Source organism: Nicotiana tabacum, chromosome 7, assembly GCF_000715075.1.
Source record: "Nicotiana tabacum cultivar K326 chromosome 7, ASM71507v2, whole genome shotgun sequence".
NCBI lineage: Eukaryota > Viridiplantae > Streptophyta > Magnoliopsida > Solanales > Solanaceae > Nicotiana > Nicotiana tabacum.
Window position 1 is genome coordinate 19308163 of NC_134086.1, and position 72089 is coordinate 19380251.

General features: G+C 39.1%; 3 protein-coding genes and 1 long non-coding RNA gene across 5 annotated transcripts; all 4 read left to right on the forward strand.

The window, feature by feature from the left end:
- Positions 1-13035: 13035 nt before the first annotated feature.
- Positions 13036-13449, forward strand: LOC107818377 (uncharacterized). The gene has a single exon (XM_016644384.1). The coding sequence runs from the start codon at positions 13036-13038 to the stop codon at positions 13447-13449; it is 414 nt and encodes a 137-aa protein (XP_016499870.1).
- An 11927-nt stretch (positions 13450-25376) lies between these two features.
- Positions 25377-26515, forward strand: LOC107830363 (uncharacterized). The gene is made up of 2 exons (XM_075218302.1): positions 25377-26009; positions 26171-26515. Exons 1-2 carry the CDS (start codon positions 25377-25379, stop codon positions 26513-26515), a joined length of 978 nt encoding a protein of 325 aa, XP_075074403.1.
- Positions 26516-33118: 6603 nt separating this feature from the next.
- LOC107830364 (uncharacterized) lies at positions 33119-36192 on the forward strand. Of its 2 annotated transcripts, XR_001658135.2 has the most exons (4): positions 33121-33401; positions 34456-34744; positions 35116-35409; positions 35726-36192. It is a non-coding gene; the product is annotated as an uncharacterized LOC107830364 (long non-coding RNA). The 2 variants fall into 2 exon arrangements; XR_012711319.1 differs by having other exon boundaries at positions 33119-33401; positions 34456-35409.
- A 23872-nt stretch (positions 36193-60064) lies between these two features.
- On the forward strand, positions 60065-61108 carry LOC142162005 (uncharacterized). The gene is made up of 2 exons (XM_075218303.1): positions 60065-60305; positions 60606-61108. Exons 1-2 carry the CDS (start codon positions 60065-60067, stop codon positions 61106-61108), a joined length of 744 nt encoding a protein of 247 aa, XP_075074404.1.
- Positions 61109-72089: the final 10981 nt, after the last annotated feature.

The following is a 72089-nucleotide window of genomic DNA, read 5'->3' on the forward strand; positions in this document are numbered from 1 at the left end:
GCCGAAATTCAACTCCCCCGTCCCGTATATAAACCCTCATCTCTCACCCCACGCCCCCGTAACCAAACATCCCCTGCACCCCTTCGTCTCTATCAACTCAGAGACGAAACCAATCAGCAAACCCTAGCCTCCGTTGAACCCCTAAGCCTGAAACCCGGTGGCAACGATGCCGGTGACCACCAAATTAACACCCCTAGTGCACCTTGACCCCCTGGACATGAATCTACAAACCGTTTGGCTCGAATCAACCTACATCGTCTCGAATCTTCATCTGAAGATTCGAGCCAAACCTCAACCTATACTAACCGACCCCAAATTCACGCCAGTTACTCCCCTGACCTCCCTCGTGACCAAACCAAGCCTGGTTTGGTTCGAATCAAACCAGAAAAGCTCGAACCCCTAATCTGAGCCCCAAGAACCCTAGAAATCCAAGAACCAGGAATTTGTCCAAATTAGCAGAGGGTGTGGGGTCTAATAGACCTTAGTTGAAGTGTTCTCCATTGAGAACACTTGATTAAGGTCCATTCGACCTCAAAAAGTTCGAGTCTGAGTTCGGACCTGGGTCATCTAGTTTACTTGAGGTATTCTTTTTCCCTTTCTGTTTGTTCTATTTTTTGTTTGTTTTATTATTCGTTTGTGTGGTTAGAATGATTTTATTTCCAATTTCTGTGCTTTGTTCTTCTTCTTCTCCAAATCAGACCTTTTATTTGGTCGAAATTTTCGTCTGTTCGTTGTTAAGTGTATGTGTTAAACTATATAATCGATTGGAATGAGTTTGGTCGATTAATTAGTTTCCAGGGTAATTCCCTGTTTTGTCAGTACAACTTGAATCACCTGTGTGTACTGTTCGATTCTGATCATTAGCTATTGACTATATATGTTGTAATTCATATAGTCGATTGGATAAATGTCGTCAATTAGTTTTAACAGGTTAGGATGTTAGAAACCTGTAAATTGTTCAGTTTTAATGGTCTGTCAGTTTAATACTAATACACCACTAAGCTAATGAATAAAATAGGGATCAATAGTGTGAGTGATAAAATGTTAAGTGCCTTTAGTGGCTGGAAATCAGAAATAGCATGGGGTTTAATTTTAAAAATAGAAATGGCCAGTTAAAAGACTGACAGGTTTTTGAATTAACTAGTGAAAAAGATACTACTTGAGTTGGCTTAGTGACTTTACTAGTGGAAAATCAGTAACAACATGGGTTTAATGATAAAAAGGTAGAAATGCACATGAGGAGGGAATAAAACAGGCTGAAAGTGAAATGTTTGAATAAAAAGAATGGCCAATTCTAGTCTTTAAATAGACTGGATTTTGGACAAGAAAGGGAGAGAGAGTGGACTGAATTTTGAAAAATCAGAATTTGAGAGCAAAAAAAAAAGAAAAAGAGGCTGAACTTTTACTTTAATAATATCAGGCTGCTTTTCTTTGAGTGTTGTTCAAAAATCAGTAAACTACTGTTGTCTTGTACCTGTCTCTCTTCTGCTTTGACTGTGATTGCATTTTGGTGTTGCTGGGTTTCAATCGGTTACTGGGTTATTCTACTGATCATACTAGTCGTTACTGGTTTTGCTGTGTTGCTGAACCTGTTTGTTGCTGTGTATTTACACTACTGCTGCTTCCACTGATCTTCATCTTCTTTCCTTGCTTTCCAAATACCAGGTACACAAACTGATACACTGGTACATCTTGTAAGCTACTCGAAGCATGAATGCAAAAAATGGGAAAGATTTGAAGCTGTAGTTTAATGTAGTCTTTTCTTTCTTTTACTGTCTGTACTTAGAACATTCTATGCACTGCCCATGTAAACTCTAGTTATATACTGAATCTCGGTTGTATATATGTTAGCTAGTTGCCTTCACTAGAATCAGGTAGTTGTTGGTTATGTATAACATGGGCACTATCCTATAGCAGTTTAAGTTGTAAACTTCTTCCCCGTAGGCTTTTAGTTTAAAAGGACTAATAGTGTAGTTGTAACATTCTGCTAGTTCAATTTGTTCGATTAAACAGCATGTTCCAAATACACATCAGGCCTTAGGTTGATTACTCAATAGTTCAAACTATTTTAGTTAACAACTTGCTCATCTAAATTCGTAAAAAACGGGTTTCATTAGGTATCACTTTCATTTCGGATTCTTAAAGTTTGAACATGTGTAGAATCATTTAGCTAAGCCTAACATCTGAATAAGGATGACACAGGTCCAGTTTTACCCCTTATACATTGGACCTGGGCCCATAATTGTTAACCGACTGCCCTTATTGTATCGTTTTCAAATTTAACGACTCACTTTCGAAACTCAACTATAATAACTCGTGAGCATGTAAATAAGTTAGAACTCTTTTTCTTTCATTATAGAGACGAACGAAATAGAAAACATAGTCACTATAGGTCAATCCTTTTAAAATAAAAATGAGGCGTGCCTTGCCAAATAAAAATGCACAAGCTGCGGGGCCCTCTATACGTGTTTATAAAGTTGCTTAGACTCCGGGACGGGCCGTTTAGCAAAGTTTCACGGCCTTGCCCAAAATAACGATACGCCAATCGCTTAGGGTGCGTCTTTAATAAAATTACTTCCCTAAGTATGGGTGTGCATTTATGCAACCCAAATCCAAATCTCAACAGAGTCGAAACGTATCTATGACCACGGGTACATTGATTGTGACGAGGTACGAGATACGTTTTCACTACGTTGCAATTCTATTAATAATAATAAAAGCGGTTTAAACTTAATAAAAGCACACAAGTTATAACATGTATTAAAATCAAATATTTAGCTATTATAACAATTTAAGCGACCGTGCTAGAACCACGGGATCCGTGGGTGCCTAACACCTTCCCTCGGGTTAACAGAATTCCTTACTTAGAATTTCTGGTTCGCAGACTTCATTTGGAAAGTCGAAAATTTCCTCGATTTGGGATTCAAGATAAACTGGTGACTTGGGACACCAAAAGCCAAACCTTTCCCAAGTGGCGACTCTGAAATAAATAAATAATCCCATTTTTGAATAATGTCACTTAAAATGGAAAAACTCCCTCACGCAATTATCCTTCGGGGTAGGTGCGCAAAAAGAATGGAAGAAAGAACACAAGAGAATTGTTAAAGGAAGCTTTGTATTAGAGAGAACTTGAATTGTTTGCTTGATGAATTACAAATGAATGGCCCCTTTATATACTAGTCTCCTAGAGGGCTAGTGTGTAAATATTAATTATTACACAAGTCCTTGATATTTACAAGATAAGGGCTTTTCTAGAATTCTCTACAAGCCTAGAAGATTCCAAGGACTTTCCTAGCAAATCCATAAGGATCTAGGTTCTTACTAAAGAAATATCCATACCTCTCTAGAATCTTCTCACAAATGCTAGCCTTCTTCTTATGTAAGCTTCCACATGACATTAATATATGCCAAATGGTGCCTATGTGGCATGATGACATGGCGGGTCATCACACTCTCCCCCACCCAATATTGCGACGAACGCGGCGCAATGCTACTGCATAAACTCTCGGATCTTATATTTGAATTGCCACAATTCTTCATATTGTTACCACGTGACCTCCTCTAGTGATTGCCATTTCCAATGGACGAGGAACATAGCGGTGGCTTTTTGTCCTTGTTTTCGCCTGGCCTGGTAATCTATGATTTCCTCAATCTCCCGATCATGCGAGGCGGTGATAGTCATTGGCGCCCGACTTGATTGGCCCCTACTCAGATTATCCTTATCTTCATGATATGGCTTAAGCATGCTGGCATGGAAGATATGGTAGATCTTAAGATACGATGACATGTCAAGCTTGTATGAGATCTTGCCTACCTTGGCGACGATCTTAAATGGCCCCTCATACTTGCGAATCAGATTCTGATGCATGCCCCGTAGTGCCTTGAACTGTCTTAGGTTAAACTTCACCATGACCATGTTCCCAACTCTATAGTATGTGGGACGCCGCTTACGGTCCGCAAACTTCTTCATCTTCTTAGCTGCCTTATCCAAGTAGGACTTAGCGGTGTCGAGCTGCTCCTCCTATCTTTTGGCCATATGATAAGACCCCAAACTCTTTCCCTCGAACGCGGATGGTAAAGAATGTGGAGTGACTCACTCTGTTGCAAGTTATAAGAGAATTGGGCGATGTTTGTGAGCCTTTCCCAATCTTTCTAATGCGCGCTTACATAATACCTCAAGTAGCATTCTAGTAAGGCATTGACTCGTTCTGTTTGTCCATCCGTCTATGGGTGGAAACTAGTAGAAAAGTGCAGCTCCGTACCAAGTATGTCAAACAACTCTCTCCAAAAGTTTCCAGTAAAGCGGGGGTCTCGATCACTGATTATATGCCTTGGTAAGCCCCAATACGTCACCACATTCTTAAAGAACAACTTGGCGGCTTCCTTGGCTATGCAACCTGGTGAGGCGGGCATGAAGGTGGCATATTTGGAAAATCTATCCACAACCACCATAGTAGTACCATAATCGTCAAACTTTGGTAGGCAAGTAATAAAGTCCATAGTTACGCTCTCCCATGGACGCTCTGCAACTGGTAGTGGCTCCAAAAGTCCTCCAGGTTGTTGTTGTTCAACCTTATCCTATTGACAGACAAGACAAGTCTGCACATAGCACTCTATGTCATCACGCATGCGTGGCCAATAGTAGACTGACTCAACCAGGGCCCTAGTGCGACGTTGACCTGGATGACCAGCCCATATTGTGTCATGACTCTCTCTTATCCGTCGTCTAATGTCTCCAAATTTAGGCACGTAGACCCGCCGACCTGTGGTAAGTAGTAGGCCATCTTCTATCCAAAACCGTCTCGTCTTGCCTTTGTTGGCTAACTTGATAAGCTGTTTGGCTGCTAGATCATGCTGCATGCCTTCTTTTATAGCCTCCCTAATGTCCCATCTCGCTGAAGTAATTGCAGCAAGCTCGACTTTCCGGCTCAAGGCATCGTCTACAACGTTACCTTTTCCCGGCTTATACTCTTGCGCATAATCAAACTTGGCCAAGAAATCCTGCAACCTAGCCTGCTTTGGTGTAAGCTTCTTCTGTGTCTGAAAGTATCTAGTAGCCACATTATCAGTCTTGACCACGAACCTCGACCCGAGCAGATAATGTCTCCATGTACGAAGGCAATGCACAATGGCAGTCATTTCCTTCTCTTGTACCATGTAACGCTGCTCCGTCTCATTTACCTTGCGGCTCTCAAATGCTATGAGATACTTATCCTGCATCAGGACACCCCCAATGGCAAAGTCTGAGGCATCTGTGTGCACCTCAAAAGTCTTGGCAAAGTCAGGTAATGCCATGACTGACTCCTCTATTACATCTACCTTAAGGCCTTCAAATGCCTTTTGACAATTCTCCATCTAAACCCATGGCTTGTTATTCTTTAGAAACTCAGTCAATGGTGCGACCTTTGTTGAGTATCCACTGATGAACCGACGATAGTAGTTAACAAGGCCAAGGAAGGATCTCAACTCGGTTACCTTTATGGGTGCCTCCCACTCCTGGATAGCACGTACCTTAGCCTCGTCCATGCGTAGCTCGCCATTGCTAATGCCATGGCCCAAGAAGTGCACCTTTGATTGTGCAAACTCGCACTTCTCTCTCTTGATGTATAGCTCATTCTCCAGCAAGACTTGGAAAACCTTCCTTAAGTGCTCCATGTGTTCCTCCAAGGTATTGCAGTAGATGACTATGTCATCTAGGTATACTACCACGAACTGATCAAGGTAGGGATGGAAAATCTTGTTCATAAGGGTGCAAAATGCAGCTGGTTCATTAGTTAAGCCGAAGGGCATCACCAATCACTCAAAGGCTCCATATCTCGTCACACATGCTGTCTTTGGCTTATCCTCTTCTGCAATGCGAACCTGGTAGTGGCCCTTTCGAAGATCCACCTTGATAAAGTACTTGGCTTGCCCAAGTCTATCAAACAAGTCAGCAATGAGCGAGATCGGGTACTTATTCTTTACGGTGACCTTATTAAGTGCTCGGTAGTCTATGCACAAATGCAATGATCTATCCTTTTTCTTCTAGAACAATACTGGTGCACGAAAAGGAGCCTTTGATGGGCGAATGTGACCAGCATCTAACAGCTCCTTCAATTGTTTCCTGATCTCCTCTAGCTCGGGAGGTTCCATACGATATGTGGCTAATGCGGGTGGCTTAGCCCCTGGCTCCAACTCAATATTGTGATCCACATCTCGCCTGGGCGGCAAGTGCTTAGGCAACTCCTCGGGCATGACATCTTTGTTTTCCTTAAGCAACTTCTCTATGCAAGGAGACATTGTCTCCTAAAATTTTTGTCTTCCTCTAGACTTGCAATGGTTGCCACGAACGTCGGCTCCCTCCTTTTGATCCTGTTGACAACCTGCATAGCTGAGAGTTGTGCTTAGATCTGTCCATGTGACATAGTCATTGTAGGTACCATCCAATCTCCTTCTCGCTCCATAACCAAGAGACGTTGGAGGTAGGGGTCGATTAAAGTATGACAATTTCTAAAGAACTCTTGCCCCAGTATAATGTCAAAGATATCCATAGCGGTTACGGTAAAGTTTGTCATACCTTTCCAAGTTCCCAATTTGACACCAACTCCATTAGCTACCCCACGAGCATTCTGTATCTCGGCATTCACGGTCTTGATGCGAGAGTTGGTTGGAGCAAGCTTCAATTCTAGTCTCTTTGCAGCAGCCTCAGTCATGAAATTATGAGTTGCTCCAGTATCCACCATTGCACGAGCAGGATTGTTGTTAATGGTGAGATCCACGTATAGGTTGGATAACTTGCTTTGTGACAGCACCACATAATCCGATCATACCCAACTGTGCGGTTCCTGGACTCTCTCCTTGTGATGTTATTGAGGTCAGGACAATTCCTGAAGCCATGTGGCCCTCCGCATATATAGCATCCCTTCTTCTTAACCTGTGCCTTCTTCTCGGTGTAGCCTTGACGACCACTCGACTTTTTGAAATCTTGAGTCTTGGAGTATTGTTGTTGTATCTCCTTGACTTTGCCACGGTCTCCCCCACCTTTGACATTGTTAACCTTTGACTCCTTGCCATTGCCTTTGTCGTGCTTGTCATGCCTGAGATCCATCAATGATTCGGCCTCCACTATGGCTTGGTCTATATCAGTGACTTGTCGGCGTTGGAACTCCTCCTTAGTCCAATTTTGCAACCCATCCATGAAGTGGAACAATAAGTCATCATTGGTCAGGTTGGGGATTTGAAGCATAAGGGTAGTGAACTCCTTGACATAGTTACGTATGCTCCCTGTTTGCTTCAATTCCCTAAACTTGCGCCTTGCCTCGTACAAGACATTGTTTGGAAAGAACTGTCGCTTGAACTCCGCTTTGAACTGATCCCATGTGCTAATAGTACATAGACCTTTATCCACGTCGGCCATCTTCCTTCTCCACCATAGCATGGCAGTCTCTGAGAGGTATAATACCGCAGTGTTGATCTTGGCCTTGTCGTCCCTCACTTTGCCATGCCTGAAGTAGTTCTCCAAGTGCCAAAGGAAGTTTTCCACTTCTTGTGCATCACGAACACCTTTGAACACTGGGGGTTTGGGAGCCTCGATCTTGGCCTCCCTCATCACCACAACATTACTGGCTACCTCGGTCATGCCAGAATTAACATGCTCCTCGAGTGACTCTATCTTTGCCTTCATAGCATCGATAGTACTCAAAGCCTCCATGAGTCTGCACTCTAAGGCAGTAATGGTTTGCCTTAGTTCCATCTTAGTCTGTGTACGTCTCTCCAAGTCATTTCGGATACTCTCAATCTCTTCAAAAGTGTGCCCCTCAAGAACGTTAAGGGTGCCCTCCACCTTCCCCAAGCGTTGGCCAAAGATCTCCACGGCGTCCATCCCCGCGTTCATCTTCATCACCCACTCTTTACCGAGCGAGATGTCCTCAGGCAGGACCTCCACTTCATCCTCGCTCGCCTCAGTGGCAGATGGTTCTTGGGATGTAAGCCCTTCGTTTGACACAACCTCGGGTGGCACCTCATGGCTCTTGTTGGTGGCATTCCTCTTTTGCTACGGCCGCTCTTGCCAGCAGCATCCTGGATGACGTTGGCTTGGGTGTTGGCAGCGTTAATTTCTCCGTCGTTCGCTAGTCCCTTAGTTGAAACCTTCGCTCTGATACCACGTTGTCACGTCCTTAGTTGTTAACTAAGTACACGTGCGGCACTTGACAATTCGCTCACGATCTTGCACAACTTGCTCACGTTCTTGCTATGTCAAGTCAGCCTTACTACACTCAACATCGCTAAGAGAATGGAAGAAAGAACATAAGAGAATTGTTAAAGGAAGCTTTGTATTAGAGAGAACTTGAATTGTTTGCTTGATGAATTACAAATGAATAACCCCCTTTATATACTAGTCTCATAGGGGCTTGTGTGTAAATATTAATTATTACACAAGTCCTTGATATTTACAAGATAAAAGCTTTTTTTAGAATTCTCTACAAGCCTAGAAGATTCCAAGGACTTTCCTAGCAAATCCATAAAGATCTAGGTTCTTTCTAAGGAAATGTCCATACTTCTTTAAAATCTTCTCACAAATGCTAGCCTTCTTCTTATGTAAGCTTCCACATGACATTAATATATGCCAAATGGCGCCTATGTGGCATGATGACATGGCGGGTCATCACAACGCGTTATAATATTAATGAATAATGATAAAATACTGCGATAACATGACATTGAAATATCCAAATATTACAACATGATATTAAAATATCCAATTATTTTATGTTTTGAGGTGAAGTGCAGAACCCCTTAATCTTATCCTGAATTAGTTTGTACTGGTACTATAATTTGAGTGCTAATCTTTTGGTTGCAGACAGTCACTTGGAGAAAATATGTATTTCCTCTTGCCACAAATACTTGCTTGAACTAAAACTACATATTCATTATTTGGGCCGTTATTGGGCCTAGTGTATGCTACCTTTAGGGCAAAATATAAAATTTATCGGATGATCGAAATTAATGGTATCCGCCAAATTTATATATATATATATATATATTTATTTATGAGAGCGGCTAAAAAGAATACATTACTCCTACCGTTATTGCTGGAAGTATGCTGCCACTTCTGGCTTTTTTCGTTTTTCTTTTGTTCAACTTCCAATTTTTTCACTAGAAGCAATATCTTCCCTAAAAATTTCTCTTAACTTTTTTTAACAAGCAATTCCCGATCTGAAAAGCTTAGAATTCGTCAATGGCGAAAAACTTCAGATTTATGGAAATTCTTCACCAAATGGACTTACCCAAATACTAAAATCAGTGTTTAAAACACGAGTTTAGGCTACAAAAAAAAATCAATGATCTATTGAAATACCCCAAAGAACAATTTAGGTACAAGCAAAAAATTCAGCAAAAGGTATATAGAAGAAATTTATTAAATTAGGAAGAGAATTTGGTAGAATATTTTTTCACAACTCATAAATTCTTGAATCTCTCTACATCATAATTATCTCTCTACAATAGAAAATATATAATAGCACCCCTATTTATAATACTACAAAATCAAATTTGACTAGAATCTAGAAAATATATTCCTACATGATTTTGGTTGTGAATCCTAATTAGACATAAATTAAATAAACTAGTAAATACTAAATCCTTGACGACATAAGAATACTAATTAATCTTGGGTTAATTCCAACAGCATCCCTTGAACCAAGATCTTCAAACTTGAGCATGCCATGAGTAACATCAGACCTCGTAGAAGTTAAGTACCTTAGACTCTCCACAAATTTCCTAAAATATGTAGCATCAACAAAATCACAGGTATTATCTTTAGTTAACTTCAATTTTTCTTCAATATTGGCCATATATGATTTGACTTTACTCATGATAAATTCCTTCAAAATATCATCACCATATTTTTTCTTTACTTTGAAATCATCTACTTCTCCAGTTGCCTTGTAGTTGGGCTTATACACCCATTCAACTCCAAATTTTTCATTATATAAGTTGTAGAGTGATGCCGTCAATAAATATTTCGTCGTGCTCCTTAAAACATGCAATCTCAAACAATGGCACAAATTTTATTACATTTTCGATATCTATAGTAGTGTGTTGTTGTGGTTCTAGATCCCAAGCTATTTCTGCCTCAAACTTGGGTGGATCATTAGAAACTTTCTCTTGATGAATCATCTTGCTTCTTTCATTACTAGGTTTATCTTCAATACTATCAAATAATTTTTCTGGTGAAACACCAACCTCTTTTAGACGGGCATCCCTTGCAACTAAATTGTTCTTTTTAACAATGGCAGAAATTCTTGGCAGATCAATTTGAACATTATTTGACTTCTCTTCGCATTCAATGGAATCTCTATCACAATAAAAATTATATGTACCTTCTCTTCTTTTCTTCTCTATTTTTGAATTTTTACCTTCTTGATTTATTTCCGTCATTATTGGCGTGCCTTCTTTTCCTTTTGGATGTTCATCCCTTTCTTGCGATGCCTCCTCTACTGTCTCATCTTTATGTTGATTCAATAATCTCTTATATGTCACCAATTCCTCTTCTATATCATCAAGTCTGAGAGCGCTAAGAACTTTAGTAGCCTCAAGAATTACTTTTTTGTTGTTAAACTTTAAACTGAGAGACTGCAATATTTTTTTCAACAATTTTAACTTCTTTCAATACTTCTCCATTAGTCGTTAGACCATTTGACTATTTCTTCAATTCTTGTAAAATATTCCTTCACAGACTCTGTTGGTCTACCTCTTATCTTTATTTCTTCTCTCTGTATGAGAGCGGTCCTTTTGTTTTCATAACAAGTTTTCTTTAGTAACTAGAGTTCTTGCTTTCTACATCCGCTATTGGCGACTATGGCTTCTACACGCCCCACTGACGGTAGCCCTCCGTGGGAGGACATGTCCGGCTTAAATCTCGGCGACTCAGAAATTGATTTAGACTATGAAGACGATGCAGACCTAGCCAGCCAGTGCTTGCATGGCGATACCACACAATGGTGTATTTGTTTAACCAAAAATCTGAGCCATTGGTCAAAGCTAAAAAGAAATTCGGGTTACTGATAATCAAGAGACAAAAATAAAATACTTTTAAGAATGATGGTAAAATAGCAGATAATTTTGTATTTCAATGAATTCTCAATAGTATTCCATGTCCTTACAAATGATGATACTTCTTCCTTTTATAGATAATTCTAGGTAAAGGAATAAAGCCTCAGCTTTAATGATATAATTATGAGTAATAAATGACATTAAATAAGCCGTTATACAATCATTCCTATTAAATATCAATTTTCTAACATATCAAGTATTTAATAATGAATTTGGACTCCTTTCTGTCATCAGATCTTTGTCTTTAATGCCTTCTAATCCGTTGGCTGTAAATAATTTAAATTGGTACGATACTCGTATCTATACTTTGTCTCGTGCCTATTTAAATTCTTCTTCCCGTGGCTGTCTCCATCCATGCCTCTTAGTCAATTGTTGCGCTTTGACCATTTAACTAAACCACGTGTCATGCCACACCATCTTTAATATAAACTCAGTTTTTTTTCCAATACAGTATTGAAGCCCGAGTGCTTACCGATAAGGTCATAAATCCTAAGTTCTTTAAGGACGCATTGGCAAAGGCTATCCGGCCAATGGAATGTATGGTGGTGAAAGAACTAGGTAACAATGTTTTTGCTTTTCAATTCTTCGATGGAATGGACTATACTAGGACTCTAAAAGACGGACCATGGAACTTTGAACAATGCCCGATCATTATGAAGCCCCTTCCGCCAGGACAAAACCCAAGATATGTTGAATTGACAAAACTAGAAATCTGGATCTAAATACATGATCTGGTGGGCGCTCTCCGATCGGAGAGAGTGGTTAAGGATATTGGCAATACACTCGGGGAATTCTAGTATGCTGACCCAAAAAATCACGATTCCATTTGGAGAGATTACATGCGCGTTAGGGTTCAAATCGATGTTCGAAACCCTATAAAAAAGACAATGAATATCCGTCGACCTGGGGGTTCCTATATACAAGTCTCATTCAGATATGAACGACTAGGAATCTTCTGCTTTTACTGTGGTATTCTCGGACATAGTGATAAGTTTTGCCTTAAACTATGGCAAAATCGTGGACAGACTACTGAACTATTTGCATATGGTCCTTGGCTACGAGCAGAGAGGAGGTCGGTGGTCATGGCTGGAGCACGGTGGTTGAAACCAGAGAATTTGGCGGAGGAAAGAAACAGGATGGATAAGGAAATCCGAGAAAATCAGGGTGCGAGAAATGGGGAAGGGAGTGATCCCGTCCTAAAAAATAGGGAGGGAATTTCGCAAATTTTAGGAAAGAGGGTGTAGGGAATGGTAATGAGGGGGAATAAATGACGGAAAATTTGGGGATGGGGTCTAAAAAAGAGAGGGTGCAATTTATGGAAATGGAAAGTGAAAATCTTGGGTTGGTTAGGGTAACGGGGATTAGGAATGGAACGACAATATGTGTGGAGGATGGTATAGTCTGTGCAATGGATAAAAAGAGAAAATTAGAACGAAAGGGTGCGATGGTAATATACGAGAATCCAAAAAACGGATTCGAACCAGGACCCGCCAGGACCAATGAGTTCAATAATTTGGAATTGTCGTGGGCTTGGGAACCCACGTACAATTTCAGAACTGAAGGACTTTGTCCATGATAAGCAGCCCAATTTGGTGTTTTTGCAAGAAACTAAAGTTCCGGCTTCGGAGGTTGAATCAGTTCGAGTGGCATTGGGGGTTTGAGGGACTCCTAGCAGTTGACTTAGTAGGACTCAGTGGTAGTGTTGCACTACTTTGGAAAGGGAAAGACATGTGCACTGTTCTTGGATACGGAACTAACTTTATTGATGTCAAAGTTGAAATTGTTGGCCTTCCATGCTATCGATTCACAGGCTTCTATGGTCTTCCTGGTTCACACCAACAAAGACAATCATGGAATATCATGTGAACACTTAAGAATACTTCTTCTTTACCATGGTGTATTGGAGGAGACTTTAATGATATCCTCTCTTTTGGAGATAAAATGGAACGGATTCAACAACTAGTTTGGCGTGTGGATGGATTTCGACAAGTCGTCGAGGAATGTGAACTAAGAGACTTGGGGTTTACGGGTAGTCGTTTCACCTGGGAGCGTCACAGGAATACAAGGAATTGGGTCTGTGAACGACTAGATCGTGTTTTGACCACATCTCAATGGGTCCTCCTATTTCCGAAGGCGCAGGTCCATCATCTTGAGGTAGCAAATAGTGATCACTCCGCTCTATTCTTATCACTAGGGGTGAGTGTTATTCGATATGCCCCCGTACCTTTTAGATTCGAGAATGCTTGGCTCAAAGAGATTGACATAGAAGAGGCAGTTTTGGAGGCGTGGTCATGCGGCAGAGAAAAACCAATTGGAAATCGCATTGCAATTTGTGGAAACTTTCTGAAGGAATGAGGAAAAAATAAGAAAGACCAATTCCCCACTAAACTAAAACAATGTAAGAATCAGATGTATAAGTTCAGAGATAGCAATAACCCGGAGCATGCGCAACTGTATAGCGCAGCTAAAGATGCTTGCTTACAGATTTCTAAGCAGCAAGATATGTACTGGCGCGAACATGCAAAGCAACACTGGTTATGTTTAACAAAAAATCTGAGCCTTTGGTCAAAGCTAAAAAGAAATTCGGGTTACTGATAATCAAGAGACAAAAATAAAATACTTTTAAGAATGATGGTAAAACAGCAGATAGTTTTGTATTTCAATAAATTCTCAATAGTATTCCATGTCCTTACAAATGATGATACTTCTTCCTTTTATAGATAATTCTAGGTAAAGGAATGAAGCCTCAGCTTTAATGATATAATTATGAGTAATAAATGACATTAAATAAGCCGTTATACAATCATTCCTATTAAATACCAATTTTCTAACGTATCAAGTATTTAATAATGAATTTGGACTCCTTTCTGTCATCAGATCTTTGTCTTTAATGCCTTCTAATCCGTTGGCTGTAAATAATTTAAATTGGTACGAGACTCGTATCTATACTTTGTTTCGTGCCTATTTAAATTCTTCTTCCCGTGGCTGTCTCCATCCGTGCCTCTTAGTCAATTGTTGCGCTTTGACCATTTAACTAAACCACGTGTCATGCCACATCATCTTTAATATAAACTCAGTTTTTTTTCCAATACAGATAGTCCCCCCACTTTCCATTTATTTATCAATTAAATAATTGGGAAGTGGATCTTCATAAAAAAGGAATTTTTGCCACAGTTAATGCTTATTACAGTATTAACGGCTCAGTAGTCTTTTCCATTTAATGTTCTGCCCATGTGTCATTTTCTGATTGATTCCGCTATTTACACCCTTTTTCGAGACTTCTTCATTCTCACTATTCACGAAGTGATAGCTGCCTTTATTATAGGCTTTCCATCATTACACTTCTAAGGTTGACAGTTCCCATTATATACATAACTTTTTCTTCCTTTGTCTTCTTCACAAATCTTCAGCAAACACTTTCTTCTTTCTTTGGACTTATCCTTCCTAACAATGTCTTCTTCAAACCCTAACCGTAAAAAAGTTCCAATTCTAGACCAATTCCCCAACGCCCCTGTTAGACACAGAAGAGGCGGAGGAGGTAGGCTTCAAACAGGGTTAGAATCTACTCGAGGCGGCTCCTCTGGTTCTTCTTCAAGGAGTTCTATCCCAAAGGCCCCCTCTTCTAAAAGTAGAGAAATTCTTGATTCTTCTCAAGAACCCTCAGTTGATGAGATAGTTTCCAGCGATTTGTCTTTTGAAAGTGACAAAACGTCTCTTCAAAAAGAAATTGCAAATTTAGAAAAAGCCGATACTTACCCTACAATAGTAACCGAGCTTACAATCCCCACCATAAGAAAAGATTGTAACTGGAAGGATAGTCTTCGAATGTCAATTCCTTCCCCAAATCAAAGAATTTCCTCCTTTAGAAGTGAGTATTCTTTTGTTTATACTTACCCCTTCACTTTAGGTTTTAATCCTCCGATTGACCTAGTTATTCTTGATTTTTGCCGTTTCTTTACAATTTGTTTGGCCCAAATGGGTCCACTAGTGTGGAGAACAGTGGCTTGTTTGAGATATATATCCTCCAAAGCCAATGTCAATTTCACCTTCTCTCACCTCATTCATCTGTACCACCCTAACTTAATACGCCATGGGTTTTTTACCTTAACTGCAAGGAGCAAAAAAGTTCTGGTAAATCCTGAAGATGACAAAGATCGTGGATGGTATATCCGTTACGTTGCTGTTCGTACGGTGGACTTGATTGGCGAAACAAATATTCCCTTCCCTGAGAAGTGGAATTTTGAACGTAGGTTTTCTTTTATTTACCGTACCTACTTTTGAGAATTTCAAAAGAAATTTTGTTTTTAACCTCGTCTCTTCTTGGTTTTTTGTAGCAACCATGGGAGACGTGGAACCTATTCCCAACTTCCGTAGTTGGGTAGACTCACTTTTGAAGATTGCTTCTAGGGAGCAAAGAACTTGGAAATCAATTCTTCCTTACATGGCTGGAAGGTCAAAACACATGGTATGCCCCTTTTTACATGTTAAGCATTCTTTCCTCAATTTTGATCATGTATATCCATCCTTTAATCAGGATTTGGCATTAGAGGAATGACGGCTGAAGTAGCTATGGCCATTCGCATGTCTTCGAATGCTACTCTTGATTTGGATAAGGCTCGAGCCTTGCTGCCAAAAAGGAAAGCTATAAAGGAAAGTTCTGAAGAAGAAGAGGAGGGTACCTCCCTAATTACCAGGTCAAGGGTCAGGAGGCGAATAATCATTGATGATAAAATTGAAGACACTCCTGCTCGAACCTCCACCACCGAGCCTGTTTTGATCCATTCTGATGAGGACACCGAACCAAGAGATAATAATGAGTCAATTCAGCATCTTTTTGATAGTGGTTTCGGGAGTGGCGAGCTCGGCCCTGTTTTTGATGAAGCTCCTCTTTCCTCATTCGTTCCTATTTCCTCCATTCCTCTGCCAACCGTAAGTATTTCTTTACCAGTTTTGACGACTTCCATTCTTTTGCCGGTTTCTACCGCTCCTATGTCCGTTCCCTTGGCAGTTTTTACTGCACCTGCTTCCGCTCCTGCATGGTTTCTACATCTTCTCCTTCCATTCCTTCCATTGCTCCTCTTCCCTCTGTTCATCGTACAAAGACGGGTTCTACCAGTGGAAGTATGACTATGAGAAGTGTTACTCTGGAAGTTCCTACCAATCATAGCCTCTTGAGAAAGACTGGTAGAGCCGATGTTTGGCTCGAGCCCCTAATTGGAGATATTGAGAAGAAGAAGATGGAGAGCCATAGCTGCTTGACTATGATGAATGACATAATTCATTCTACTTTGAAGGTATTTTTCCTCTTCTTACCAACAAGTTTTTTTTAATTATCTTCAATCCCTCATTTCTATGAGTTGTCTCTGTAGGCTAATCTCATTGGTACGGAATTAATGGGAAGAATTTCCCTTCTGGAAAGAAAAGCTCGTGAGTCTGAAAAAACTGTCCACGAGGCCAAAGAAATAGCCAGGGGAGCCCAGCTTGAAGCAGCCAATTGGAAAGAACAGTTTGAGAATGCTCAAGGGATCATAGAGGAGTTGCAAGAAAATAAAAACCTCCTGGAGCAGCAAAACCGTGGTTTGACTTCTGAACTGGCAACTGCCAAGGCTTCTTCAAGCCAATTTAAAAGAGACAAAGAGCTTTTGGAATGCTCTTTGTCAGAACAATTATCCAAGGCTAGTGAAGAAGTTAGGGAGCTTAAGGCACTTTTGGCTAAGAAAGAAGAGTATGCAGGAGAGTTAGTGTAAAGCTTGACTCAAGCTCAGGCTGACTTACAGACCTCCTCTGACGAGATTCATGCCTTGAAGAGTTCTCATGCCTCTCTTGAAGCTTCCCTTGATTCCCATTTAGCTGAGCACCAAATCTTAAAAAACGATCTTGCTATGTGGGAAAAGGAATATGGACTTCTGGAGGAGAACTTCAACATAGAGGTAAGTTGGGCTTTCCTGAAATCTCGCCGTAATGCTTTGACGGAAGCTGCTCAGGAAGGTTTTGACTTGCAGTCTGAATTGGCCAAAGTCGTAGATACCATCGAGAAAAGTCAACAATTTACTGATACTCCTTCCCCTGTACTTGAAGCTCCTGGAACGGAAGAACTTTTAAATGAAGAAGTGGCTACTGCAGCAACTTTGGAAATAGGAAAGAAATAGGAAAACACATGTTTTGTATGAAACAACTTTGGCAAGTTTTTTATTCATAAACTTTAACAAGTGTTTGATTGTTACATGTATTACAATACACCTACAACTTTCTCGTAACTGTTTTTCTTGTAACAGATTTGTACATAACATAGAATAAACAAGGTTTTTCTTCATAACCTGTTTCAGTACATAGTCATGACCCTATATTTATATATTAAGAAGGGTTTGAGAGATGACTCTGTTATTCTCATAACCGCTGAAGACTTCGTAACTTTTACTCAACACTTGAATCTGTTGTTCGATATTCGTATCTGCATTTCTACACGTATCTGTGTACAGTATTGTAATCCCCCAAGTGTTTGAGCGGTGAAGTATGAAGCCTCGAGCACTTGTTTATTTCTTTTACTTTGGCCCTTTTTCCTGAAACAGAAAGATATACGGGACTCGAAGGTGCGATTATAGATGAAGACTGCCTAACTCGTGTGTATTTCCATCAAATTAATTGTAACCCTGGGCTAGGAATTTAAGAATACTCCATTTTGCCTTGCAGGTTGTGACTCATCATTTGGCACGAGTTAGGGTATTTTGCCTAGCATCTAAAATCGCTAGTAAAATATTAATAACCCAAGAGAGAAATTTTAACATGATGATACCTGACCGTAGGTACTTTCTCAAAAGTAATATCTTTTTAAGTGGACGGCATTCCAATGTGAGGGTAAAACTTTACCGTCCATTGTCTCCAACTGGTATGCTCCTTTTCTCGCAATGCCACGGACTTTGTACGGTCCTTCCCATGTTGGACTTAGCTTTCCTGAGTTAGCAGCCTTTGCAGATTGGAACATCTTTTTAAGCACGAAGTCCCCAATTTTGAAAAATCTGAGGCATGCTTTCCTATTGTAATATCGTTCTATTACTTGCTTTTGTGCTGCCATCCTTATCAATGCAGCTTCTCTTCTCCCTTCAAGTAAATCTAGGCTAACCCGCATCTCTTCATCATTAGATTCCTCCGTTGCCTGATCGTACCGTGTGCTTGGCTCACCTATTTCAACTGGAATTAAGGCTTCCGCACCATAAACCATTGAAAATGGTGTTTCTCCAGTGCCTGATTTGGTCGTTGTACGATAAGCCCATAATACTCCAGGTAACACCTCAGGCCAATTACCTTTTGAATCCTGTAACCTCTTTTTCAAGTTGTTGATAATGACTTTGTTAGTAGATTCTGCTTGTCCATTACCTACTGGATGGTATGGCGTAGACGTTATTCTTTTGATCTGCCAACTTCGAAGAAATTCTGTGATTTGAGCTCCAATGAATTGTGGTCCATTGTCACACACGATCTCCTTTGGTGCTCCAAAGCGGCATATTATATTTCGCCATATGAAGTCTTTAACTTCTTTCTCTCGTACCTGTTTAAATGCCCCTGCTTCTACCCATTTAGTGAAATAATCTGTAAGTACAAGTAGAAACTTTACCTGACCTTTTGCTTGTGGAAGTGGACCTACGATATTCATTCCCCATTTCATAAAGGGCCACGGGGCTATAACAGGATGTAGTAACTCAGCTGGTCTGTGCATATTATTGCCGTACCTTTGACATTTATCACATTTGGACACGAAACTGGTTGCCTCTTCTTCCATCTTAGGACAATAATATCCTATGCGAATTAATGTTCTTACCAGTGACCGTCCCCCTACGTGATTCCAACAATGTCCTTCGTGTACTTCTCTAATCACATATTCTGTTTGATAGGGTCCGAGACACCTTGCTAGTAGTCCACCGAACATCTTTCGATAAAGTTTTCCTTGATATAAACAATATCGTGCAGCTTTTTTGCGAAGCGCGTGAGCCTTTCCTTTGTCATTAGGCACGGTACCGTGCTGTAAAAAGGCAACAATTTCGTTTCTCCAATCCCATGTTAGATGATTAAAATTTATCTCGTTTTTATCAGATTCGAGAACGGAATGAAATAGATGTATGACTGAAGCATTTGTATTGTTTGCTACGTCTGCTGCATATGCGAGATTTGCTAAAGCATCTGTCTCTACATTCTCATCTCTTGGGATCTGCACTACTTTCCAAGTTTGGAATTGCTTTATTAACTCCCGTACCTTTGCGAGGTATTCTTGCATTCGTGTCTCTCTGGCCGTATAAGTCCCCATCATTTGATTAACCACGAGTTGAGAATCACTCTTGATTATAATCTGTGTTATGCCGAGTTCTCGTGCGAATTCTAAACCTGCAATTACAGCCTCATACTCTGCTTCATTGTTAGTTATAGAATGACATTTTATAGCCTGTCTAATAGTCTCACCCGCAGGTGGTACGAGGACTATTCCTAGGCCTGCCCCTTTTACATTAGATGAACCGTCAGTGAATAAAACCCAAGTCCCCGGGTTCGTACCATTAAAAACTAGTAATTCTTTTTCTGCTTCTAAATGCATCCCTTGACTAAAATCGGCCACGAAATCAGCTAGTACTTGAGATTTTATAGCGGTCTTAGGTTGATAAACAACTTCATATTCACTTAGTTCTATAGCCCATTTTGCTAATCTTCCTGAAAGTTCGTGTTTATGCAAAATATTTCGAAGCGAAAAAGCAGTAACTACATTAATGGGATGACATTGAAAATAAGGTCTTAATATTCTAGATGCCATGATCAAAGCTAATGCTAATTTTTCTAGCTGTGGGTATCGTGTCTCAGCTTCCAATAAGGACTTACTTACATAATAAATAGGAGATTGCTTACCTTGGTCCTCACGGACTAAAACAACACTCACTGCGACTTCACATACGGCCAGATAAATGAGAAGTTTTTCCCCCACCTTTGGTTTTGCCAACAACGGTGGTTTTGACAAATAAGCTTTCAAATTTCTAAGGGCTTGTTGACAATATTCATTCCATTCAAAATGATCTTGCTTTTTAAGTGCAGAGAAAAACTTAAAACACCTTTCTGAGGATTTGGAAATAAATCTCCCCAAAGCTGCAATTCTTCCCGTTAATCTCTGTACTTCCTTTTTATTAGTAAGGATATCAGGGATTTCTTCTATTGCTTTGATCTGAGAAGGATTCACTTCAATACCACGATTAGAAACAAGAAAACCCAAAAACTTACCTGATGCAACTCCAAATGCACATTTTTCTGGGTTGAGTTTCATATTAAATTTTCGCAAAATTTCAAACGTAACAGATAGATGAGAAATGTGATCATGAGATTGCTGGGTTTTGACGAGCATATCGTCTATATATACCTCTATTGTTTTCCCTAAATGTTCTTGGAACATTTTGGTGACCAACCTTTGATAGGTTGCCCCAGCATTTTTGAGACCAAAGGGCATTACTTTATAACAGTAAGTCCCCCTGTCTGTGATGAAAGAAGTTTTTTCTTCATCACCAGGATCCATTTTAATTTGATTATATCCCGAGTATGCATCTAAAAAACTTAAAAGTTCATGACCTGCGGTTGCATCAATTAGTTGGTCTATATGCGGTAAGGGAAAGGAATCTTTTGGACAGGCTTTATTTAAATCGGTATAATCCACACAAACATGCCACTTACCATTTTTCTTGGGTACGACCACCGTGTTAGCTAGCCAAGTAAGATACTTTACCTCACGGATTGATCCGATTTTTAATAAATTTTGGACTTCATCCTGAATCACCTGGTTCTTGAAAGCACCTTGCTTTCGTGATTGAGTTTGTGAGTCATCACATTCGGTGGTATCCCTGTCATATCAGCGTGGGACCAAGCAAAGCAGTCTAAGTTAGCTTTTAAAAATTCGATTATCATACCTCGCATGTTTAAGCTTAAATTGGCCCCGACATAAACCTTCCGTTCAGACCATTGATCAAATAACATCACTGCCTCAAGCTATTCAATTGTCGTTTTGATGCTTTCATTTTCTTCAGGTTCTTGTTACAGCGTTGACACTTCTAGCCATCTGCTGATCCCCACGAATTTGGCAAATTCCCCATGGTGATAGGAATTTAATAACTTGATGTAGAGTTGATGGGACAACATCCATATCGTGTATCCATGGTCTCCCCATGATCATATTATAGGCCATTTCCATATCAACTACCTGAAATTTAGTTTCCTTCACAACACCCATAGCAAAAGTTGTTAGAATTACCTCACCTTTTGTTACTACACTTGAATTATCGAATCCTGACAAGGTGTGCGCCTTGGGTATCATTTTGTCTTCAGCTTGCATTTCTCGTAGTACCCTTAGTAATATAATATTTACAGAACTCCCTGGATCAATCAAAACTCGTTTTACATTAGTATCATGTACAAGTAAAGATATTACCAGTCGTCATTATGTGGAGTTGTCACTCCTTCGGTATCTGCGTCATCGAACGAAATGCTTTCATTTTTAAGGACCTGCCGCACCCGTTTCCCGTGTGTAATTGTTACCTTAGAAACCTTGTTGGAGGCTGTGTAGGTTATGCCGTGAATATCTTCTCCCCCGCTTATGACATTCACTGTCCTCTTGGGTGAAGGAGGTTGTGGTGGCTCTTGCCTGTTTTTCATATAAGCTTGTTTTCCTTTCTCACTAAATAACTCAGTGAGGTATCCTTGCTTCAATAGATGATCCACTTCACTCTGCAGGAATCTACATTCTGAAGTTTTGTGCCCGTGATCGTTGTGGAATTCGCACCAATGATCTGGATTGCGTCTATTTGGATTTGACCGCATCTCTTTTGGCCACCGTACCTTATATCCCATGCTTCTTAAAATAGCTACGAGCTCGGAGGTAGAGATATTAAAATTATATCCGCCAAATCGTGCCTTTAAGCTTCTGTTATCATCTCGCGATTCTTGTCTGTTCCGATCATTCCTGAACTTTGAAGAAGGGCCAGAATCCCGGTTCCTCGATTTTTGATCATATTGCTGGCTATCTTGTTTCGACCGTGGGTCCTTTCCTGCAGGTCCCATATATGGATCGTACCTGTTTTTACCTGATCTTTTTTCGCTTTCTGATCTTCGGGGACCGCCCCTTTCTTCATGATGAAACTTAGGTACGGTATCTTCTTCAATTCGCAGCTTCATACTATACCTGTTGTAAACATCATTCCACGTGGTTGCAGGAAATTCTCGAAGGCTTTCTTTGAGTCGTCTCGTGGCTTCAGAACTTTTGTCATTTAAATTACTTGCAAAGGCTATTGCAGCCCAATTATCAGGCACACGAGGTAGAGTCATTCTTTCACGCTGGAATTTGTCAACAATGTTTCTAAGCAGCTCCGAATCCCGTTGTTTGATTTTGAAAATATCTTCCATTCTTTTCTCAACCTTTTGTGCTCCTGAATGTGCTTTAATAAAAGAATCTGCAAGCTCAGCAAAAGAATTAATAGAATTTTCAGATAAAAGAGAATACCAGGTTAATGCACCCTTGGTGAGTGTTTCTCCAAATTTCTTGACCAATACTGATTCAATTTCTTGTTTGGTCAAGTCGTTGCCTTTTACGCCTGTTGTAAATGCAGTCACGTGGTCACGTGGGTCTGTAGTACCATCATATTTCGGGATGTCAGGCATTTTGAACTTTTTCGGAATTGGAAGGGTAGCAGCACTTGGCTTCCATGGTTGTTGTGAGTATTTGTCCATGTCTACTCCTTTTATTACAGGCGGAACTCCAGGGATTTGCTTAATACGCTCATTTTGTTCCTTAATCTGTTTCTGCAAGGTTAGTACTAAATTTTGCAAATATGAATTATTTGAATTACCTGGTCCCCCTTCCTGTGGTTCACTGGGGGTTGCTCCGTTTCCAGAATTATCAAGACCAGAACGGGGATTCTCCAATGTATTATTATTAGGAGTAGGTGTGGGTGGTGCAGCAGGCAATCGACTAACCAGTGCCTGAAGAGTTTTGCCGACCTGTGCATCAATTAGCTTTTGTAAAGCCTCAGTTGTAACTCCTTCAAAATGTTCAGATTGCTCTTGTTGATCAGCACGGGATTCAGTAACAAGAGTGCCTTCACGAGATTGACGTGGTGAATTTAGAGGAGAGGGAACCACGTCATCTTGATTTTGATGTATTTGATTCTCATGGTTTCCCAATGTGTTATTACTGTTGTTGTCGGTGTTGTTGTTTGACATGGTGACGACAATAGATAAGATATAGCTTAAAAGAAAAGATTATCAGATTCCCGATAACGGAACCAATTTGTTTAACCAAAAATGTGAGCCTTTGGTCAAAGCTAAAAAGAAATCCGGGTTACTGATAATCAAGAGACAAAAATAAAATACTTTTAAGAATGATGGTAAAACAGCAGATAGTTTTGTATTTCAATGAATTCTCAATAGTATTCCATGTCCTTACAAATGATGATACTTCTTCCTTTTATAGATAATTCTAGGTAAAGGAATGAAGCCTCAGCTTTAATGATATAATTATGAGTAATAAATGACATTAAATAAGCCGTTATACAATCATTCCTATTAAATACCAATTTTCTAACGTATCAAGTATTTAATAATGAATTTGGACTCCTTTCTGTCATCAGATCTTTGTCTTTAATGCCTTCTAATCCGTTGGCTGTAAATAATTTAAATTGGTATGAGACTCGTATCTATATTTTGTCTCGTGCCTATTTAAATTCTTCTTCCCGTGACTGTCTCCATCCGTGCCTCTTAGTCAATTGTTGCGCTTTGACCATTTAACTAAACCACGTGTCATGCCACATCATCTTTAATATAAACTCAGTTTTTTTTCCAATACAGTATTGAAGATGGTGATCTTAATACACGCTACTTTCATAACATGGCTTCAGTAAGGAGAAGGAAAAATTCACTGGTGCAACTGAAGCATAATGATAGACAATGAGTTAGATGGGATAACGGACTCAAAGATCTGATTGTCACCTTCTATACGAATCTATTTTCGTCCAATCAAGGGAGTATCACGAGATCCTGGAGATGGTTGAATGTAAAGTTAAGGAAGAACGTAATATCGAGCTTAAAAGGCCATTTACTAGAGAGGACGTTAAGACAGCAACCTTCGATATGCACCCTGATAAGGCACCGGGACCGGACGGATTGAATCCGGGGTTCTATCGCTCGTTCTGGTTTATCGTGGGCAAAAATGTTAGGGACGCAGTTCTAGCGACTCTTAACCACAATATGCCAAATCCGGGAGGAAACCTCACTAATATTATCTTAATTCTAAAGAAAAAGATTCCTGAGAACATCACAGATTTGCGCCCTATATCCTTATGTAATGTGATTGACAGGATCGCATGCAAATCCATGGCCAATCGAATGAGAAAGTTTATGAATGTAGCGATTACGGAGGTCCAAAGTGCCTTCATCCCTGGAAGATTTATTTCGGACAATGCAATGATTTCTTTTGAAACGATGCACTGCTTGAAACGCAAAACATAGGGGGAAAAAAGGATATGTGGCTTTAAAAACTGATATGAGCAAGGCGTATGATAGAGTTGAATGGGAAATTTTAAGGCAGATGCTATTAAAATTGGGTTTTTGCGAAGAATGGGTCGTGAAGTTAATGAATATGGTTACTACTGTTAGATATCAATTCTCTCGTGGGGTATAATATTTGGACAGTTTATACCAAGTAGAGGTTTACGGCAAGGTGACCCATTGTCTCCGTATCTGTTCCTTGTAGTAGCGGAAGGGCTCTCTGTGATGCTTAGAACTTATGATCGACGAGGTTTACTTCATCACATCAAGGTGACTCTTCGAGGACCATCTGTTTCACACCTATTTTTTACGGACGACGCCTTGTACTTTTTTCAGGCAGAGATTGGCAAGGCAAATATCATTAAACACTGCCTTGATAGCTATCGGAAGGCTTATGGACAACAGGTCAATTTGCAAAAATCCGATTTATTACTTTAGTCGGAATACATCGGAAGATATGAAGACTGCGATAAAACATGCGCTTGGAGTGAAAGAGATTGCTACCCCGGGCAAATATCTCGGAGTACCATCATTGTCGGTAGAAAAAAGGACATCTTCCAATATGTATTAGATAAAGTTTGGGAAAATTGCAAAGTTGGAAGCAAAAATACATCTCTAGAGCTGGTAAGGAAATCCTACTGAAAACAGTGGTGCAAGCTATCCCAAATTATGTTATGATGCTATTTCTTCTCCCAATAAGCACCTGTGACTCAATCGAGAAAGCAATGAATGGGTTCTGGTGGCGTGGAAAAGGTGGTGACACTGGGGGAATAAGATGGATGTCATGGAAAGGGCTATGTAAACGAAAAGAAGATGGGGGATTGGGATTTCGAGAGGTGCAAAATTTTAATTTGGCTATGCTAGCAAAAACAACATGGAGTTTGTTGACACGACCGGAGGCACTAGTGAGCCGAATATATAAAGCTCGATACTTCCCTATAGGAGATTTGCTTTCAGCAACAGTGGGAAATAACCCCAGTTATGTTTGTGGCTCATTATGCGCGGGGTTACAGGTTTTAGAAGGGGGATGTGTTAGGTGTATTGGAGATGGACGTACAACAAAAATATTCCATACTCCATGGCTACCATCCGAGCAATTGCAAGTTATTCAGAGTGTGTGCAATAATGGGATGGAGGAGATGGTCGTGTCAGAATTAATATATGAGGAGACTCGAACATGGAGCGAAGTGAAGCTGGAGACAGTGTTTAATGCACAGGAGATTGAACTAATACAAAAAATACCACTAAGCTCGACCTTAGAGCAGGATAAATGGATGTGGTTGTTCGATCCAAAGGGCATGTATACAGTCCGTGGAGGTTACATGAGACTTTATGATCAAGTCAGACATGAAATTGAGGCAAGTCGTCGACGACTTTGGCAATCATTATGGCAGCTGCGAACCCCACCAAAGATAAAAAAAACTTTATGTGGAGAACGATGAACAACGTGCTCCCAACATGTGATAACTTGACCAGACGACATGTGATGAATAATGCAACTTGTCCATTGTGCTGGCAGCACCCCAAAACCGTCGAGCACTGCCTCCTTAATTGCACCATGGCTAAGACATGCTGGTTGCAATCTCACGTGGGATGGAGAGAAATAATTTTGAATATGGAGCAGTGGTTTAACAAGCTTAATCATACATTGAACAAGAAGGAGATTGAAGAAGCAATCATGATATGCTGGGAGATTTGGAACTATAGAAATGGTGTAATCTGGAACCAAAGAACGAGTACAGTGGATCGCATACTAGATAAAGCTATTAGCTTCATCAATGAATGGCACCAATTACGTACGCCATATGGTTCACATGGGCAGATAACGAGGAGAATCGAAAGTGGAAACCCCCAAATGGTTTAGCCCTCAAGTGCAATATTGACGCATCCTTCAACCTTGCAACTGGTGAAGTTGGAGCAGGGATAGTTGTTCGGGATAGGCACGGTGAGTTTTGAGAGGTAGATCGACATATATAGGGGCAACATTCAGTTCGATGATGGCAGAGGCATTGATGGTAAAGGAAACTCTTAGTTGGCTGAAGATTCACTAAGAAGACACCAAGATAGAGCTCGAGATGGATAGTAGAATGCGTTGGAGAAGGCCGAAGATATTTACTCATATTTATCTGACGTGATTTCTGATTGTAAAAACCTCTTAAAAGGTTTTCAATTTCTGTCTTTGTCTGTTGTTCGAAGGTCTACGAATTAGGTTGCTCATGCCTTAGCACGAGTGGCTGATTCTATGTCAGGCTCAGTGGAGTGGAATGCTAGCCCTCCATCCTTTATTGTAGATGCTTTAAATTTTGATTTGAATAATTAAGATGATGGTAGTTTAAAAAAAAAAAGACTCTGTTGGTCTCATGTAAGCCAACTCAAATTGACTCCTAAATTCTTGTAGTTTCTCCTTCTTTATGTTAGTAGCTCTTCGATATGGCTTCACCAAGATTGTCCAAGTCTCCTTTGATGACTTTGCATGCAAATATGTTTTAGATACATGCAATGCGACCTTGATGGTGAGATAGCAGTGTGCCTTATAATCTAAATATCTCTTCTTCTCCAATTGCGTAACTGCATCACCCGTCAACATTGTACCTTCTGGGGATTCCTCAAATCCTTCACCAATGGTGGACCATAATCCAATAGCCTTAAAAAAAATCTTCTATCACTTGATACCAAAATTCAAAATTACTTTTACCATCAAACACACAAACATGACAATTAGGTAATAAAGTATCCATAGTTTTTAGGAGCTCCCACTAACTCTGACAGGATCTCACTCAGACTCTGATACCAATTTGAAGAATTGAAATACCCCGAAGAATAATTTAGGCACAAGCAAAAAATTCAGCAAAAGGTATATAGAAGAAATTTATTAAACTAGGGAGAGAACTTGGTAGGAGGCTTTTTCACAACTCATAAACTCTTGGATCTTTCTACATCGTAACTACCTCTCTACAATAGAAAATATGTAATGGCACCCCTATTTATAATACAACAAAATCAAATTTGACTAGAATCTAGAAAACCTATTCCTACATGATTTTGGTTATGAATCCTAATTAGAAATAAATTAAATAAATTAGTTAATACCAAATCCTAGACGGCGTAGTAATACTAATTAATCTTGGTTTAATTTCCAACAATCAACAATCAATCAATACAAATCACAACACCCACGAATTTCGATCCTCTAGATTCTAACTTCTCAAATATGTTAATGGTGAGTTTCAAAATAAATCATTATTAAACTCATTTGAAGCTGATTTGCATTCCTTGAAGGTGTAGAAGTGATTTGAACATGAATGAGAAGCTTCAAATTTAAGAGTTGTAGACTTTCAGATTTGAAATAATTCTTCTTCTTTTTTTGGTGATTTCGGTGTTAAAGCGGAGGTGTGGTGGTAGATAGAAGATGCCTTTTAGTCTAAATATCGTATAGCTGGTGTTTATACAATCTTATACAATATTGTATAATTGTATATAATTATATATAAATGTGTATAAGATGTATATTTGTGTGTAATATTATTTAATTATATATTTCATTCAGTGTATATGGGTGTATATACATTGGTGGTGTATAATAGACGTCCACGTTTGAAACTTTCTTTTCTTCTCCTTCTTTTCTTATTTTTCTGAAATGCATTATTATACATTCCATATACAAGTTTATGCTCTACCTCCTTATGTAGTGGTAAAATCTACGTACACACTACCTTTCCTAGATCCCACTTGTGGGATTATACTGGGTATGTTGTTGTTGTTGTTGTTGTTGTTGTTGTTGTTGTTGTTGTTGTTGTTGTTGTATATACAAGTTTATGCAAAATTATACATTATTATACACGTACTACCGTTAAAATTAAAATTGAAATTTTTGTATTTTCTTGCTTTTCTAGAACAATCTACGTATAAATCGATTTTTCTTGTTAATTTCTCTGTCAAATCACAAACTTGTAGCAATTTTTTTTTATTTGTTCTTAATATATGTTTTATGGAACTTGGGGTGGAAGAAAATGTATGGTTTTCGAGTTGCATTGTACCCAATTTTCATTTTTATAGCTTTAGTAGGAATGTATATGATCGATATAGGCTGGTTACGGGCAAAGAATCAAAAAACACTGTCATGATCCGGAATTCCAATATTCGGGACCGTTATGGCGTTTGCTAGGCAAGTCAGCGTTAGAACAATTTATCCATTTTTCAACAGTTTAAATTAAATAATGAGAAAGAACCGAAATAACTGTAATAATCTAAAGTAAAGTGCTAAAACTATAACAACTAAAATATCTGATACAACACTGGACCTAGTGTCACAAGTGCACGAGCTACTAGAATAGTACAAACAAGGGTCTGAATAAAACATAAAGTTGTCTGAAGGAAAGTACACAACTAAATAAAAGGATAGGGGACTCTAGGAGTTGTGGATGCTGAGAAGCTATACCTCAAGTCTCCACAAAGCTGTCCAATTCGAGCACGCTAATAACCTCCGCTGGAACCGACTCCAAAATATGCACAAGAAGTGCATAGTGTAGTATGAGTACAACCGACCCCATGTACTCTGTAAGTCCCGATCCTAACCTCGACGAAGTAGTGATGAGGCTAAGGCAGGTCACTTACACTACAACCTGTACGCAGTATATAATAAAGACAAGAGAAGGAAATATGGAATAAAATAAGACAATTAATTGAAGATAATAGCTAAAGCCTCAAGAAATAAACCAGTGACAATCAGAATTACCAATCCTTAGAGTTTGAAATGAAAATACTGAAAACCAACACAACTGAAGAAAATAGAAACACATAGATTGTTGCAGCGCGCAACCCGATCCCACTGTACAATACAATCCTTCTTTATCCCGCCGTAACAATATCAACAATCATAAATAAATATATGTTGCGGCACACAACCCGATCCCACCATATAACAAAATTAGTATCGTAATTTACTCTTATTTCACCGTATCAATCCACCCTTATTTCATATGTTGCAGCGTACAACCCGATCCCACCATATCAATACAATTTACCCTTATTCCACCATATCAATCCATCCTTATTCCACTTGTTGTGGCGTACAACTCGATCCCACCATATTAGTACAAGTATTCAATGAAAGCAGTCAAATTAATAACTCAAATCACAAGAACCTCTACGATTGGCGAATATGAAGTTGAATCAGAAAGCAAGCCTTGTACCAAATTAAGAATTCACATATGAAATGTTAAACGATAAGACAAGTCCAGTAAATGACAATTAAAAGTGCAAGTAAGTCAATTAAGGCAATAGCATATAGACATGAAAGCATGAAAAGCTCCAACATTTTTGACAGGAGAAACAATGATTAACAAGTAGCAAATAAAGCATGGAAGGCCTTTAGAGAACATAACAGTTAAGGCAGGGAAGGAAATAATTAAAGAAAAGCTTAAAATCAGGAAAACAAGTAGTTCGGTGGAGTATAAGCACTCAACATCTCGCATATAAGCTGCAACACATGGAATTTACATAGAACATAGTCTGAGGGTTCCTAATTCTCTCAAATCAAGGTTAAACTCAATACTTACCTCATTCTGCAGTCAACTCAGGGCTCTACTGGGGCCTTTCCCCCAGAATCCGCCTCCAAACCACTCATATCTATCAACAATTGACTCGATAATATCAAATATTGCTAAATGAATCAATTACAATGCATAAATTTAGAATTTTCACACTTTTCTCCAAACAGTAAAAAATCGACCCCGAGCCCGCTTGATCAAAACTCGAGGTTCGGATCAAAATCCATTTACCCATTCACCCTCTAGCCCGATTATGTACTTTATTTCGAAATCCGACTCCAATTTGAGGTCTAAATTCTAATTTTATAAAAATCCCTAATTCTATCCAAACCCCCAATTTCTACTATGGAAATCCTTGATTTTAGGTGAAAATCTTATGAGATGCAATGGGTAATTGAAAGAAAGCAGGTTAGAATCACTTACCAACAAATTGGAGAAGAAGAGCTCTTAGGAAAATCGCCTCTATAATTATCTAGGTTTGAAAATTTGAAAGAATGAATAAAATCCCGTTTTTAAAACTGTTTTTATCACTAACGTCAGGTGTTCATCGTGTTCGCGTGAAACCTGATGCGTTTGTGAAGGGCACTACCCAGATGGCTTACGCAATCGCGAGTTACTCAACGCGTTCATGTAGGCTTAGCACCCTAGCCTTCGCGATCCTGGTCACACGTTCGCGTAGAGTAAGTATATTTCCCAGCCCCTCACCTCTGTAATAATACGCGATTGAGTCGCCGCGTTCGCAAAAAGCAGACTCCCCAATGTTACGCGTTCGTGTAGAACAAAATCCTCCCCAGCCCAGTTTACTCTTCGCGATCGCGAGAGTACCTTCGTGATTACGAAGAAGAAAACACCAGAAACCAGCAGAAGTCCAAAAACTAGCTTTTTCTAAGTTTAAACCATCCGTAGCTTATCTGAAACTCACCCGAGCCCTCGGGACTCCAAATCAAATATGCACACAAGTCCAAAAATCTCATACGAGCTCGCTCGCGTGATCAAAATACCAAAGTAGCACCTAGAACTATGAATTAGACACTAAATCAATTAAAATTTTTAAGAAAACTTTGGAACTTCTATTTTAACAACCGGACGTCCGAATCACGTCAAACTAACTCTGTTCTCCACCAAATTTGGAAGAAAAGTCATAAATATAGTAATGCACCTATACCGAGTTCCGAAACCAAAATACTGATCCGGTATCAACAAAATCAAATATTTGTCAAATCTTTAATGTCACTAAACCTTTAAACTTTCAATTTTCGACAAAAAGCGATAATTCGAGCTAGGAGACCTTCAAATTCGATTTCGGGCATACGTCCAGGTCCCAAATCACGATACGGACCCATCAGGACAGTCAAAATACGGATCCGTATCCGTTTGCTCAAAACATTGACCGAAGTCAACTCAAATGGATTTGTAAGGCAACATTTTATATTTTATTAATTTTTAACATAAAAGCCTTCTGGAAAGAAATACGGACTACACACACAAATCAAAAAAGGTTAAATTGAGCCTAATATTTTTGGGCTATAGATTTGTAAAGTTGAATCTATGCCATTATGTTGTAATGTAGGTTATGGGCTGTACTTATGTATGTGTAGTTCTCCCTAAATTAAACTCAAAAAATGCACATAATGTTGGCTTATCCGGTAGTACTAAAATGGTCATCACTTGTATAGTAATAATAATCTACACTATATTAAAAGTACGAAGGCTTTAGCGAAATGCCATTTATTTTTTTGTTTTTTTAAATAATTAAATTTCACATTGGACAAAATAGTCATTTAATTATTTTTTTAATATTTAGGATTTCAAAATCGACTAAAATTTTAATTGTTAAAATATTTCCTCATGTGAATTATATGGAAAGTCTTATATTTAGGATTTTCCAATCAATTAAACTTTTATCTCTTATAAATCATTTCCTTACCCAAACCATGTAAAAACTACAAAATTACTTTGTGAAATAAGGACCAATTTTATCGGTCAAATCATTGAACTCTCTTTACCGATTTTAAGACCTAATCCATGAGGAAATTGAGCTCTAGAAGTTAAGGAGTTTCCACCTTAACCTAATACGTATGTCATATATTTTTTCGTGGAAAAACTACTCATGGTAATATTAAGGCCGCACATATACTTCTTTGACTTTTGAGTTTGACTTACTGACTCTAAGGTAAGGGTCCTTTACATGCATAATGGTAGATGGTACAAGTTTATTGTGCGTGTCCAAGTTATTGACAATCATTGTTCAAACAGAAAGTGTTGAGGTTTTTATTCTGAATCGTGTCTACCTTTTTTAATCTGTTCGAGGGGTTATTATTCACCAGTTAATTATACTCGAGATTTCTCTAAGTAATGAGTGCCACCTAAAAACTAGATTAAGTTTTTAGTTTTTACGACTCCCATCTCTATTTATAAGATATTAAGAGCTAGTGAGGTTAATATACTTGATTATGGGCCCATCATTAGTATTAACTTAATTTCTCCTATTAAAAGTAGAATTCGAACTATAGGAAAATTAGCCAAAAAAGTCAATTCTTTTAATTTAATTAAGTAAGAAAAAATAATTAAGAAGTCTCGGTCAAATAAGAATGTAGGTTAAGCAAAAAGGGACGAACAGAGTATTAAATGAAAAAGAAAAAAAAAACGTCGTACCCAAAAAGCAAAAAACTATTTAAAAATAAACCCAAAAAAGAGCTCATAATAAAATAGGAAAGAAAAGATTCTTTGAATGTTTATAGGGATTACATAATCTTTTGCCTAGAATGGTGGGAGTGCAAATTTTTTTACAGCAAATAATGAAAGTATTTGTTATTCTAACCACGATCAGGAGTTTGCTTTGTAATTAAATCTCAACCTTTAATTCTCATTCTAAGTAGAACTTGAAAACCTGGAAAGAATGAGAAATGAAAGGGAGTTTCATCCAAAAATGTCACCCATCTAAAAAAAGCTTTCACGAATACCGAAAACAAAGAAAAGCCATCAATTTTCATAGTCACAAATCCTTATAATCTCTCTTGCCAATTAACCTAACAATTGCCATGACAAAGAAAACAAAATATTATCATGGCGAAAAACAATACCATTACAAACTCTTGTCCTCTTTTCATCCTTGTAATTCTGATCATTTTCTTTGCTTTACCTCTTTCAGATGCTACACCAAACACCAATTTAATGGAGACAATGTTTCCCAATATTGAGGTAACTTTAGCCAATGATAATAGCAAACCAATCTATTACATGTGTAGAGATTTTGACACATATAACAGATTGTCAAGGCTTGAACCAGGAACAAATTATAAATTTAACATCACTCAAATTGCTTTCCCTATGAGATGGTGTTATTTATACATAAATCCACGTACCCATGGTTTTTTTTGGGCTTATAATGTAAGATCAAGATGCACAAAATGCTTTTGGAGTGTCACAAATTTCCCATATTTGTATAAAGCAGACCGTGTAAGGTGGGAACGTGAAAAGCTTTTCACCCCTGTTGGATTCAATATTAATGACTATTTGTTAAAGAACATTTAAAAATGTTGGATATCTGGATTCTAAGGTTCATGAAGAATTTCTTGATGTGAATTAAAATACGCACGTACACAATGTTATGATCATTACATAAGTCTTCTATGTGAAAAGAAGATAGAGATACATTGGAATGATGGATATGTGAATTTCAAGGTATCATATTTATTTTATTTGTAAATAGGCGCTAATAATGTGCACATACCGTAAAATATTGTTAGAATGAAACGATATTCATGAACTATTGAAAGACAATCTTCATGCTTACACATGTTTTTTGTTCATTTGTTCTTCTTCTCTAATTCCTCTCAGTTTTGTAATATATAACTAAATTATATAAGCGAATTTACAGTTAATGGATTGTATTGAGAGTTAAAAGATAGAATGTAAGAAGGACATTTTAGACAATGCACACTCACACATGTGATTTACACGTGAGTGATTAGTTAAGCTGTTAGAAGATGGTTAAATACTGTATTTTGGAATGTACAGTGATAACAAAATCAGAAATCGATTTCTTCTTTTCTTCCTCCTTTCTTCATTCTCTGAATTCTCTAGAAACTAGGGTTTAATTGTTCATGCAAGTCTAGATTCTATCATGGTATCAGAGCGGGTTGATGTAAATCCGTAAGATCTGAACATCGAACTCCGTTAGAAGCTTCAATTTGATCGACCATGGGAGAAACAACGAGTCTTCAAATTGATCACAATCATCCTCTGTTTTTAGCATCTGCAGACACACCTGGAGTTGCATTGCATGATATCAAGCTCAGCGGACCTGAAAATTAAGGTTTGTGGAGTAGATCGATGCGGATGGCACTTTTGGTGAAGAACAAGCTAGGGTTCATTGAAGGAACCTGCTTGAAAAGCTCTTACAAAGGAGAATTGGCGAATCAATGGGAAAGATGCAACGTAGTGGTTCTTTCATGGATAGGATGCACAGTGTCTGCAGAATTACAACCGAGTATCATCTATGCATCAAATGCAAAGACAGTGCGGAACGAGTTCAAAGAGAGGTTTGATAAATCTAACCTTACTCGTTTTTACCTTCTGTGGATACAAATTGGATCGCTAAAGCAAGGTACTGATTCTGTAACATCGTACTATACAAAAATGAAAGACCTTTGGGATGAAATAGATCTGTTAGTTCCAGGACCAGGTTGTGATTGTGAAGAGACTAGACCTTTCATTAAACAATTTAAGAATTTACGTTTACTGCAATTCTTAGTTGGACTTAATGAAAACTATAGCCAAGTAAGAAGCGAGATATTGCTGAAAACACCAGTGCTGACTGTAAACCAGGCTTATGCTTTGATTATTCAAGTGGAAAGCCAACGTGAGTTAGGTGTGCTTGAAGTGAATAGTGAACCCTTGACTATGATGGCAGGACAAAATCAAGGCTATAAGGCTAAGAAGATTGGGATTGTTTGTGAGCACTGTGGATACAAAATACATCTCAAAGAAAATTGTTACAAAATCATAGGGTATCCTCCTGATTTTAAAAGCAAGAAGAAACAACAGGGCCAAGGAAACAGAGTTTATGCTAACATGGTTTCAGAAGAGACTGCAGGTTCCTCTCAAGGACAACAACTTGGACAATTTTTTACTTAAATCCAGTACAAGCAGATATTAGATCTTTTGAACAAAACACCTGCAGGTGATGGTCAGGCACTTATGGCAGGTATAACCACATTACTGTCCAATACATCTCTATGTGAGCGAATAATATATACATGAGCATCTCATCATATTAGATGTAATAAGGAGATCTTATCTAATTTAGAGAATATTAATCAACAAAGCAACCATAAAGTGCAGGTTCCAACAGGTAGCAAATGTTCAGTAACACACAAAGGAAATGCATCTATCCTAGGAGGATGTGAATTGAAGGATGTCTTATATGTTCCTGATTTTAAGTTTAACCTATTTTAGTCTCCAAATTGACCAAGGAATTTAGTTGTTGTGCCCTATTCTTCCCTGACTTTTGTGTGTTGCAGGGTCTTTACAATGGGAAGGTGATGGGGATTGGTAGAGAGGATTATGAACTTTATATACTAAAGTGGAGAGAGAAGCATATAGCAGCAATGGTTACCAAAGGGAATGATGAAAACAGTCTTTGGCATATGCGATTAGGACATCTATCAATAATGGCAATGAAGCATATTTCTGCCTTGAAGAATAAAGCAGTAGATAGTCTACAACACAATTGTGAAGTGTGTCCTTTAGCTAAGCAAAGCAGATTGAAATTTCCTCTTAGCAGCAGTAAAACTGATTGTATTTTCCAGCTTATTCATCTTGATGTTTGAGGTCCTCACAAATTTCCTACATATGATAGAAAACATTATTTTCTTACGATTATGGATGATTTTAGTAGGTATACCTAGGTGTGCTTATTCCAATCAAGGTCTGAAGTTGTAACAGTGCTGGAAGACTTTCTTATTATAGCAAAGACCCAATTTGACATGAATGTGAAAGTGTTAAGATCTGATAATGTGAAAGAGTTTTTTAATTCTAGCTGTAATGAGTTGTTAGCATCTTTAGATATTGTGCATCAAAGCAGTTGTCCCTATACACCCCTGTCACACCTCCTTTTTACCTGCGCCCGCAAGGGGCGTAAAGAAGTTTTTTCCAATTAAAGGACAATCGAAACGGGATTTGTTTATTTATTTCAGAGTCGCCACTTGGGAGATTTAGGGTTTCCCAAGTCACCAATTTTAATCCCGAATCGAGGAAAAGAATGACTCTGTATTACAGTCCGCGAACAAGAAATCCGGATAAGGAATTCTGTTAACCCGGGAGAAGGTGTTAGGCATTCCCGAGTTCCGTGGTTCTAGCACGGTCGCTCAACTGTCATATTCGGCTTAATTATCTGATTTTAGTACATGTTCAAACCTATGTGCATTCTTAACCTTAACCGCTTTTATTCATTTTTAGGAAGATTGCAACGTTATTAAAACACGTCTTGAACCGCGTCACATAAATGCACCTGTGGTCTTTGACATATTTTAACATTGTTGAGATTTGGATTTGGGTCACATAAATGCGCACCCGATTTTAAGAAGGTAATATTATTAAATGTCGGGCCTAAAGCAACTAGCGTATTATTAACTTTGGGGGAGGCCATAAAATTCGCTAAATGGCACGTCCCGAGGTCTAAAATATTTTTACTATAATTAAGAGGGCCGCGCAATGTATGATATTTGTTTGGCGCGACACACCTCATTTATTTTAAAGCCAACCTAAAAGAACTATGATTTTTCTATTAAGTATTGTCTCTAAAAGGGCCCTAATTAATTAGCATTGTTAATAAACCATCATTGAAAGTATTACATCACAATATTAAATCAAAAAAGCTTTAATAAACAACCTAGTATCTTTAGCAGATTGGGCTTCAAAATCAGCCCAAAAGAAGGAGAATTGTTTAACCTTACAAGAGGGGAAGGGCTGTCTGACGCTGGGCCTTAAGCAAATTCAGGCCCAGATCTTGTTCAAACAGAGGCTGTCACGTTTAGGCTCCTAAATGAGCCTAGATCCCATACTGATTTTATTTGAATCTCAGCCTACTGATTTTAACTCACAACGGGCTCAATTATTGGTGAACACATAATCATTTCTGAATTCATGCTAATTTCAACATGCTAACTTTGAATCATCACATGCATATTCATTGATTCATACATGGTTAACCAAACAAGCTGAATCTGTCACACAATTAAAATGAGTAAAACAAATTCATTTTTGGAAGGCACTTCAATTCAAATTTGTTGTGGCTAAGCAACACACATTGATTGTTTGACGAAACAAAAGCAAATTTGTTGAAACTGAACTCAAGGTTATTTGAATCTTCATAACTGGTGACTTTTCTCTTCATTTTAAATGACCTACACGTTAGGTAACTCGATTTGGAATTCACCAGTGATACTAGAATACGTAAAACCACGGCTTAAAATCTTCGTCGAACTGTGAATTAATTAATTGAATCGCAGCTCTTCAACAACACTCATATCTCATAGATACCCTGATGTAGAGTATGAGATGAGTAATTCCAGTCAATATAAGTTCTAAAATACTGATTATTTATAGGAATTTAAAATACACTAGGACTAAACTAATGAAGCAACATACAAACAATTCCAGTTTGAACAGTCCAATTATACAAAGGATACAAGTTTCAAGTAAACGTGACTGTTTTACACCTTTAAACCAAAACAGAACAGAAGAAATCAGAGATCAACCCAAACAGCACTTTATCATTTAATCCCCCAAATCAGATCTACATTGATCCTTTACAGTTCATACGAGATCAAGGGGAGTACCTGGAAATTGCAAAAGGAAAGAAGGTGAAAGCAATGAACAACAACAGAACAACCTAGATTTATAGATTGAAACACTACAACCAGCTTGAAAATCCAATGGAATTGTGGTTCTTAGCAACTTGAAACAGAGAAACTCTTCCAAAACTCAATATCACTCTATATAAACTCTCAGAATAAGTCAGAAACTATGTCAAGACTTGAAAACTTCAGCGATTGACCAAGAAAGGAAAACGAAGATTCAATGGAACAGGAAAACCTTATTCGTTTCTTTTTCTGGATCCTCCCTCTCTCCTATTTCAGAATTGTTTTCTTTTATTTCTGAAGACCAAACCGTTCTCTCTTCGTCCCGTCTTCCCCGACTCTTAAACTCTCTTCCTCTCTCCTTTTTTCGAACTGATCAAAGACCCCCTTTTAAAGACCAATGTTAAACTCTTTTTTATTCAAATTTTTCCACTGTTCAGCCTGTTTATTCCCTCCCATGTGCACTCCTTTTAACTTTTATCATTAGCCCATGTTGTTTTCTGATTTCTAGCTCTTAAAAGGTCCTTAAACAAATGTAATTCCCACTACTGATATTTCTTTTCAATTTTTAATTCCCTCCACTAACTTAGTGCTTTTAATTAATTCAATAGTGTACCACTACAATTTGTTGTCAGACTCAATTAGTAACCCCTCGCGCTAAACTTATACTAGTCAGTTGGTTATTAAAACAAGAAGTTATACCAAACCATTGAACTAATCCTATTGTTATGACTAAGTGAAAAACGAGATGTAATTTCAATGCCTTAAAACAAACTGATATCCTAATTGTATGAAACAAATCCGCAAAACCAATCCTAAAGAAACCACAGTGAATGAAAATAATCTATACAAGGAACTGATGGAATTTCAAATGAAATTGATCATAAACAGAAAAAGAGACGAAGAAGACGAATATCAGAATAAGAGTTAATAGAATACAAACATAGAATCAGGACAAGGACTCACCGGTCATTAGTAATTGAAGAAAACCTTCGAATCTTCAACTTTTAAACCAGATTTTGACTTTAACTGTGTGTTCTCATCAAGAACACACGGATAAAGTCCAAATTAGCTTAAAGTATCAGCGAATCTTTGACTCTACAGTTTTAGGTTCAAAACTTAGATTCATTATTCGACAGGTTCTGGTTTGATTCGAGGGTATCGAATCACGGATTAAGGAAGAGGAGAGGGAGGTGGCTTCAGGGTGTTAATTTGGGTTGATTGGGTTAACTAGGGTTCGGGGTCAAATTTCGATCGAAGATTCAACGATTTTGGCAGTGATTCGAAAGGAACGGTTTAGGGATTTGAGATGCTGAGGTGAAGGAGAATCAACGGTGTAAATATGGGGTCGTTTGGACCACCGGAACCGCCGTGAGGCGATTTCCGGTGGACGGAACACGGTGGTAAGGGGCGGAGGGTTCGTTTGGTCTCTAAGGCTTAGAGACAAAGAGGTGAAGGGGGGGGGGGTATGGTTTTAGGAATATATAGTGGGGTGGGGATTTGATCTTGGCCGTTGGATCATTCACGATCAACGACCTGGATTACTTCACTAATGAGAAACGACGTCGTTTGGTTTTGTGAGGGGATCGGGTTAGACCGGGTACAAGGAATGGGTCAAAGACGGGTTATGGGAGGGGTGATCTGGACCGTTCGATCAAAACAAATCAAAGGCTTGGATTTATTGGACAGATACGACGTCGTTTGGATATATCCGGAGACGGACTGGATTGGGGCGGGTATTGGGCTGATTTTTTGGGTGAGAACTGGGTTGTGGCCAATTTGGCCCAGTCCGGTTTCCTTTTCCTAAAATTCTAAATTAAATTATAAACCAATTAAAAAATACTAATTAATTTCTAATAACAATTATCACACCATTAAATACCAACCAAAATAAAATCACACAATTGGAGATTAAATGCTAAAAAATGCCAAGTACATATTTTTTGTGATTTTCATTCTCGCAAATCCAAATATTGTTTAATTAATTCCTAATTATAAAATTAAATCATAAATGCACATGTAACACATATTTTTGTATTTTTCTTAATTAAAGTAAAAAATAAACATGCACAGACAAATACAAATAAATCACAAGTAACACAAAACTATCTTATTTTGAATTTTGGGAGTAGTTCTTGTAGGGCAAAATTCACGTGCTCACAGCCGCCCCTCTTTGTCCGGAAACATGAAGAGTTTTCGTGCAGAAATAAAGTGAGCGGATACGAGCGATTTTTGCCCATTTGGCTACTCCGTGTGAAGCATATTTCTGAAAGAGAGTTGACCGAACCTCTGCTTCGCAGGTTTCCTACATATCCCTGGCTAAAAAGGGAATCAAGTCAATCTAGTTCGGGATGTTTTGGTAGCTGGGACTACATGGAGCTGTGGATTTACTGTTACTGCGGTTGATACTGCTTCCGCTACTTACTGACCTCCTTATTACACCATGTTAACAGAAAACGAGAAGCTAGACTAAACTATAGTCTATGAATTACAAAATCTTATCTAGATCTTCAGACTTGCTCTTGTGTCTCTTGTTGCTTTGATGTCTTGCTGACTGGTGTTTCCTCTGATGCTTCTTTCTTTCTGTCTGGACTCGTAGTCTTCTCTTGATTTCCACATTTGAACTGCTTATTTCCTTCTTGTGAGCTTCAAATTATTTTTTCTTCGAAGCTTGAACTGCCTCCTTCTGACTAGTGTTGCCTCCCTTCCGACTTCTGAACTTTAATTTACGCTGGGGATCTTTGTTGCAACCCTCCGCTCTCCGGGCGGGCTCCCGACTTCTACTACGACTTAAAAAGATAATACCTCCATTCTCCAGGCGGGTTCCTGACTTCAATAAATAATTTAAAGATAATACCTCTATTCTCCAGGCGGGCTCCTAACTTCGACTACAACTTGAAAATATAACAACCTCCATTCTCCAGGCGGGCTCCTGACTTTGACTACAACTTGAAAATATAACAACCTCTATTCTCTAGGCGGGCTCCTGACTTCAACAACTTCTTAAAAATGTGATACCTCCATTCCCCAGGCGGGATCCTGACTTCAATAACTTCTTAAAAATATAACACCTCCATTCTCCAGGCGGGCTCCTGACTTCAACTACAACTTCTTAAAAATATAACACCTCCATTCTCCAGGCGGGCTCCTGACTTCAACAACTTCTCAAAAATATAACACCTCCATTCTCCAGGCGGGCTCCTGACTTCAACTTCTTAAAAATATAACACCTCCATTCCTCCTGACTTCAACAACTTCTTAATATAACAACCTCCATTCTCCAGGCGGGCTCCTGACTTCAACAACTTCTTAAAAATATAACACCTCCATTCTCCAGGCGGACTCCTGACTTCAACAACTTCTTAAAAATATAACACCTCCATTCTCCAGGTGGGCTCCTGACTTCAACTACAACTTCTTAAAAATACAACACCTCCATTCTCCAGGCGGGCTCCTGACTTCAACAACTTCTTAAAAATGTAACACCTCCATTCTCCAGGCGGGCTCCTGACTTCAACTACTTCTTAGAAATATGTTCTATTGCCGTTGTTCCTTCCTGCCTACGGAACCATTTTCCTTCTAACTTGAATAATCTTTTTTCAGAACTGCTTCCCTCAAAACTGGTGTTTCATTCCTCTGAAAACTGTTGGGGGATAACACTGGTGTTTCATTCAAAAATATGTTATTCTCCTCCTTCAAAGACTAATTCCCTTAAAGCTCGTGTTTTTCCTCCTCTGGAACTACTTCCCTTAAGACTTGTGTTATCTTCCTCCCGAAATTGCTTTCTTCAAAACTTGTATTGCCTTCTTCCGAAACTGTTGGGGATACCGCTTCCCTCAAAACTTGTGTTAGACTTCCAGAAAATTTTCGAAATGAAAGAAAATTTTCTGCCCCAGTTTGACAATCTTTCTTGTGGCATGTCTTTCCGTCATCAGTAACATTTCCTGTCCCTGCTTCCAATCAAAGAAAATTTGTTAGTTTAAAACGCAGGGGACGTTCATGCTGAGGATGTTTTTCCCTTTTTCTTTTTCCATGCTATGCGTTGTTCGACTATCTTGAAACTTGGCTGATAACTTCCGACCTTCTTGATGCTTCTGTATTCACCAACTTCTCAACCGTTATTTTCCACTTTTACTCCATACTTTCCACGACATCTTAGAGTAATCCATCATTTGGTCTTATAATGACGTCTTTCCCATCCCATCACATTATCTTTGGCCTGTCCTATCCACATTTTACTTTGCACCATATTGGAAACTGGTAGTAAGCTCCGAAAATCCTTCTAAAAAACAAACTACTATATATAAAAAAAATCTTTAACCAAAAGAAATGAAAGATGATGACTTCAAAAGATAAAAAGAAAATTCTTCCTAAAGAATTGTTTGAAGAGAAGAAAAGGAAAAGGACTTATCTGAATGGTATAACCGATCTCAATGATCATGTCGTGCATTTCGTATTAATCAACCTAGTCTATTATATCAATCAATCTTTCTGATGGCCTTACTTTTCATTTCAAAAGGTCCTGCAACCCAACTCTTTTGCCGAATCAACATCTTTGTTCTGCTTGATGCCTCGACGGATCATTTTTGTCAACCTTACCTCGTTTGTCCACTTTCAATTCCTTGTCGCCTTATAGTGCCCTTCGAGGGGTTTTCACTAATAAGACTCTCTCGTTTCTCTCAACTCCCGTCGCCCTATGGTGCCTATGAAGGTTTTCACCGATAAGACTCTCTCATTTTATTTCTCTCAACTTCCATCATCTTATTGTGCCTGTGAAGGGTTTCACCGACAAGACTCTCTCATTTTCATTAATTTCCCTGCTTGGACCGGAGTATTACCCTGATATGAATCACTTCTGTTTGTTCGACTTGTCATCTTTCGAAAAACTGATTAGAAGGTTTTTCTCTGGACCGTAATATGGGCTTTTGGATGGGATTAGAAAGAAAGGGTATCAAAGGCTCAAAATCATTTGACATGGGTTTAAAATTACAACTTTGGAATCACATTTCTTATTACAAATATAACCTCTGCTCCAGTTTCTTGTTTGGGGATCTTTGGATATTTTATATCACTTTGACCGAGCCGTAAAACTGCCTACATACCCTTAATAGGGATCAGGTCAAACATAGTTCACACCTGAATTTCCTTATTTGTTATATTTTCCACTTTTTTTCTTTTCTCTTTTCTTTTCTTTCTTTTTCTCTCTTTTTCATTATTGATACCAAAAGAGGGGTATGAAAGAAATAAATAAGGCTAAAAAAGGGGAACAAAGGGTTAAGTGTTTAGATAGTAGAACAAATTGCCTTCGTCATTTCAATCTTCGAAATAATAACAAATACAAGCAATCAATCAATTATACCAAAGAAATCATACATAATATCTTTTTACTGCATCATAATTGATAGCCATGTCTATGCATTTTCCTTCGATATCTGTTAAACATAAAGCACCATTGGACAATACTCTAGTTACAATGAATGGCCCTTACCAATTCGGGGCGAACTTGCCTTTTGCTTCAACCTGATGTGGAAGGATGCATTTCAGCACTTGCTGGCCCACTTCAAACTTCCGGGGACGCACGTTTTTGTTGTATGTTCTTGTCATTCTCTTTTGATATAACTGGCCATGACATACAACTGCCAATATTTTTTCATCAATCAAGTTCAACTGCTCCAGACAGGTTTTGACCCACTCATCATCATCAATCTCAGCCTCAGCGACAATCCAAAGGGACGGGATTTCAACTTCCGCAGGTATTACGGCTTCAGTTCCATATACCAACAAATAAGGAGTTGCCCCTACTGAAGCACAGACAGTAGTGAGATAACCCAGCAATGCAAATGGTAATTTTTCATGCCATTGCCTAGAACCTTCTACCATTATTCGAAGTATCTTCTTTATGTTTTTGTTGGCTGCCTTAACTGCTCCATTCGCCTTGGGACGATATGGGGTGGAATTGCGGTGTGTAATCTTAAACTGTTGACATACCTCTTTCATAAAATTGCTGTTAAGATTAGCACCATTATCTGTGATGATCACCTTCGGGATTCCAAATTGCCAGATGATATGTGAGTGAACAAAATCGACCACCGCTTTCTTGGTCACAGACTTGAAAGTTTTGGCCTCAACCTATTTGGTGAAATAATCAATGGCATAATGAACCTATGCCCGTTGGATGCTGCTGGCTCAATTGGTCCAATGATATCCATGCCCCAAGCGACGAAAGGCCATGGCACTGACATTGTGTGTAATTCTGAGGGCGGAGAATGAATCAAATCTCCGTGTATCTGGTACTGATGACATTTGCGCACAAAACTAATACAATCTCGCTCCATGGTGAGCCAATAATATCCTGCTCGGAGAATTTTCTTTGCCAACACATATCCGCTCATATGTGGTCTGCAGACTCCTGAATGTACTTTGGACATGACAGACGTAGCTTGTCTAGCATCTATGCATCTTAACAATCCCAGGTCTGGTGTTCTTTTATACAAAACTCCTCCATTCAAGAAAAATCCGCTTGCCAACCGTCGAATTGTTCTCTTTTGATCCCCCGTTGCTTGCACTGGGTATATTCCCGTTCTGATGTATTCCTTGATATCATGGAACCACGGTTCGCCATCCAATTCTTCTTCAATCATGTTGTAGTAAGCATGCTGATCTCGTACTTGAATGTGCAAAAGGTCGACATAGTCTTTGTTCGGATGGTGCAACATTGACGCTAGGGTAGCCAAAGCATCGGCGACCTCATTATGGACCCTTGGAATATGCCTGAACTCCATTGATCTAAACTGTTGACAAAGATCATGCAAGCATTGTCGGTATGGTATGAGCTTCAGATCTCGCGTTTCCCATTCTCCTTGAATTTGGTGCACCAGAAGATCCGAGTCTCCCAAGACTAGAACTTCCCGGACATTCATGTCTGCAGCTAGCCTCAAACCCAAAATGCATGCCTCGTATTCAGCCATATTGTTGGTGCAATAAAACCGAAGCTGAGCCGTAACAGGATAGTGATGCCCTGTTTCAGAAATAAGCACAGCTCCTATTCCGACTCCTTTCATGTTAGCAGCCCCATCAAAGAAAAGTTTCCAACCTGGTTTTCCGACCTGTTCTAGTTCATCAATGTGCATCACCTCTTCATCAGGAAAATAAGTCCTCAGTGGCTCATACTCTTCATCGACCGGGTTCTCGGCCAAATGATTGACCAATGCTTGGGCTTTCATCGCAGTCCGAGTTACATAGATTATGTCAAACTCTGTGAGCAAAATTTGCCATTTTTCCAGTCTTCCTGTCGGCATAGGCTTTTGAAAGATATACTTCAACGGATCAAAACGCGAAATGAGGTAGGTAGTGTAAGATGACAAGTAATGTTTCAATTTCTGTGCCACCCAAGTTAGGGCGCAACATGTCCTTTCCAAGTGAGTGTACTTAACCTCATAAGCTGTGAACTTCTTGCTAAGATAATAGATGGCTTGTTCTTTCCTGCCGGTGACGTCATGCTGCCCCAGTACACAACCAAATGAATTTTCCAAGACTGTCAAGTAAAGAATCAAAGGTCTCCCTGGTTCTGGCGGAACCAGCACAGGTGGGTTTGTCAAGTAACCTTTTATCTTATCAAACGCTTCTTTACACTCATCAGTCCACTTGATCGCAACATCCTTCTTCAACAAATTGAAAATAGGCTCACAAATTGTCATGAGCTGAGCAATAAACCTGCTGATGTAGTTCAGCCTTCCTAACAGACTCATCACTTCAGTCTTGTTCCTCGGAGGGGGAAATTCTTGTATGGCTTTGATCTTTGATGGGTCCAACTCGATGCCTCGCTGGCTGACTATGAATCCCAACAGTTTTCCGGATGGCATACCAAATGCACACTTGGCGGGGTTAAGCTTGAGGTTATACCTGCGAAGCCTCTGGAAGAATTTCCTCAAATCCTTGACGTGGTCGGCTTGATGTTTTGATTTTATGATCACATCATCTACATATACCTCAATCTCCTTGTGTATCATATCATGAAACACAGTAGTCATCGCTCTCATATAAGTTGCCCCAGCATTCTTCAACCCAAAGGGCATTACTCGGTAGCAATAAGTTCCCCATGGCGTGATAAAGGCTGTCTTTTCCGCATCTTCCTCGTCCATTAAAATCTGATGATACCCGGCATAGCAATCCACAAAAGATCCAATCTCACGCTTGGCACAATTGTGGATATTGGGTAGAGGGAAGTTATCCTTCGGACTTGCCTTGTTGAGATTGCGGTAATCGACGCATACTCTGATCTTGCCATCCTTCTTCGGGACAGGAACAACATTAGCCAACCAAACAGGATATCGGGTGACCCGGATAACCTTTGCATCCAACTGTTTGGTAACTTCTTCTTTAATCTTCACACTCATATCAGTTTTGAATTTCCTCGACTTTTGCTTGACGGGAGGGAATGCTGGATCAGTGGGCAGTTTGTGGACCACTAAATCAGTGCTTAAACCTGGCATGTCGTCATATGACCATGCAAAAACATCTTTGTACTCGATGAGTGCTTTGATTAACTCCTCTCGGATTGTTGGCTCGAGGTGGACACTTATTTTAGTCTCTCGGACATTGTCTGTGTCCCCTAAATTGACGGCTTCTGTGTCATTCAGGTTGGGTTTGGGTTTTTCTTTGAAGTGAATTAACTCCTTACTAATCTCTTCGAAGGCTTCATCCTCATCATCATATTCTTATTCGTAATCACAATCTACTTCTTGAACTAACATTTCAGGATCCGATTGATTTTTAAGACTGGGCTGAGGATTCCTTATGCATGCCATGTCATTAGAACCAGCGTAAAAAGAACTGTATAGAAAAGAAAACAAAACAAAAGGCAAACCATCAGGAATGATGAAGAAAGGGAAATTGTATTTCATTGATTGATAAAAGATAACAAGGTTTGCACACTCAAACAGACTGAAAAAATGAAATCTGGATTACAACCCTGGAATAATCCGTACAAACTTAAAGGAAAATCAAAGCAAACTACCAAGACTCATTCCGAGTAGGGAGAGGAGTAGCCTTCCAATTATTAAGCTTTGTTTTTGGCCCAACAAATTGCACTTCTGCGTTGCTAGAACCTTCTCCACTTTCCACCATGTTCACACTATCGAACACCTTTTTAAATTTTTCAATCAGCTCCTTGTCAGGATTAATCATAGAACTGGGAATTGCTGTCACTGGGCGACCCCTCGTACCGGACTTGACAAATGATCTGGAAAGACGTGGGACCGGTTTTGGAAGGATCCATGTCCTCTGCTTCAACTTCCTGGCTCTTTTTATGTCTGCGGCCGTGGGCTTGAATCCCAGACCAAATGTTCCCAAGTTTTCAGGAAGAGACACGGGCTGTATGATGCCTTGCAATGCTGATCCCAAACCCTTTCCTGGTACAAAACCATTCTTCAGCATTTCATGTGCTACCATGACTGATGCGGCGTTTATCTTCGGATTCGGGATACATTTCCCTTCTGGAACTTTCTTGACCGACATTGGGGCCTGCCCAAAAACATTGTTAGTAGGCGCGACTCACGCTTCACTAGCAACTTTTGGACCCATCTCTTCAGGTGCTTTGGGTCAACATTGAGTCACAACTCAGACATCCATCCCCCATCGGATGGCCAGACAGACCGGTTCGATGACATGCTGGAGGATATCTTCGCAACTTCGCAACCGGATCACAGAAGCATTGGGTGAAGCTCCTGGATGCTACTCAACTGTGTTTCAATTCTCAAAAGGACCATCATACAAACAAGAGCCCTTTTAAAATTGTTATCGGACAGAAACCGCTTCTCCCGCAAACGGTGAATGCATCAACCATGCCGAAATCTCCTCGAGCTGCCAACTTCTCGAGCGAATGGGAGCGCAACATGGAGATAGTGCGGAGCTATCTCATCCCCAAGAGCGGGCAAAAAGGTTCACCGAACAAAAGCTTTGCTTTGCCCAACATCAACCAGGGGACAAAGTAATGCTATGCATCCCAAAGCGGTACTTGTTTGCAGAAAGGACCCATGACCCTCGCCTGCAACAAAAATACATCGGGCCCCTGCCCATTGAAAAACGCATTGGGAAGTCCACATACCAGGTCAAAACTCCATCCTGGTGGAAGATCCATCCAGTCTTCCATGTCAGCCGCATGCAATCATTGCTTCGCTACAATAGCAAGCTCAAAGAACAGAGGGGCGCAGACCTCCCATCCAACAACCATCAGAAACATCATCATCATCATCATCATCATCATCATAAGGCTCCGAGGACGGCGCCAACTCAGGTGGGGGAGAATGTCATGGGCTGCTTTCCAGACATGCCCCATGACCCCTTGGCCGCGCCCCATGGCGGCCTAGCAAGCCTCACAATGTCTAGCTCCATGGTCGGCCCCGTGGTATTGGCTGCGCCAAGTGACAAGCGCGCATGTGCCTCTGTCTCCCCACCGATGCCTCTCGCCAGCGCCCAAGGGCTGGCCATTGACAACAGCGCCGCGCGCCCTGACAATGCCGCACGCGCAGATCCTGATGCCTCGCCAGCGCCCAGCTGCAGGCCCATTCCAACAGCGCCTCGCGCACAGACCCTGATGCCAAGCACCAGTGCCCAGCCTCAGGCCAGCACATCAAGTGTCGCGCGCGCCCACAGCAACACGCGCGCAGATCCTGACCCGCAAGACAAAGTTGCTGCCATCGGACTTAGTTTTACCTTGTAATAATCTAAGTCCTTTTCATTGTAATCATAGACTAGTTTACAACATTTTCATTTCAGTGTGCTTCTACAGCTTTATTAGGACTAGTCTTGTAATGTTGGTTTATTTTTTTAAGCATTATTAAGGGGGACCAAACAATCAAACATTTTCAAGCAAGCATCTTCTGGTGTCTCTCCCCCTCGACACCGCATCATTGTAATTAGCATTTTCATTCATCAATAAAATCATCATCATCATTCAAAACCCAATTCTCTCTCAGCTTCCGCAATTTGCTTACGACATTGGTTTTCCCGCACGGCACTGACAATCTAGTCTAGCGTGCGGCGAGGACCTCATTGGCGGACAGCAACCGTACTGACATCGGTTGCTTAGCCTAACGTTTCCCTTCCAAAGATCATCAGGAAGGCGTTGCGTAACAGCTACCATGACTTATGCGGCGTTTATCTTCGGATTCAGGATACATTTCCCTTCTGGAACTTTCTTGACCGACATTGCGTCCGAAACCTGGTAGACCCATGGTCCCTTGTCATCTTCCACTTCAATGAATGGCACAATGGTGCTGTTGTGAGTGCACAAATTATCCTTGCCGTGCACCACTATTTCCTGTCTGTCCCATTCAAACTTGACCATCTGATGGAGTGTTGATGGCACTACTTTAGCGACGTGAATCCACGGTCGCCCAAATAGCAAATTGTAGGAAACAGCTATATCCAGCACTTGGAATTCCATTGTGAATTCTACTGGACATATGGTCAGTTCCAACATTATGTCCCCGACTGAGTCTTTGCCTCCGCCGTCGAATCCCCGCACACAGATACTGTTCTTATGGATCCTCTCGTCTTCTACTTTCAGCTTGCTTAGATTGGAGAGAGGACAGATGTTCGTACTTGAACCATTGTCAACCAGTACCCGGGTATCCACGACATCCTCGCATTTTACTGTCAAGTAAAGGGCTTTGTTATGCTCAGTACCCTCTACCGGCAATTCATCATCGGAAAGAGTGACTCTGTTTACTTCAAAAATCTTGCTGGCTATCTTTTCCAGATGGTTTACCGAGATCTTGTCGGGAACATGGGCCTCATTCAAGATTTTCATCAGGGATTGGCGGTGCTCATCTGAATGGATTAGCAACGAGAGTAATGAGATCTGAGCGGGCATTTTCCTCAACTGTTCTACAACAGAATAGTCATGCGCTTTCATTTTCCTAAAAAATTCCTCTGCCTCTTCTTTAGTTACAGCTTTCTTTACCGGCGTTGAATTATCTTTAGCTCTTCTTAACTCCTCGAGAGTAAAACACTTTCCTGAGCGAGTCAAACCTTGCGCTTCACAAACTTCTTCTTTGACTTCTTTCCCCTTGTAAATCACCGTCACCCGTTCATAATTCCAAGGAACAGCCTTGTTGTTGATTACTGGAAGCTGAGTTACTGGTTTTATAATAACAGGCTCTGTGCGAGCACCCTTAACGACCACAACAGGTTTACTTGCGACCCCTGGCACTACCACTTTAGCTTTCTCTGGTTTCACTGCAACAATGCTTGACGACCCTCTCTCGGCTACCACAACTGGCTTATCATCTACCCCTCTCAACTGGACCACTAATTTCCCACTGGTTACTTTTCCTTTGAGCTGGTTTCGCTGGAACGGATCATCATTACCGTCTGTGAGGGCTTCCTGGACTCCCCCTCTTTGTGTATCAACTCAATCATGTGTGTCTCCTGGTGAGTTGGTAGTGGATTCTGATTGATATGGTGCTTCTAGGGATTGAACCTCGATCCGATGAGTATCAATAAGCTCTTGCATAGCTATTTTTAGTTTCCAACACTTCTCTATATCATGCCCAGTGACCCCTGAACAGTACTCACAACTCACCGAGTGGTCAAGATTTCTAGGGGGAGGATTTGGCATTTTAGGCTCAATTGGATTCAACATGCCCAACTGCCTTAATCTGTGGAAAAGACTGGTATATGATTCCCCCAGTGGAGTGAAAGTCTTTTGCTTCTGTGACCTCTCATTCTTAAGGGCTGGGTTTGGTCGGAAACCCGTCCCGGGGGATTTCTGTAGGCCCTTGGGGGTGGATATGTGTTTTGTGGAGCTGGGTATGGATTTTGTGGAGCCGGCGTACGCCACTGTGCGTGTGCCGGGGTTTGGGTATAGGTTTGTTCATGATGGACGGAAAAATGGGGATCTGGCGGTGGGTAGTAGTGCTGTGGAGGGCTATATAAAGTGTGGGGGTAATTTTGGTGGTAGGGTCGTGATTGGCTATAGTAGGGTGATGGGCCTCTAGATCCGAACCAGGCTCTGGACTCAACAGTCGTGACATCTTCTTTCTTTTTCTTCCCAAGTACACCCCAGTGCCGCTTTGAATGGCCTGGGTGGTTGCCTTGATCGCTGAATAACTCATGATCTTGTTGGACTTAAGCCCCTACTTAACCATGCCTTCCATTTTTACAACCTCATTAAAAGATTTGCCAATTGCGGACACTAGTTGACCAAAGTAGGTTGGCTCCAAAGCCTGCAAAAAGTAATCAACCATTCGCTCGATCTACCCTTGCTGCTTGCTCCCTCCACCGGAAACCATATTCTCTAAAGCTTTCACGGTGCTTCTTCTCTAGTTTAGTCAAAGATAGTCGGTCTGGAATGATCTCAAGATTATACTGAAAGTGACAAGCGAATGCTTGTGCCAGATCATCCCATGTGTACCATCTTCCGTGATCTTAGTGGGTGTACCACTCCAATGCTGCTCCGCTCAAACTCTGACTGAAGTAAGCCATTAGCAATTCATCCTTTCCTCCGGCTCCCCTTATCTTACTGCAAAAACCTCTCAAATGAGCCACCAGATCACCGTGTCCGTTGTACAAGTCGAATTTGGGCATTTTGAACCCTGCCGGTAGTTGTACATTTGGGAATAAACACAGATCTTTGTAAGCCACGCTTACCTAACCTACTAACCCTCTCATATCCCTGAAGGATTGTTCTATGCTTTTCATTTTTCTGAACATCTCTTCCTGTTCAAGATTTCTTGCCGGTTTTTTTGTTTTCCCTGGTAGGTCAGAATGTGGATCATATGGATAGGTTTCGGGCGCTTTGAAGGTAAGCTCCGGGGGATAATACTGGTTGTCCTGAGCTTGGAACACAGGTTCACTCGGGGATTTATGGAGTGCAGCTGGTGGAGATGCCACAAAGGCAGGGGTGATTGGCGGAGGAGGGTATGGAATTGATTTTGGTGGTGGAGCTTGTGGCATATGAGAAGTAGTGACATGGTAGTGTTGATAAATGGGAAAACCTGGATCGGTGGCGGGATAATCCTGAGACTGAGCTAATGGTTGGGTAAAAATAGGGTTAGTAGGGTAAGCTGGCGGTGATTGCCCTTTGGACCAGGCCTGGTACATTTCGGCCATCTGTTGCTTAAGCTTGAGCATCTCCTCTTTCATTTTATAGACGTCCAACTCCTCTATCTCAACACTAGTGTCGACATCTGGGATAGACATGATTTCCGGTATTGGTCCCTTCGATCTGGTTTAGTAATGATAATGTGCCAGTATCCTCTAAATAAACTAACTGCTTGAATTCTCTGGACAACAACAACTTTGTTAGTTTTAAATTTTAACACATATGCAATTACACGTTGGGATGCAATGCACCTAGGCAATTAACCATTTTTTATCATGCATTTTCTTCGGTTGCGTGCGTCATTCCGGCCTATCATAATTGTGCCCCTTCTTTTAGCTTCCTTTATTCTATCCTTCTTTATTTATTTTTCATTTTCCCCTTTTTCTTTTTTAGTGGTGGTCTAATCCTATAGAGATTGCCTACGTATCACGTCCCCACATGAATCAGACCGTGCGTAGTTCTGTCCTATAAGTGCGAAAAGCAAAGAGATAATTTTTTGGAAATTTTTGATTTTTCATTAATAAACATTCTATTACAAATCAGACGCTTTTGGAAAGGGAAATAATAGCCTCGAAACCAAACCAAGTACGAACTCAATAACTTCTGACAGACTCTGATGCGAAAGAAAAAACAAACTCTAACAGACAACAGTCTCTAAGAAAAAAAGAAAATGCAAATTCGAACTATGAACACATTAAAGTTTTAAATTTGGGTGCCCGCGGGGCGTCATTCGGCCTCGCCGCGGGTTTAGGTGTAAGGTCCCTTTCCAGCTGTTCCAATTCATACATGATTTGCTTCACAAATATCATCACCGCCGAGAAGAAAGTAGTGCGGGTCATGTTTTCACACACCCGACATTTCCTGGTAATAGCATAAGCAATAGTCAGAATCTTGTCCCTGGTTCGGTCTTTCTCTAGGAGTAGGCGTTCTATCTAATCCCCTCTAGCCTTCAAAACCCGAGAATCATGCAGATGTTGTTTCTGTAACTGCTGTATTTTATCTTCCATCGAGGCCATTAGATTGTAGCAGTGTTTACTTTCGGTTTCAAAAGCCTTGGCTTGTTTAGCCGCCTTGCTCTCTAGGGTGGTCACCTTCCTTTTTAAACTGGCAATGGTCTTTTCATAATCTTTCCTTGCCTACTGTAAGTACTGTGTGCGCTCTTTTGTTCTTTTTTCGCATTGTGCCTGGAGTGGTGCTATGGTACCCTCAAATTGCTTCAAATCATTCCGGCACTCACTGATTTCTTTTTTTAACCCTTTTATTAACCGCTCATCCGATCGACTCCTTTGTTGGTTGTCAGCATCTATCCTCATTTGTCAGATTTGGGCTTTCAGTGCCTCATTTTCTTGGGCCAATTTGTTCTTTTCTCCCTGATCGACGTCAACTTGCAAACTATTTTCAAATTCCAGGTTTTTAATCTGTTGCTTCAGCTTGCCTATTTCTGCCCTGTAACACTCTTCTTTAGCCAACCAATCCCACTGTTCTTGCGACGCCTTGATGAATTCCTGGAGATGGGGTCTTTTGGCCGGTCTCCCAAACTCGATTTCTCTCCTAAACCAAGAAAGGTATCCCGGCGAAACTTCACCCTTGGACCGATCACGTACACATGTATTTGCTGTTAAGTATTGACACTCGCTCCAAATTTGTCGGACTGCTGCTTCATGAAACTGTCCGTTGGGCCCGATTTTGACTACTTGGCCACTAAGATCTTCATCTTTCGGAACTATTTGGTATCTCCCCAACTGCCTCAATACTCGATACGGGGCATAGGGCTGAATACTCCTGAGTCCCATCAAAAGGAAATGGGGTCCAGTGGCTGGCATATATATGATTTCATCCACAGGCAACAATCCGAATGTCCATTCTATTTGGCTCGCAGTGACAGCACGGAGGCGCGTTGTCCACTCTGTGACCCCTTCTGGTAAGCTGATTCACTCAACCCTCGAATGAAATTCCTCTATGCACGTTTTCTCCGTCGACCCATAACTCATAAATTGAGGATGACGACATAGGTGTTCGATCATCCATATCTGTAGCAACGCGTTGCACCCCTCAAAAAAGCTTCCCCTGGCTGGCTTTGCAGGCTGTGAGAGCACGGAAGATTTCAGCTACTATCATGGGTGCGAGGGTGCCATTGGCCTGAGTAAGTAAAGTGCTGACAACCCCAGATACTCGTATGTCAATGTTCCTGTCTTTTCTAGGAAACACCAGGAGTCCCAAAAAGGCTACCATGAATGCAAAATACCTATGTTCTTCCTACTTAAGCGATTTCCTTTGCTACAGATTTTGTTTTCCGGCTTATTGAACCCCCTATGTGGCCATATCTGTTGTATATAAACCGCAAAGTACAAAAACCAGCTGCCAAGTCTGGATTGTAGACCCCCTGCTTATTTTCAAAGAGTCTAGGAACCTGTGTATGGCTACGACCCTTGGAGCAATCAGGTACTGGTGTCTCAGAGGAACCTTGGGACCCCCGATGTATCCGTCTATTTCTTCTAATGTTGGGGTAAGTTCAAAATCCGAGAAGTGAAATACGTTGTGAGCCGGGTCCCAGAATGCGACCAAGGCCTTTACGATATCCCCCCTAGGATTAATCTTCAGCAACCCAATGAGGCCTCCCAGGTATAGATTGACTGTGTCGTGCCCTGATTCGCCCAAGTCATCCCACCACATGTGCAACTCCAAAGGGATCTTGTTCACAATTGTTACGTGCAAATTCTGACTTGTGCTCATTCTGCACATTTATTAGGGTGGTTAAGCAAAAATCACGATTCAAAGATAACATGGACACTTTTCTCTTTTTTTTTTCATTTAAAATAAAACCTAGTTTTGCCCATACGGCCTTTCAGCACCTCGGGGTCGAAGATTTTAAGGCTGTGTCGGCTAACCGGTGAAAGCCCTAAAAAATGACTACAGGCGGCTGTTCTTGCAAAAATAGCCTTCCGGCGCCTTTTTGGGGACATTCGGCTATTTCTAGCAAGAATGGCATCGCCCTAGTTATTTTCAAATAAAATTTTTGTTCTTTTGGCTAATTTCGCAAAAGTGAAGTTGGACCCGATGGGGATTGCCTACGTATCTCACACCCTGTGGGAATCAAACTGGCGTAGTTCGGGCAAATAAAACAAACTATTTTTGAAAACAAGATTCTTTTTTCATTTTATTGGAAAAATGAACAAACTATTTTTGATTTTTTTTTCTTTTCCTTCTCCTTTTTTCTTTCTTTACAATTTTCTCAAAAGATCGGCAGAGTTTCGGCACTATTTGGACATTGTTTTTTTTTAAAACAAGCGATTAACTCTCTTTAACCCTCATACTGCTATTTCTCTTTCCTCAAAATATTCAAAAGTCGGTCAGCATGCAAGTCCGAAGCAAATAAATGCACAAGTAGCAAGTAAGATGCATCAGGATGGTCTTTTTTTCATTTTTGGTACACCTGTCCTAGACAGTTCCAACCCCTGTGTTGAGCCTCCAAAGTCAAATGCACGTGATGCAAACAAACGTTCCTACTAGGGATCCGGCATGAAGCTGAGTTATTCTAGGTTTATAACCTGGGTATTTGTTCTAGACTGTGTAGCCGAGCGGACAACTTGAGTCGAGGAGGGGGCTACGTACCGGGAACCAAAAGGCCATCCGGCTTAGTAACTTGTCCGAGCCTCTTTCTTATTTCAAGGTATGACACTAAGAAAATAGGGAGTCTCGACCAGCGAGCACATCCCCGAAGGTGAGAAGAGAAGGGTTTCGTAGCAGTTTATATACAATTCATATAATATCAAAGCGGCAAAAGCAACATTTAGCACATTAGACCCAAACATATAAAAATCAGATAATAAACAAAGCCAATTATAACAATTATTCCAAGCTCGAATTCTCGAACCCTGAACAAGAAGTTCTAGGTGTTGTCCCCAGCCGAGTTGTCAGAGCTGTCACACCTCCTTTTTACCTGCGCCCGCAAGGGGCGTAAAGGAGTTTTTTCCAATTAAAGGACAATCGAAACGGGATTTGTTTATTTATTTTAGAGTCTCCACTTGGGAGATTTATGGTGTCCCAGGTCACCGGTTTAATCCCGAATCGAGGAAAAGAATGACTCTGTATTACAGTCCGCGGACCAGAAATCCGGATAAGGAATTCTGTTAACCCAGGAGAAGGTATTAGGCATTCCCGAGTTCCGTGGTTCTAGCACGGTCGCTCAACTGTCATATTCGGCTTAATTATCTGATTTTAGTACATGTTCAAACCTATGTGCATTCTTAACCTTAACCGCTTTTATTCATTTTTAGGAAGCTTGCAACGTTATTAAAACACGTCTTGAACCGCGTTACATAAATGCACCCGTGGTCTTTGACATATTTTAACATTGTTGAGATTTGGATTTGGGTCAGATAAATGCGCACCCGAGTTTAAGAAGGTAATATTATTAAATATCGGGCCTAAAGCAACTAGCGTATTATTAACTTTGGGGGAGGCCATGAAATTCGCTAAATGGCACGTCCCGAGGTCTAAAATATTTTTACTATAATTAAGAGGGTCACGCAATGTATGATATTGGTTTGGCGCGACGCACCTCATTTATTTTAAAGCCAACCTAAAAGAACTATGATTTTTCTATTAAGTATTGTCTCTAAAAGGGCCCTAATTAATTAGCATTGTTAATAAACCATCATTGAAAGTATTACATCACAATATTAAATCAAAAAAGCTTTAATAAACAACCTAGTATCTTCAGCAGATTGGGCTTCAAAATCAGCCCAAAAGAAGGAGAATTGTTTAACCTTACAAGAGGGGAAGGGCTGTCTGACGCTGGACCTTAAGCAGATTCAGGCCCAGATCTTGTTCAAACAAAGGCTGTCACGTTTAGGCTCCTAAATGAGCCTAAATCCCGTACTGATTTTATTTGAATCTTAGCCTACTGATTTTAACTCACAACGAGCTCAATTATTGGTGAACACATAATTATTTCTGAATTCATGCTAATTTCAACATGCTAACTTTGAATCATCACATGCATATTCACTGATTCATACATGGTTAACCAAACATGCTGAATCTATCATACAGTTAAAATGAGTAAAACAAATTCATTTTTGGCAGGCACTTCAATTCAAATATGTTGTGGCTAAGCAACACACATTGATTGTTTGACGAAACAAAAGCAAATTTGTTGAAACTGAAATCAAGGTTATTTGAATCTGCATAACTGGTGACTTTTCTCTTCATTTTAAATGACCTACATGTTAGGTAACTTTTGAATCTCGATTTGGAATTCACCAGTGATACTAGAATACGTAAAACCACGGCTTAAAATCTTCGTCGAACTGTGAATTCATTAATTGAATCGCAGCTCTTCAATAACACTCATATCTCATAGATACCCTGATGTAGAGTATGAGATGAGTAATTCCAGTCAATATAAGTTCTAAAATACTGATTATTTATAGGAATTTAAAATACACTAGGACTAAACTAATGAAGCAACATACAAACAATTCTAGTTTGAACAGTCCAATTATACAAACGATACAAAGTTTCAAGTAAACGTGAGTGTTTTACACCTTTAAACCAAAACAGAACAGAAGAAATTCAGAGATCAACCCAAACAACACTTTATCATTTAATCCCCCAAATCAGACCTACATTGATCCTTTACAGTTCATACGAGATCAAGGGGAGTACCTGGAAATTGCAAAAGGAAAGAAGGTGAAAACAATGAACAACAGCAGAACAACCCAGATTTAAAGATTGAAATACTACAACCAGCTTGAAAATCCAATGGAATTGTGGTTCTTAGCAACTTGAAACAGAGAAACTCTTCCAAAACTCAATATCACTCTATATAAACTCTCAGAATAAGTCAGAAACTATGTCAAAACTTGAAAACTTCAGCGATTGACCAAGAAAGGAAAAGGAAGATTCAATGGAACAGGAAAACCTTATTCGTTTCTTTTTCTGGATCCTCCCTCTCTCCTATTTCAGAATTGTTTTCTTTTATTTCTGAAGACCAAACCGTTCTCTCTTCGTCCCCTCTTCCCCGGCTCTTAAACTCTCTTCCTCTTTCCTTTTTTCGAACTGATCAAAGACCCCCTTTTAAAGACCAATGTTAAACTCTTTTTTATTCAAATTTTTCCACTGTTCAGCCTGTTTATTCCCTTCCATGTGCACTCCTTTTAACTTTTATCATTAGCCGATGTTGTTTTCTGATTTCCAGCTCTTAAAATGTCCTTAAACAAATGTAATTCCCACTACTGATCTTTCTTTTCAAGTTTTAATTCCCTCCACTAACTTAGTGCTTTTAATTAATTCAATAGTGTACCACTACCATTTGTTGTTAGACTCAATTAGTAACCCCTCGCGCTAAACTTATACTAGTCAGTTGGTTATTAAAACAAGAAGTTATACCAAACCATTGAACTAATCCTATTGTTCTGACTAAGTGAAAAACGAGATGTAATTTCAATTCCTTAAAACAAACTGATATCCTAATTGTATGAAACAAATCCGCAAAACCAATCCTAAAGAAACCACAGTGAATGAAAATAATCTATACAAGGAACTGATGGAATTTCAAATGAAATTGATCATAAATAGAAAAAGAGACGAAGAAGACGAATATCAGAATAAGAGTTAATAGAATACAAACATAGAATCAGGACAGGGACTCACCGGTCATTAGTAATTGAAGAAAACCTTCGAATCTTCAACTTTTAAACTAGATTTAGACTTTAATTGTGTGTTCTCATCAAGAACACACGGATAAAGTCCAAATTAGCTTAAAGTATCAGCGAATCTTTGACTCTACAGTTTTAGGTTCAAAACTTAGATTCATTATTCGACAGGTTCTGGTTTGATTCGAGGGTATCGAATCACGGATTAAGGAAGAGGAGAGGGAGGTGGCTTCAGGGTGTTAATTTGGGTTGATTGGGTTAACTAGGGTTCGGGGTCAAATTTCGATCGAAGATTCAACGATTTTGGCAGTGATTCGAAAGGAACGGTTTAGGGATTTGAGATGCTGAGGTGAAGGAGAATCAACGGTGTAAAGATGGGGTCGTTTGGACCACCAGAACCGCCTGAGGTGATTTTCGGTGGGCGGAGCACGGTGGTAAGGGGCGGAGGGTTCGTTTGGTCTCTAAGGCTTAGAGACGGGGGGGTATGGCTTAGGGGGCGTGGGGTGAGGTTTTAGGAATATATAGTGGGGTGGGGATTTGATCTTGGCCGTTGGATCATTCACGATCAACGGCCTGGATTACTTCACTAATGAGAAACGACGTCGTTTGGTTTTGTGAGGGGATCGGGTTAGATCGGGTACAGGGAATGGGTCAAAGACGAGTTATGGGAGGGGTGATCTGGACCGTTCGATCAAAACAAATCAAAGGCTTGGATTTATTGGCCAGATACGACGTCGTTTGGATATATCCGGAGACGGACTGGATTGGGGCGGGTATTGGGCTGATTTTTTGGGTGAGAACTGGGTTGTGGCCAATTTGGCCCAGTCCGGTTTCCTTTTCCTAAAATTCTAAATTAAATTGTAAACCAATTAAAAAATACTAATTAATTCCTAATAACAATTATCACACCATTAAATACCAACCAAAATAAAATCACACAATTGGAGATTAAATGCTAAAAAATCCCAAGTACATATTTTTTGTAATTTTCATTCTCGCAAATCCAAATATTGTTTAATTAATTCCTAATTGTAAAATTAAATTCTAAATGCACATGTAACACATATTTTTGTATTTTTATTAATTAAAGTAAAAAGTAAACATGCACAGACAAATACAAATAAATCACAAGTAACACAAAACTATCTTATTTTGAATTTTGGGAGTAGTTCTTGTAGGAAAAAAATCACGTGCTCACAACCCCAACAGAATGGGGTGGTAGAAAGGAAACACATGCATATACTTGAAGTAGCTAGGGCATTAAGCTTTCAAAGTTCTATTCCTAGCAGGTTTTGGGGAGACTGTATTAAAACTGCTGTACACTTGATCAATAAATGGCCTACATCTTTACATGGAAAGTCTCCTTATGAGATTTTGTATAATAAACTACCTGCTATTGATCACTTGAAAGTGTTTGGGTGTTTATGTTTTGCTAGCAATTTGCCAAAAGGAGACAAGTTTGCAAAGAGAGCAAGTAAATCAGTCCTCATAGGGTACTCAGAAGTTCAGAAAGGATATAGACTGTGTTGACTTGGAAACTAACTCCATTTTTGTAAGCAGAGATGTTAGTTTTAGAGAACATATCTTTCCTTTCAGAGAAAATACAACCACTATAGAAGACTACTTTACTACCCAAACAACTGTGCCATTACAACCTGATTACTCCTCATCAGATTCAACTACTGATCTATAAGAATCATACCCCACTATAGACACAAATGCTCCTGTTCCACCCACAGACAATAATCCAGTCACATGAGAATACTTGTTGCAGAAATACTGGATACTGATCCTACAACTCCAAATACAGAAGCAGTTGAAGGTGAACATGAGGTGCAAGATATTTCAGCTGAATTGCTCCCAAGCAATGTACCAGAGATTGATATTGATCCTCATACAAGCATGCTAGAACCTATTAATGATCAAGGTTCTAGGAAGACAACAAGAACATCAAAGCCTCTAGTTTGGCTAAAGGATTATCAGACCACCAAGAAGTTCACTGGTTGTTGCTTATACCCCTTATCTAATACTTTGGCTTATGCTAATCTCTCAACAGGATATCAAGCATATTTAGAGGCCTTTTCAGTTAAAGTTGAACCCAACACTTTCCAACAGGCTTCCTATGACAACAGATGGGTTACAACTATGAAAAAGGAGATCAAAGCACTTGAAGACAATAACACTTGGGAGATAGTGGACATACCAACTAGGAAGCAGGCCATTGGGTCAAAATGGGTATACAAAATCAAATACAAAGCTAATGGAGAGTTAGAGTGATACAAGGCAATGCTAGTTGCAAAAGGATATAATCAAAAGAAAGGGAAGGACTACCATGACACCTTTTTCCCTGTACCCAAGATGGTCACAGTCAGGACCATTATTAGTATAGTTGCTGCAAAAGGATGGATTCTGTATCAAATGGATGTGAGTAATGCCTTTATACAAGGAGATCTCTATGAGGAGGTTTATATGCAATTACCTCAGGGATTTCACAAGCAGGGGGAGTTGAAGGTATGCATGCTTATGAAATCTCTCTATGGTATCAAACAAGCGTCCAGACAATAGAACATAAAACTCACTGATGTACTTACTCAGAGTGGCTATAAACAGAGTGCATTTGATCATTACTTATTCACAAAGCATCAAGGAGAAGAGGTGGTCATTATACTGATATATGTGGATGATTTACTAATTACTGGGAACTGTTCCAGTTTAATTAATGATGCCAAGACAATTTTACATAGTAAGTTCAAAGTTAAGGACTTAGGCACATTAAGATACTTCCTGAGAATTGAAGTCTCAAGATCAAAGAAGGGAATCCTACTCAATCAAAGAAAATGTGCTTTGGAATTAATCTCGGAGACAAGTTTGAGTGGTGCAAGGCCAATTGCAACTCCTATAGAGTTGAATCAAAAATTGACAACAGTGGAATATGACACATGCATTGGGAAGACAGGAGATTCAGAGTTAGAAGACAAATCAGCTTATCAAACATTGATAGGTACTTAACTATCACTAGGCCTGACATAAGCTTTGTAGTACAAACTTTGAGTCAATTTATGCAAAAGCTCAAACAATCACACATAGAGGCAATATTGAGAGTGGTGAGATACATCAAGGGAGCACCAGGAATGGGGTTATTGATGGAAGAAGGAGCCATTGATCAACTTAGTGCATACTGTGATTCAGATTGGGCATCATGCCTTAACACAAAGAGGTCTCTGACAGGTTATATCGTGAAACTAGGCAATTCCTTGATTTCATGGAAATCAAAAAAACAACCTATAGTGAGCAGGAGTTCAGCAGAAGCTGAATACAGAAGCATAGCAACTGCAACTGCAGAAATCACATAGTTGACAGGAATGTTGGAAGACTTGGGGATCAAGGTGTCTAAACCTGTTTCTCTGTTCTGTGACAACAAGGCAGCCATTCAAATAGCTGGAAATACAATATTTCATGAGAGAACAAAGCATATCGAGATAGACTGTCACTTTGTAAGAGAGAAGATCAAAGCAGGGCTTACACATCCATTCTATGTTTCTTCTTCTTTGCAGTTAGTTGATCTCCTAACAAAGGGATTGACTGCTGCACAACATTGTTTCTTAGTATCCAAGCTTGGTGTGTTAGATATATTCCACCCTCCAGCTTGAAGGTGAGTATTGAGAGTTAAAATATAGGATGTAAGAAGGGCATTTTAGATAATGAAAACTCACACATGTGATTTACACGTGAGTGATTAGTTAAGCTGTTAGAAGATGGTTGAATACTGTATTTTGGAATGTATAGTGATAACAGAATCAGAAATCAATTTCTTCTTTTCTTCCTCCTTTCTTCATTCTCTGAATTCTCTAGAAACTAGGGTTTAATTGTTCATGCAAGCCTAGATTCTATCAGATTGCATCTCTAATCTTCATTAATATATAATCTGGAAAAAAAGCTTATGTAATGTACGACTATTATGACCTTAAAAACCAACAAGGGTTGTGGTGGAGTGGTAAGTACTCCTTCATCCTTAATCAGAGGTCTCGATTTCGAACCCCTAGGTATGGAGTCTCCTTTGTTAGGGAGCACTTTACCCCCAATATGGGACTTCCCAACGTGAACCCGGATTAGTCGGTCCCAATGTGGGTACCGAATACCGGGTGAGAAATCAAATAAAAAAAGACTATTATGACCCAAAAAACTTGATTATTGGATGAAAGGAAACCTTATGTGTGTGCTTTTTCTTTCTGAAGGATCGATCAGTGGATTAATGTTTTAGTGATGAAATTTGATTATAACGAAGTCTAATTTGAGCAGTAAACTACCTCTGCCACCAGTAATTCATCTTCAAAATTCAGCAAGCCTACTTTATTATATCGCATAAATTACAATCAGTTAGCCACCCTCTGCCCTCTATCTTAAGTTTGTTCGCAACGTTAAATCTCACAAATAAAAAATTTCATTGCGGGCCTGTTTAACAAATTGACAGACAGTAACGAGGGGCGATAACAAAGAGTTGTGTACCTTATTGACGCATTGAATACCGTTGAACTCATCACCAAAGAAATTGGCCCAAGTCGTATTCTGAATCTCCAGGAAATAGTTTTTGTTCACAAACTAGATGCCTAAAGTTTAGTGTATTCTTACTTTTTCTTGCCAAGGGAGAATCTCCGTACTGAAGAGAAATATATTGAGAAGAGGAGATGAGGAGAACTACCGATCACACTCTGTTCCAACGTTGCCACTTTTTTTAACGTGTGATACTTCTCCTATCCTTATGGGAGTTAATTAACTTCCATCAGCCTTTTCTCTTATAAGTGGGTCGGGTCAGTCCACATGAGAGACCCTAAATTAAACCAAATATCCTACAAAAATATTTAGCTTTGAATTTTAATTTTAAAGAAAGAAGAGGGATACATCTAGGCAAGTTTTGATAACCTTCTTGTGAAACTAATGACTCAAGGTTGTTTTTTACAGAATTTTTTTAAACAAGAACCAAATTTAAATAGCATTTTTAAATGACAAAAACTGCAGAAATATGACACTTTTTGGGTTGTTCTAGAACTATTAACCCCTGTTTGCCCCCGACAGAACTTCAAGGCCAAAATTAAAAAATATTGTCAATAATGCAAGCAAAAGCCAACACTTGTTAAATTTAAAGTTCTATCTATGGAATAACTGGAGATAAAAATTTAAGACCATCCACTTTTAGGACTATTTGTGTACTTCACTCCTAAAACGATCTTGATTGTGCAAATCTCACAAAAATATTGCCAGTTTTAGGACTGGTCATTCAAAAATAGCTAGAGTTTACCAAATCAATGAAAAATAGCTTCTATTTTGCTGCAACAGAGACCGGTCCAACATAATATACTGGAGTTCGGTGCACCTGTGTATGAACTTCTAGCATATTATGTTGGACCGATATACTTTGCTGGCTCCAGTATAATATACTGGAGATTGGAGCACCGGTGTTCCAAACTCCAGTATATTATACTGGACCGGTATATTATACTAGAGTATTTTTCCGAATTTTGAACAGTGTTTTCGTTCAAATTTATCTTTACATGAAAAATGGCTAAATTTTTATTACTTTTGAAAGTGTGACTATTTTTGAATTACCACTTATAAATCTGACTATTTTTGAATTCCTCCCAAAAATATTTGGAGCATAATTGAATGGAAGGATCTTGGCCAAGCCCATGTAACTCCTAACTGACTAGATTTGTTTCCAAGTATAGCGGGCTGGATTAACAGTAAATAAATAGACCCAAATTCGAACTTCACTTACTCTCAATTAAGACTTTAAAAATATATAATATCTCTTTAAAAAGGGGTTTTTCCACTTTTTGACCGTGTCAGAAACTATTTACATCGGTAGATAAAAAAATGTATAAAATTTATATAATTTTTGTATATAACATACAATATATATATATATATATATATATATATATATATATATATATATATATATTTTCTTGTAGTATATATTGTATGTTATGTTCTCACTCTCAATTTCTCGCCAATATTACGCTGCCGCTGTCTTCCTCTGTTGCCTCCTCTTCATCTCTTTCTGCCGCCAAGTCTCTCCGTTCACGAAATCAAATTGTATGTTTCTCTTTCTCTGTCTCTGGATATTTTTACCATTTTTTACAACGATTTTTAACGGTAAAATTTAAAACTTAATGAATTGTGGTTGATGCTGCCGTGTTTGTTGCCGTTGCTTAACAAAGCTTATAACTACTTCCTTCTGATTTTTAAAAATATATATTCGTCCTTATTTGATTTCTGTACGTAATAGTTATACTAACAGCTTGTTTGGACGATAGTTACCTATTGTAGTGTATCGTATTATTTCTTTAAAATATAATATTTGTTTTGATTGTTACTTAGATTTTATTGTATCATATCGTTAATCTGTCGTTATGTAACGACGAAAAGTCACCTTATGTAATGACGGATTTGGTGTGGTGGTGTCGTTACCTTAATTTTTTCTCTCATCTTACCCTTCCTTATTATTAAGTAATCATATTTTATCCTTTATTCAACTTTTTTATAAAATATTTCTACCTTGTATCCTATTTTTTCTTAGTAATATTGCAAGTCTACTATTCATATTATTGGTGCGTGAAATCATAAAACAACGACAAATGATACGATCTATCCAAATATTGTGTTCATCAAATATTATAATACAATGAAGTATATAAGGGTGGCAAGCGCGGTTCAAACGGGCCACACTTGTCAGGACTGGTAGGACCTGTATATGTGGGCCTGGGCCGGTCTCGTGGGCTGGTTCTAGGCTTTGGGACAACTAGGACCGTGACCGTTTGGCCCGCCAAGGGATCGGGACCGGACGGGTCCCTTGGCGGGGGTCAAACTATCCCAACGGTAAATTTTTTTTCAAAAAAACTAGCCGTTTGAAAAGTTTAAAAAATAGCCGTTGGACTATCAAAAATAGGTAAAAATTGCACGGGACGCCCTATTTGCTCGCCCCCATTTAACCTATACCCATTTTTTTTAAAAGTTTGAACTTGTACCCACTTTTTAAACTTCATCCCCTTTCTCCTCCTCTTTCTTCTTCTTCTTCTTCTTCTTCTTCTTCTTCTTCTTCTTCTTCTTCTTCTTCTTCTTCTTCTTCCTTCTTCTACTGTTGGTGCTGCTATGAAACTTCAGTTCATGGGATGATTTCCATAAGTATGTTTATCAGATTATTTAAAAACAAACTATAAATAATTACGTAAGTTAGTAGATAATAATTTGTGAATATTTCCACGTACGGGAAGTTTAAGGTCACACTTAGTGATTCTTTTCATGATAATTCTGTTCTTTCACGTTTATTATTTCCAAAATTGATGATTTAGATATTGTTGGCAATCTGATTATTTTATGAAAAATGCATAAGTACCCCCTAACCTATACTCGTATTCCCAACTACACACTTTTTCTTTGCAGGAATCCTATTAACCCCTTAAATTTATTTTAAATGGAATTATTTGCACCCTTAACGCTGACGTGGCAGAGTGTATGTATTTCTTACCTAAAGGAGAGTGAGAAACAAGAAAAAACGATTTTCAGATTATTTTTTACCATTTTTTCTTACTTTTTTTCCTTTTCCGTTTCCTTTTCCTTTTCCTTTTCCTTTTTCTTTGTCTTTTTTCTTTTACTTTTTTTCGTTTCTTCTCTAATTCCGGCGGATATTCATTCTCCGGCGACTTTGTCTAACCATTTTTCTTTCATTTTTTCTTTTTACACACAAATTAAATTTTCAAAAAGATCTATTCATAAGTAAAGCAAAATACACTCAGATTTGGGGGAAATATTCATCATATAAAACAAAACACACTTAGATCGGGATAAAAATCTATCGCCGAAATAATGGTGTTTGTGAAATTCTGATGACCACCATTTTATGCAGCTGGTGACCAAAACAAAAAGAAGGAGAATGAAATAACAAAAAAAATGAGAATAATAAGAAATACGAAAAAAGGATAAGAGAAAGAAGAAAGAATAAAAAAAGTACTAAAAATACATGTGGGGGCGCGTGTAGCTCACCACTTGCCAAGAGTTTGGTTGTCAGCATTAAGGGTGCAAATAATTCCATTTAAAATAAATTTAGGGGGGATAATAGGATTCCCTCAAAGAAAAAGTGTGTAGTTGGAAATCTGGGTATAGGTCGGGGGGGGGTTACTTATGCATTTTTTCCATTATTTTATAATAGTAATACACTATGAAAGAATAATGTAACTATTTATCTAGTATGTTAGAAAACCTTTTCAAGAACTTCAGCTTATATAGTGCTGAAGTTTTTACAAATGAACTAAATAACTTCAGCATCTTCTGCTGAAGTTTTTGAAAAAGCTTTATGACAAAAAGAATGAATCTAGGACAAAAAAACTTCAGCTTATTTAGTGTTGAAGTTGTTATAAATGAACTAAATAACTTCAACTTCTTCTGCTGAAGTTTTTGAGAAAGCTTTATGACAAAACTAATGAATCCAGGACCAAAAAAAACTTCAACTTATTTAGTGCTGAAATTTTTACAAATGAACTAAATAACTTCAGCATCTTCTGCTGAAGTTTTTGAAAAAGCTTAATGACAACACTAATGAATCCGGGATAAAAAAACTTCAACTTATTTAGTGCTGAAGTTTTTACAAATGAAATAAATAACTTCAGCATCTTCTGCTAAAGTTTTTGAAAAAGCTTAATGACAAAACTAATGAATCCAGGATAAAAAAACTTCAGCTTATTTGGTGCTAAAGTTTTTACAAAAATAACTTCAGCATTTTCAGAAATTACAAACAAAAACTTCAGCACACTTCAGGTCTACTAGAATGCTGAAGTTTGCGTGATTGCCTTTGCTACTTCAGGCTCGTATGCTGAAGTTACGCGAAAAAGTGGGTACGCTTGTAATTTTTTTTGCAAAGCGGGTACAGGTTAAAATGTGACCCAAAAAGTAGGTATAGATGCAAATGCTCCAAAAAATAGCTGTTGTTTAACCCCCCCTACCCTAATTTGTTTTAACCCCAAACTTTTTATAATTACACCTTTCCCAATTTTTAACTATAAATATCCCCTCATTCTTTCATTTTTTTAACAAAATCAATATCAATATCCCAATAATTTTCTTCTATACTTGCTCTTATTGCTTACTTTCTTCCAAAAAATAGTAAAAAAATATTGAGGTTGTTACAATTTGTGAAAAAAATTATGCAATTGGTGAATTGAAATCTTCAAGTCTTCAACGATAATCAATTTTCAACAAGTTGTTCGTCAATTCGGTAAACTCGTTCCAACTCTTAAATTTTAGTATTATAGTTTTGTTTGTTTTATTTATTTTCTATTACTTGATTAATTAAGATGGCTTCCTTAAAAAAAACTTTTTGGTAAAAATAAGGAAAAATTCAAGAGGGGCGAATCTAGTGGTCATGTTGTTCTTCCTCCCCTGCCCCCGGCTCCCCGAACCAAACCCCATATCCGTCCTACACCTGCTATTCTTGATAGCGATAATAGTTTATTACAATTTATCGAGAGTCAATTTTGCCATAATATTGCACCCGGTGAACAATTAGACCATGAATTAATGAATGCTCTTTATTCTAATAATTATAATACTATTGATGAAAATGATGATGAGGAAATTGATCTTGATGAAACTTAATCGGATGATGATACACCCACTAGTCCTGCTCTTGATTTGAACCAACTAGTGATAACGCCGCTAATCCAAATGATTCCCCATCTAATACTTCTGTTAGCCCTACTTTTTCTATGCAACCCACCAAACGAACGGAAACATCTCCTGTTTGTCCAATTTTAACTCAACTAGTTCCAGAAAATAAAACTGAGTGTAAAATTGTAGTACGGAATTAGCTTTTAAATATTTTGGATCGCGGGAGGGGGGAGAGGGGAGGGGGGAGGTGGGGAACTTTGACTAGACACATAAAAAAACACCATCAAGATAGAATCAGATATGAACGTCTGAAAGCTTTGGCGAAGGAGAAAAGTGTACCGAGTCCTACTCAGGCTGATCCTGGTATTCAATCGGGAATTAACACTGTTACCGGTGGTATTTTATATTATGATCCGAAAGAAGTCGGGAAGAATTGGCAAAAATGGTAACTGTTATGTGCTTACCCTATAGTTTTCCTTCTGACCCTTCGTTTGTGCATTATATTAGAATTTTTTTAATCCTATTTATAAAAGTTTTCCTCGCACAACGATATTTACATATATAAGCATGAATATGAACAATATTTGCGCTATTTATTTACTTATATAAATTGTCGGGTTGCTATTACAACTGATATTAGTAGAAGTGGCAATGACTATGATTACCTTACTATTGCCAGTCATTGGATTGATGAGGATTGGATAATGCAAAAGGGCATAATTTCTTATAGAACAATTAATTCACGTCACACGATGTATTCTTGCATTAGTGATAAAATAATATCGGTTTCAATGGATAATGCTACTAATAACACAAATGCTATAGACTTGCTTACCACTACGCTAAATCCAACATTTAGTAATATTTTTTATGTTAGATATATTTGTCATATTTACCAGTTAATTGTGGGTGATGGTATGAGAATTTTAAATATTGAAATCGAAAAGGTTAAAATGGCTCTTAACTAGCTCTTTTATTTAAACCGTAGAAGTAAACTTAGAGAATATTTTAAAAGATGCGATAAATTTCGCCTAAGAGAAGGAAAGGTTCCTAAATCTTGTCCAACTATGTGGAATTACATGTATGAAAATTTGGTTGTTGCATATGAATATAGAAACCCCATAAACTCAACGTTTAATGCATATGTAAGTGATGATGATGAGCACCTTACGAATGAGGATTGAGCTAATGTTAAAATGCTTGTTGATTTTTTAGAAAAATCTCATATTTCTGCAAATGAATTTTTTGGGCAATATTATCCTATTATTTCTAACTGCTTAGTTTATATTGCAGAACTTGCTAATTGTTTTTGCTCATTTTTCAACAGGTGGAGAAATTTATAAATTTGCTATTGATTCTATGAGAAAAAAAAGTTAAAAATATTTTTTCCCTATTCCCCATATTTATGGTATTGCTGCTTTTTTAAATCCCTGTATGAAATTAGGAGATCCTTAATTTTGGTATGAAACTGTTTATAATGGTTTAGCACTTGAAGATGATGAGTTGCCTCAACTTCCGGAAGCAATAGCCTCAATTAGAATAAATGCTCAAACAATTTATAATGCTTATCAAGTTGCATTAAATCATGCTAGATCAAATGTTCCAACCCATTCTTCTTCTGATTCTCAATCATCCAAAAGAACTGCAGGAGTAAGAGCACTTAGTGCTTGGGCGGGATTTAGGGGTTCTCAAGGTTCTAGTAGTAGGTGATGTTTCACAACTAAATGAGCTTGAAGTTTATTTATCGCAGGGAATTGAGGAAGTGAATCCCGATGTCTCCTTTAATATTTTGCAACGGTGGAAGAACAAAGAAAAATATTTTCCGATTCTTTCAAGGATGGCCTGTGATATTTTAACTATTCAAGGTTCGACAGTGGCATTGAGCGCTTTCAGTCAAGCAAGACTTCAACTTGGTGATTATAGAGTGTCTATGAGGTAGAGCTTGGAAATATCAATACTTTCCATAGATAGATCCGTTCGAAAAGAAGAAACTTTGGACTTGCTGAATCATAACCAGAGGAAGATGAAGCTTAAGAAGAAATGCTAGCTGAACTTGCGAAGGATACTGCTTCGCCTGACAATTGAAGCGGCAATGACCAAGCTACTTTTCCGCCACCACCAATGGAAATTCTTTCGGACCTTGAAGGATTTATGAAGTTTGTAAGAGATACCATATAACTTGTATGAACAAAAATTAGTATGTATTATGTAACTTGTATTTTGGCACATCTTGATTAGTTTCTTTTTCTTTTCAATGATGGTATTAGCACCTTGTTGTGCTCATTCCATAGGGGGGAGGAAGACTAAGATAGATATTGCCATATTTTTTATGACGACCCGGTCAGTCATCTCATGAGTTACTACTCCATTTTCCCCATTTCTGCTTCTTATTTCTTTGTCTATTGGTTCTATGCGTGATTGGTTTGGTTGTTTCAGGTTCGGAGAGGTTTTGAGAAGGTTTGAGACATTTATTCTCTTTTGAGGAAGCTTAAGTTGGAAAAGTCAACCGGATGTTGACTTATGTGTTAAAGGGATCAGATGTGAGTTCCGATGGTTTGGATAGCTTTGGGAGGTGATTTGGGACTTAGGAGCGTGATCAGAATGTGTTTTGGAGGTCCGAAGTAGATTTAGGCTTGAATTGGCGAAAGTGGAATTTTGGCGTTTTCCGGTTGATAGGTGAGATTTTGATATATGGGTCAGAATGGAATTCCGAGAGTTACAGTAGTTCTGTTGTGTCATTTGGGAAGTATGTGCAAAATTTCAGGTCATTCGGACATGGTTTGGTAGACTTTTTGATCAAAAACGTAATTTATAAGATTTTGGAATCCTTAGGCTTGAATCCAATGCGAATTTGGTGTTTTGATATTGTTTTGAGCGTTCCGAAGGTTGGAGTAAGTTTGAATTGTGTTATGGGATATGTTGGCATGTTTGGTTGAGGTCCCGGGGGCCTCGGGTGAGTTTCGGGTAGTCAATCGGACCATTTCATGTTTTGGAAAGTTGCAGAAAACTGTTGTTCAGTGTTACAGACATTTGGCCTTCGCATTTGCGAAGGGTTAGCAGATGAGGCTGAGGATTTAGCCTTCACGTTCGCGAGAAAGGGAGTGTGTTCGCGAAGGTTGGGATGAGGAGCCATCGCGCTCGCGAGGGACTGGTCGCGTTTGCGTAAGAGGAAAATTTGGTCAAAGTTAGATTGTGCTTCACGAACGTGAGGCATTGACCGTGTTCGCGAAGAAGGTTTGGAGGTCTGGGCAAAATGTTTAAATAGTCATCTTGTCCGCGATTTTGGGGTTAACTTTCACCATTTTTGAGCAATTTTGGAGATTTTTGAAGATGATTGAAGAGGGATTCAAGGGGAAACACTTGGAGGTAATATTTATGGACTTAATACTCGATTCTTATGTGAATTCTACCTAATTAATCATGGAAATTAAGCCTAATATTGAAGAACTAGGGCTTGTAATTGGAGACTTAGAATTTGGGATTTGAGGGGTCGTTTGTGGTTGGATTTTGATGCTTTTGGTATGAATGAACTCGGGGAGTGATAAGAAGTCTACTGATGTAATTTTTATTAGAATCCGAGATGTGGACCCAGGGGTCG

Bases quoted from the DNA above. Each gene is read 5' to 3' on its own strand.
- LOC107818377 (XM_016644384.1), top strand. From the start codon at position 13,036: ATGGAACGGATTCAACAACTAGTTTGGCGTGTGGATGGATTTCGACAA.
- LOC107830363 (XM_075218302.1), top strand. From the start codon at position 25,377: ATGAATGGGTTCTGGTGGCGTGGAAAAGGTGGTGACACTGGGGGAATA. The intron at 26,010-26,170 runs GCAAGTCGTCGA...TTGTGCTGGCAG, and splicing joins AAGTCAGACATGAAATTGAG to CACCCCAAAACCGTCGAGCA.
- LOC142162005 (XM_075218303.1), top strand. From the start codon at position 60,065: ATGCATATACTTGAAGTAGCTAGGGCATTAAGCTTTCAAAGTTCTATT. The intron at 60,306-60,605 runs GTAAATCAGTCC...TACTTGTTGCAG, and splicing joins CAAGTTTGCAAAGAGAGCAA to AAATACTGGATACTGATCCT.